Source organism: Oncorhynchus keta, chromosome 24 (assembly GCF_023373465.1).
Source record: "Oncorhynchus keta strain PuntledgeMale-10-30-2019 chromosome 24, Oket_V2, whole genome shotgun sequence".
Lineage (NCBI taxonomy): Eukaryota > Metazoa > Chordata > Actinopteri > Salmoniformes > Salmonidae > Oncorhynchus > Oncorhynchus keta.
In genome coordinates this window covers 38,879,702-38,951,194 of record NC_068444.1, presented here as the reverse complement: position 1 = coordinate 38,951,194, position 71,493 = coordinate 38,879,702, and the positions used below count along the sequence as shown (strand labels likewise).

The window sequence follows — 71,493 nt, the reverse complement described above, 5'->3', positions numbered from 1 at the left end:
ATCAACCGACAGAAAAAGAAAATCAACCATGTGGAAACAGTCCAGAGATACTTCATCATAACTCAAGCAGTTTGAATTACAAACACTGACATTGCGAACTCGAACCCCGTCGTCTGGGTTTATCCCCCTGGTAGTGATAATCTAACATATCTGTTGAGGGTTGAAGCTCCATTTATCCTGTTGAGGACTGTATTTTACTGACCCAATGAATCTGGATCTGAATATCCGGAGGCTGCAGAGTTCAACCGCCAGATCCCCCCCCCCCCAACCTCCCCTTCATTCCCCTCTCCCTTCTCCCCAACCTGGCTGTGTGTGTGTGTGTGTGTGCTTTTATTGGCCCCCGGATTCAAAAGGCCTCATTGAAGTGCAGGCAGGTAGAAGGAGAATGTGTTGAATGTGTCTAGACGCTGGAGGTGAACGCTGGTGAGAGATGTGCCGTGGAGACACACGGTGTGTGTCATGGGTCAGCCTACTGATGTATTCCAGTCTGTGTAATCGCTTCCACTACTACCGAGCTCTGAGGCTGGGCTTTGAATTAAAGCAGGAACAGATTGTCTCTGCGGTACCAGGTACAGTACAGTTTCTAATAACATCAATTATCGAGTAATAATTGCAACGTGCTTGAAAACAAAATGCAGTTACTACATATTGTAGGTGTCCACATGTTTGTTTATTTGTATGCCTGAAACTTTTTACATTTGTTATACTGAGTTACTTCACCTTCCTCTCTTTTCAGATCTGCTGCTCTCTTTAGTAAACCCCAACCACTTGTATGGGAGTCTGTCAGTGCCAACCAAACGTGGTATGGGATGAATAAACAAAATGACCACAAGTATATACTGTAAGTTGATTCAACGGATTCGTAACAAAATCTCCTATTTTCTTTTGTCCGAGCCTGGACTAAAGGGACGACCCACAGTGAATGATGTCACAGCGGAAGTATACAGTGTGACATGGGTGGGAGGAGGCCACGCAATGAAGGCTTATTGTCTCACGTGGGACTTTCTCTAACAATATTTGTTCTAGGTTACCTTTTTTTTAAACGTTCTCAACAACGTTTTAAATCCAGGCAATGCTTCCCCTGCTGAGTCGCAGAGCCAATGGGATTACTGCCGTCCATACAATCTATAGCCCCGCCCCTTAATACCCAACCACCCGCCCCAATGCTGTCAAAGCACTATGCGCTTTTGTGAGGTGCTTTTCACACCAAGAGGGTTAGATTTGATGGTTGATCTGAAAAACACATTCTTTAGTTACAGCAAAGGGCCCCCGCATTGGAAGAAGTAAACATATGTTGATGGTTAAATCATATACAGTAGAGGTCCAGTTAAATGTTGTTAAATGGAAGCCAACCATTTCACAAACTTTTTGGTTTCCTGCTCGTGACATGAAAGACATTGAAGTTAATTGAAATGACACATTGCAATTGAGTCCCCTACCTCCCAAGGCAATTTCATGAAGTGGAATTGAATATCTGAGTGAACGGTGTTTGGCTCTGTCTTTCTGACTGACTTCACTCAACATAGACCAATAGAGAGACAGCGAAGTTAAAACAAAGTGGTGTGTGAGGTGTGGGGTTTTTCTGTTGAATGCAGCAATCAACCTTGCTCATTATGTGTTCAAGATATTCGATGTCAAAGGTTCATATTGGGGCTAGATGATCGTTCCTGGCAATGTAGCGAGAGCATGCTCTGCGGAGGCTGTAATTAGAGAAATAAGGTTTCAGACGAAACCTGAAATTAGCCCCAGTACAGTAAATGTTGGCCGGTTGACAAGAGTTTTGTTGTGTGTACATATGTGAGTTTTTGGTTGAGTCACTGAGACTGAGAGTTAATTGGTTCCCTTAGAAGTAAAGCCACCAGTTGGTTCCAATGGATGGCTACCTTGCCATAACCAATGTAAAACGCAGCTGAAAGCTTTTCAGTCCATCTTTCACCAAATGATGCTACTGTACCTTGACACTCAACTCACTCAAGTGTGCACCCAAATGTGAGTGTTCCCAACACACAGTCAGACCTTCGTCACACATTCAAGGAACATGTTCCAAAGAGTCACTAAGTAAGACATATCTGCTTGGGATACAGTTAAAAACTACATGACCAATGACCAATGGACTCAATACTCAAATCACATGAACAATGTCAGTGGTATTAACAATAATAGACTTGCAGCAGTAGCCGAATCTGGCTGCAGAATGCTCAGTGTGTGGAGAGTTGGGGCAGTGGGAGAGAGGGAGAGAGACTGTCTCCATCCTGAAGGGTAACTAACGTTGAGTGACAGAGAGGCAGAGATCAAAGCTGCCCTGGTGCAGGGGGCCCAGCACTCACAACTGTCAGAGGGGAAATCATGTCAGTAACAGGCACACAGAGCAGAGCAGGGCTGCAGCTGGCTGGCTGGCTAACTAGCTCTCACAGTCTCACGTCAGAATTAGACGTTCATCCATGTTTCTCATTTTGAAGTTGCTCCAAACGTCAAATTTCAAAGCGTTTAAGGTCATGTTTAGGCATTAACTCTGCATTTTTAAAGTGTGGGTTAAGTTTAGGCATCAACCCCCAAAATCGTAAGGTTAAGCATTAACTCCGAAAGGTTATGGTAAAGATTAAGGTTTGGGGTAGGATGAAAACAAAAATCTCAAAAACAACTTTCTATCACTGGATTCGAATGTGCAACCTTTGGCACCAGAGGCAGATGCTTACCTACTTGAAGGTAACAGCACTTACTCTTACCTCTAGTAGCCGGTTTCCATGTCATTTCCAGACATGGATAGACGTTGAATACTGACTTGTATCAAAGGTGACCTGGCTGGCTGGGCTGGACTGGGCTGGGTTGGCTGGGCTGGCTGGACTGGGTTGGCTGGGCTGGCTGGCTGGGCTGGACTGGGCTGGCTGGCTGGGCTGGGTTGGCTGGGCTGGCTGGACTGGGCTGGGCTGGACTGGGCTGGGCTGGGCTGGACTGGGCTGGGCTGGGCTGGCTGGGCTGGGTTGGCTGGGCTGGGCTGGCTGGCTGGACTGGGTTGGCTGGGCTGGCTGGCTGGCTGGCTGGCTGGCTGGGCTGGGTTGGCTGGGTTGGCTGGGCTGGCTGGCTGGGCTGGCTGGCTGGCTGGGCTGGGCTAGCTGGCTGGGCTGGGCTGGCTGGCTGGCTGGCTGGCTGGGGCTGGGTTGGCTGGGCTGGCTGGCTGGGCTGGCTGGCTGGTTAGTTGGTGTGGGTGTTCTCTCTCATTCTTTCCCTCGGATTCGTTCCATATTATGTTTACTGTGTCTCTCTTCAACTTTCTTTTTCTTTCCATTTATTGCTCTCTTTTGTCTTTCTTTCTTTCTTTCTCTCTCCCTCTCTGAAGAACAGGATATCTACACTAAGCTAACATTTCTCATCTCCCCTGTAGGTCACCAGACCTCAGCTAAATGTTACTTTCTCCAGAGCTTTGGAGGTGCATCTCTGAACAATTTGGCAAATACCATAATAATCGTTCAAAGTGAAGCACTATGAGAATACGGGTAGCAAATCCGGGCCCCTAACAGAGTACAGTATCCTCTTAAATCCCGGCTAAAATCAAGCATTCCCGTTTGGATCCACGAAAATAACCCATTTATAGACATGAAAAAGGACCATAATAGCAGACTTACTGTGTGAGGCCAAGGAAAACAATATCCTTGGCCAGAAAAGTACGTCTGAAATACACCAAGATAATTCCATTCTCTCTCATGAAAGAAAAGGGGGTGGAGGGGAGAGGAGGGAGGCACAATTTTTAATCTGGCTGGTAAATTACACACTATATCCAAATCGCGTGTGTCTGAGCACTGACCTACTGTATCATGAAAAAGGGGCTTACGGGCAAATCGCATCATAATTGCGCAGGGCCAAAATCACGGCATTATGGGGTGATTTATATACAGTCGAACGAAAGGGTGCGGACGGGAGGCGAGAGAGCGGTGCCAGTCGTCAGTCCGTTTGGTGCAGTAACGTGGATTGTAACAGTCTCACCGACTAAATGATGATGGGCAAATGGCCTTCATGTTTGGGAGCCCTTGAAGTGATTGATAACCACGCGGATGGAATACAACGCTCTGTAACCAATCGTGCTTTCGCCGACTCGTCGCAGGCATAAACAAGAGGGACCAGGCAGCTGTTTCTTAGCCAAACTCAACGTGTCTTTCCAAACAGAAGCTTCCAAATGTGAATAATGGTTGTAACTCAATATCATGGTCCATTTTTCAAAAGTGCCCAAACACATCAGGCTTGCTTGTTTTCAGATAGGCATCTCACATGAGGAATCACTAACAAGTCCATTAAAACATGTTTTAAGTAATCAAAGCAATGAGTCCATGTTCAGGAAAGTGATCATCACTTGATAATAACTTGGCGTATCGTCATCAGTAAAAGAGTATGACACATCTCAAATGATTGTGTGTACAGTATGACGTTGCAATGAGGTTCATGGGGTCAATTGTGTTAGTGTTCGTGTTTTTATTTTACGAGTTGTGTTTTGGCAAATATACTGCAGTGCAGACTGTATGTCAAGGCATAAAGATAACTTGGGGACTAGAAAAATGAGATTTAGAAATAAAAACCACCTAATGAGTGGATGTAATCTTGATTCAAGTGTATGGTTTCTTTCTCTGCCTTTGTGCTTAGGGATTTCCCCTCATCTACAGTCAATTATTCCTGAGAAGAATGCAGGCAAAGATAACTTTGAGGCAAAGATAACTTTGCTAACATTCCTAAGTGGACAGAAAACAAGTCTAATTTTGTATCTTGGAGAAAAATATATGTATATTTTTTTCCCAGAAATAACACAGGGCTGCTGCACTGCTGAGAGTTGTTACTCAACCTAAATGTCTGAACTCCAATGATAAATGACTCACTTTTCATGCTGAGCTCTGACAAGTCATGGAACTGGGTCAGGCCTCTATTCAAAACCAAGATTTCTGAGAGGACTGGCTGGATGAGACAAGGCCTGCAGAAATACACCCTGATGTGATGATTCTGTCAGCTAACAGCCCAGGTGGAGAGTGGGGAGGATAAACTACGCCAACCCCACTCGGATGTCACATCTACCCATAAATCCAGAAATTTGCTGGGATTTGGGCCATAAATTTGTCATAACATTTCCTTTCCAGGAGACATTCCATCTTCTGTTGGCGTTGATGGCTATGTACACTGTTATGCAAATGCAGTAGATGTTCCCGGATATCTCTCTGGAAGAGGAGGCTGTCTGTCTTCCTGTCTGTTTTTCTCAGAAGGAGGACATTGATGTAAACTCTTCTCTCTCTGTGTCTCAATGAGGGAGGTATGGCAGAGGACCCAGTCTGGTGAGGGGCTGTGTGATCACACATGAACATCTTGGCAGGGATCAGATGGGTAATGGAGGGGTTTTCATGGCTCTCGGACATCCATGACCAAATCAGTCAGAGTGGTCATTTAGTCCAAGCCAGCAGTAAGAAAACAAGTCAAGGGGAGATTGGTGTCTGGCCAAAAGCAACATGGTGGACTCGCTGTCTTTTACTCCTTGATGAGCGCCCCAGGCAGATATTCTGTGAATGAGAGCATATTCTTCTCTCCCCCTATTTCATCTCTCTACCAGAGGTGATTCATGCATGCATGATGTCATATAGGATGGCATTTATTAAATGGTCTTATGTGTGAGGGTCCATTGACCTTGTGCAGTGTCTGTTGTACTTATTTAAAAATGCTCTGCCTCTGCTGATAGGCTATGTCTGAAATGATGACCAGCTAAGGAATACAAGAGTTTAGAGTGAGACAACAATAATCAATTGATATTGGGACTCTGACTCATATAAAATAATAATGGGTGGCTCTCTGGTAATGGGAAGGGTCTACCATGATTTCCTCACATCATGACGGCTGAGACTGATACGATCTTGCTTCGGCTATGTACTGATAAGCTTAAGACAATCATGGCTTTAGTAAGGGCTTCAGGAGCAGGGGCCTGTAGTGCTGTTGCAGGACATGTAAAGCGTGGTGTGAAAGGCCCCAGTGATTCCCGTCGGGCCAGTAGAAGGTATTTTAATGGCTCACTGACCCCAGTAGCCAGGCTGTCACCACCTCTCTCACAGGGTCCGCATTGTCTTGCTGTTAACTAGACATCAAGACCTCAGGAACCCAGGAGGCTCCAGCAGGCCCCTCTGACCAAGGGGCCATGAAAGAATGACATGGAAGAAAAACAAGAGTACCTCTAAAAATGTCTTAAAATCACATGGTTGGCTGGAGAGACCAGGAACAGAGACATATTTTAACATATCAGCCAACCACCGAAACATCAATTCTTCATGCAACTCTGGACTACAAAGGGAGTGCCCTGTACCCTAGTCATTATGTGATCGTCATGCTTAGGGTTATCTAAGCGGGAAGGAAATAGACCGTTTACACGGTCAAAGTTAGGTTTAGACTAGAGTGTAACAAATGCTTTATATTTGCCCCATGATGTATGGAAACCTTTTCAATGAAAGAAAAAGAGATGCCCCCCCAAAAAATTGACATGCAAAAAACCCAACAATTAAATCAGAATTCCGGTTGTCATACTTGCAATGTTCTGGACTCTAAAGCACTTTAAACTGCAGGCATAGGCGGAGTTGGCCTTTAATGCAGGGCTGACAGACACGTTGCTTACTGTCTAGCCATGTGTTTAAAGGTCCAATGCATCCGTTTTTACCTCAATCGCAAATCATTTCTGGGTAACAAGGAATAACCTTTCTATGATTGTTTTCAATTCAAATGAAAACAAAAATAGCTTCTTTAGCAAACAGCAATTTCTCAAGCAAGAAGCTTGCAAGGACCCTGTTACGGGGCTGAGTCACTGGCTTGCTGGGGCTCTCTCGTGCCGTCCCTGGGGGGGTGCGTCACCTGGGTGGGTTGATTCACTGTTGTGGTCGGCCTGTCTGCCCCCCTTGGGTTGTACCGTGGCGGAGATCTTTGTGGGCTATAAGGATGGTAAGTTGGTGGTTGAAGATATCCCTCTAGTGGTGTGGGGGATGTGCTTTGGCAAAGTGGGTGGGGTTATATCCTTCCTGTTTGGCCCTGTCCGGGGGTGTCCTCGGATGGGGCCACAGTGTCTCCTGACCCCTCCTGTCTCAGCCTCCAGTATTTATGCTGCAGTAGTTTATGTGTCGGGGGGCTAGGGTCAGTTTGTTATATCTGGAGTACTTCTCCTGTCCTATTCGGTGTCCTGTGTGAATCTAAGTGTGCGTTCTCTAATTCTCTCTTTCTTTCTCTCTCTCGGAGGACCTGAGCCCTAGGACCATGTCCCAGGACTACCTGACATGAGGACTCCTTGCTGTCCCCAGTCCACCTGGCCATGCTCCTGCTCCAGTTTCAACTGACCTGAGCCCTAGGACCGTGCCCCAGGACTACCTGACATGAAGGCTCCTTGCTGTCCCCAGTCCACCTGACTGTGCTGCTGCTCCAGTTTCAACTGTTCTGCCTTATTATTATTCGACCATGCTGGTCATTTATGAACATTTGAACATCTTGGTCATGTTCTGTTATAATCTCTACCCGGCACAGCCAGAAGAGGACTGGCCACCCCACATAGCCCGGTTCCTCTCTAGGTTTCTTCCTAGGTTTTGGCCTTTCTAGGGAGTTTTTCCTAGCCACCGTGCTTTTACACCTGCATTGTTTGCTGTTTGGGGTTTTAGGCTGGGTTTCTGTACAGCACTTTGAGATATCAGCTGATGTACGAAGGGCTATATAAATAAATTTGATTTGATTTGATTTGATTTGACTATCTGGGAGTGGGGAGGGGAAAACGAAACATTTGCTGTTATTGACCAATAGGTTTTGAACTCTTTTTCTTATTGGTCTATTAACTCATTTATGCCATGGAAGGTAAAAACTCAATCCCACCAAAACAGGCTGAAATTGCAGTTGATTTTCAAATAGCTCTTACACTAAAAGGGCATTATCATAATTTTCACAATTTCACATTATTATCCCAACCTCATAGTGTGGGACTATATATTAAACACATGAAATCACGTTTTTTGACTGTACTGGGCCTTTCACCATGCAGATTACCTTTCTATCCAATAAACTATGTTAGAGTTTACACATCCTCTTCCAATCATAATGTGAGGAGATCAAAATAAATAAAAAAAACTGTATACCAAATCTACTAATTTTAAAATGTTGATTTACTTATCTTTGACATTATCATTCACCTGATGATAAGACAAGACATGTGAAAACCTTTTTTTGTTTGCTGCTAACGTATGATGGGGTCCTGGGTCGCTGGTTTGCCTTGGTACCTGAGAAAGAGACCCCTGACATATACTATGCTATTATATTCGGTTCTGTTATGTAGACTATTATCATTATGGGATCTTGCAGACATTGATGTAGTTTTGGTCTAACTTTATGAAACGAGCACCATTCGTCTGAGTAGCCTGTTCTCTACGCGTAAAGTAGATTCTGATTCTACAATGGGGAAGATTTGTGGGCTTGACTCTCGTTGGCTGAGCGCTCCAAAGCGTCACCGTCTGTCACTGCTAAAGCCGTAGGCTTTCCCCTGGTCTCTCTAGTAGTATTAAACAAGTGTGGAGCTATAAGCTGTGAAGTGTGCCTGACATACGATTTACCTTTTTTAAACACTTAACGCCAATCTACATATGAGTAAAAGGATAACACCAATCAAGCGCATCCTGGAATTGCACTGCAGATCAAACGGTGGACGGCTTTTCTCACATTTTGTCACATTCAAATACTAAAGAAAGACCTAACTTGATGGAATAACGCGTTTTGAATCGAAAATATGGCAAAGATATTATTACATCTGGTGCATTTGTTATTATTTTTAAATTCCAGTATTGGGGAAGTTTCATCCGTGGAGCCATCCGACATGACGCAGCACGGCAGCAATATCGAACAGGCTACGGATCACTCCTCCGCGCGCGAAACCGCATCGCGGGACATGGTCTCAATCAATATGTTCAAACTCTATGAAAAGTACAGTAAGGAGCCTCATCGTTATCGAGACGGAAATACCGTGAGAAGTTTTAAATCTATTCCAAGTGAGTGTTCTCCTACATGTTCATATTTTACTGCATGATACCAGAATATCACACTTAATATGAACGTGGTGGGCTGCTGACAGCTGTAGGCAGGGTACTTTGAACGCAGCAGCTAGAGTAGCCTTGGAACCATACAAAGTGACATAAACATAATTTTGCAAGAGCAAAAAGTTAATAATAATTTAGTTGGGCTATTGTATGCGTTTTATATAAGCACCCCCATGCCCTGTCACCGTTTTGGTATAGGCTCACTGTGATCAGAGAGTGTGGGCTACTGTTACTATTCATGAGATGTTAGACAAGAGGCTATTATGACACTCACTCAGGCACTATTAAAGGCACACAGACAACTCTATTCCGTGCTCTCCTAAGCATTTCCATATGGCTGAGACCTATTCAGGGGCTATTGTTATTTTTCAAACATTAGTGGGAGTCAAGGGATGACATTGACATTAAGAATATTGTTTATGGTAGTCAAAATAGTGTGTATCGCAATCAGTGTAATCATGCCATAATGATTGCACTGTAGCCTATTGTATGTGATGATATTTCACCCACAGATAATAATTTGTGGCTTTTATGACATTGTGGTTGCAGAAAAGCTGTGGAAAGTAGGCTACATGTTGAAAAAGAATGTGTAGAATTAAAAATGCTGTCGACACACACAATCATGTCTTTCTTTTCTTTGCAGGAGTCTCCGCGAACAGCGTGTGGTTCCATTTCAACCTGTCGACCATCCAAGAGTCGGAGGTCATCCTGTCCGCCACATTCTACTTCCTGGACCAGCGTCCCCGCCACCGGCCCTGGATCTGCCGGCGCTCCCGAAACGCTTCCTGTCGCCTCCAGCATCTTCCCCCGTCCCAGCTCCTCTTCAGAGGAACGTCCCCGAACTCTGCCTTTGCCTCCCCGCTGGGCAACGTCACCCTGCCCCCTCCCAAGAGAGGGTCCTGGCAGACAAGGGAAGTCTCCGGTGTAGTCAAAGAGGCCCACGTCCTGGGAGAGCTCCTCATCTCTGCAGAGTTTGACTTTGGGGTGAGGCCCCAGAGGAACCAGGAGCGCCTCTCTCCAGCCAGCCTACCATACGTCCTGGTGTATGCCAACGACATGTCCATATCTGAGCCCAACAGCGTGGCCATGACCTTGCAGAGGTACGGGCCTTTCCCTTCAGGCGAGGAGCCCACCCGGTCCCCCAATGCATCTCCTCCAGCCTCCAGGCTGAAAAGAGAAGCAGTGTCCCCCCTGGACCAAATACAGAACAATGACCTGCCTGAAGTCCAGTTTCACACCCTGAAGAACCATGAACTATGGGAGAGCACTTATTTTGCTCCCAAGATTAAGCCCTCAATGAAACATGGGCGAAAGCAAGGCCAGGACAGCAGTGACGGCTTGAATAAGCCCCAGGTGCTGAGCTTTGATGAGAGGACCATGAAAAAGGCTCGCAGGAGACAGTGGAGTGAGCCCAGGGTCTGCGCCCGACGCTACCTGAGAGTGGACTTTGCAGACATCGGCTGGAGCGAGTGGGTGTTAGCCCCGAAAGCCTTTGATGCCTACTACTGTGCAGGCACCTGCAGATTTCCTATTCCAAAGGTAAGTTAGTGTAGTGTTTTACTTCAGTGTGTCGTGTAGTATTTATTTAGTAAATAAAATGTTCCACTGTCTTGAAAATATGCTTGAAATTGATTTAATTCATCCGATGATACTGCATACAGGGTATGCTGTATTAAATATATGCCTGACAAATGTGATGTCATCCTCATATTTCCTTGTGAAAGACAATCCCTCTCAACTCCAGCTTCTTTCCCTCTTTGGCTCCCAGGTTCTCCGGCCCTCGAACCACGCCACCATCCAGAGCATTGTGAGGGCGGTGGGAATCGTTCCCGGCATTCCGGAGCCCTGCTGTGTTCCGGACAGGATGAGCTCTCTGAGTGTTCTCTTCCTGGACCCCAGCCGGAACATGGTGCTGAAGGTTTACCCCAACATGTCTGTGGAGACCTGTGGCTGCCGGTAGAACCACCCGGGAAAGAGCCTCAATGCATAAATGCATAAAAAAGATGACAATGAATCAGACAGAGTGGAGCAGGAGAGACATTCAGTCAATAGAGTACAAAAAGAAATACATCTTTGGATGAGACTACAATGGATGAACTCGCCATGGAGGGAGATATGGATTATAGATAAGGGTTTTACGGGTGGTGGGATGCAGAGAACGCTATGTCTGACCCTCCGATGAGTGTGATTCACACAGGATTTCCTCTGTCATTCAGCAGCTCGACTGTAGGTGATTTGGGGACTGTTTGACTAACTGTCAGTTCCAAGCCTTCAGCCATCCAGAGCTGGCTCTTGATCTATACCCAGACTCCAGAGTAACTCAAATACTGGACCCTATTGCCATATACTGCACTTAGACTATTGGACTCAAGTCTTCCTACGGCACCAGACTCAGAAGCTCAACCTCTGTAAATAATCTTGTAACTAATACAACTAAATGGGACTTTTTTTGTGTAAATAATTGATGGAATCCTAAACTATGCTTTGCCTGTCGTTTATGTAGTGTTCACTAGGTGTTTGAAATAATCTGCTAAGATAAATGGTTAATGCATGAGAGATTGTACTATTTTAATAAATAATTCCATATCGTTTTCTGACTGTATGCATACTGTGGTCATCTTATAGGTACTCACTGTGGAATATCAAATGTAATGGTTGCATTAGTTTGAATTAGGGTTCCGCTGTCATCATTTTCAAAGAAAAGGGAGATACGCAGCACATTGCTGCCACCTGCTGTTTTGAAATAGAAAATAGTTACAAAATTGCCATTTTTGAAGATGTGGACCTGAGATTTATTGTTTTGATGTTATTGATGAAACAATACACCACTAGTGCACAATTATTACATCTGACATTTTCAACATCATACTGTATGTACAGTTGATTCATGTAAAACTACCACAAAGGTGTTGAGAATATTGTGCTATGTAACTTCTATTTCCCCATTACAGTTTTTCTCAATCGCTTTGGCTCATTTTCTGAAACCGTCTGAACATTCTCTAAACTGTAAGTACAATTGTCACAACTGTTTTATGGGACATCACAACTCTATTGCACGTCTGCAAAAATGTAGTAACTCACCCAAAACATTTCCTTCATGCTTCAAAACCTAATTACTGTGTCAGTGAATTGGCCAATGCCACCAAAATAAATAAAAATGTTGTCATCGTGTGAGCCATACTGATCAAAATGTTTAGATGTTTGTTCACCATGACAGTCAACCCTGGAAATGTTTGTTATACACACATTTCAGTTTTGTTCTACTTTTTTTGTAGACACTGACTGCTTAATATCATATACAATAATGTCAGTTTTGTCTAGCTGAATGCTATTGTGTATCACACTGAGCTTTTTAGATACCGACTTCAACAGTAGATAAAAGTTTACTGGGAAAAGTCAATACTGTACATTTGTATGTATACAGTATAAAAAAAACAATTGTAGCAATGTGTTACATGTAAACAGAAAATTCACATTTGCATGTCCATTTTGACATATTTCTTACATGTAAAGTCATACACAGTGAACAGAAAATTTGACACAAAATGGTAGTTCTGTAAAAAAAAAACAATCAATTGTACCTCCTCACAGTACGTAACACTACAAGTTCCCACCTTCTTGGTGGTCATCCTGTCACTCTTGTTGGCCTGGCAGGTCCTTTTCCAATTTAGCAGACATCACAAACATTCCATGTCATAGATATTTATGGAATATACATGTATGTCTGACAGATTTTGATCATTCAAATGGATCATTTGGCACGTGATGGCTCACACGATGACAGAATGCTTAGAAGTTGTGAAGAGTATATGACAGTTTCACTGAGAATCAACTCGTCGGTTTTGATCAGCCATGTGCATGTAGTTATTCTGCAAATTGTAGACAATTGTACTTCCTCTTTTGCACACGTGCCAAAACACGTGCAAATTTGCTTAAATGAAAAGGAAATTCAAATCTGGTGTGAACAAGAAAGTAATTGTTCAGAGATTTGTTTTGAAAAAAATAATTCTCGTTCGAGAATTGAGCCAAAGCCATTGAGAGAAACTGTAATTGAATTGTGAATATGTCCGTTTTTTATCGTTTCTGCTTAAATTGCCAAAATATTGCCCAGATTGACTGTAAACTTACATGGAAATGAACTGAATAGAACATAAAGTATAGTTTGTATAATGAAAAACATGGAAGATTGTGTGCCGTTGTAATCATTTTAGGATGATGTTGGCCTGAGTCCTCCTTGTGTATCATCATCCTATGATGATACATAAAAGAGCATCCTACATACTTACTGTTTTAGTCAATAGGCTAATATTAGAATTAAAGGCTGCTCCAGGAATGTTTCAGAGATAGGAATGTGTTACTCATTTCAGACAGGTTAAGAAAGTCCCTTCATTTCCAACGCATTGGAAAATGTATGTCAGAGGATATTTCAATGGTCTTCACTCTGTTTTTATAGGGAGGGGTGGGAGGAGTGCCCCTGACTCAGGCCAACGTCCTCAGACACATTTGCCTCTGATGTACCCCCCACAATGACACTGATCCTAGCCACTAGTATGACACACTGGTGATGAAGAAGGTGTTCTACCCAACATAGAATGATGCAGCTTGATTCATTCAGTGCTACCAATTTAACCTGTAACTAAAATTGAAAAGTACATTTGTTACTGTTTTCTCTGTTGAACAAGTATGATATCTATATTGTTTCTGAAAGATAAACAAGTCTTACTATGTACCGGGTTGGGTAGGTTACTTTCTAAATGTAATCCGTTACAATTACTAGTTCCTGGTCCAAAATTGTAATCGGTAATATAACTTTGGGATTACCCAACCTCAGTAACATAATCAGATTACTTTTAGATTACTTTTCCCTTACGAGGCATTAAAATAAGACAAAAAGGATCATTATAGTGGTTTCTGACTTGTGCCCAGACACACTCAGATGGAGCCAACTTAAACTTGCACCTATTTTGTCATTTCTGAAATGAATGTCATTGAGAAAACAGAAAGGTGTCATTTATTTTTATTGCAAACATCCTTTCTAAATTCAGTAGTAATCCAAGAAGCAATAATCTAGTTTTTCAAAAGTATCTGTAATCTGATTACAATATTTTAGCTGGTAATTTAATTCATTACAGTTGCAGTTTTTTTAATATTCAGATTACATGTGCATCAGTTACTCCCCAACCCTGATATGTATTTCACTGCCTTTCCGAACATATACATTTTGATTTCCGTTGGCTTGAGCTTTGACCCGCATGTGGGAAGCAAGAGGGAAGAATTTAGTAAAGTGTTTGTCAGTAGCCCCACAATTTCCAGCGTCTCTCTCATTATCGCAGTGTGTCTGCAAATGTTTACAGAATCTTCATTAACTTCAAGCCCTCTAACGATAACAAAGCCTAAAACAAGACATCAATGGTCGAGATAAGAATGGCCGTGCTACTATTTCGGTTGACATGAGGCTACTGTTTACTCCAGAGCATGGGAGTGGACCCCCAGAACTATAGTCCTAGCGTAGAAGAATCTCAATTTCAACAGATTGTCACCCAAAGTCAGTTTTAAATACATAGTGGGAACTGGGAAGGTAAAGCGTGTCGATTGGGAAGGATCTGATCTGAAGATGCAGTGCTCAAGGCGTTTCCTCTTCCAGATATGTCTGAGTTTGCTGGTGTCCACGGGCTCCTTTCGGTGCAAACCACTAAACGATGTCCTCCAAAGTGAAGATCGTGGGGGCTTCTCTGAGACTTCCGAGCAGGACCTGGTCGAAGAGGAGGACAGGTTACACAGCTTTCTGGGAACCATGAAGGAAGAGTTTCTGAGGAAACTCAATTTATCCGATGTCCCACGGGAGCACAGCAAGATATACCCGCCGCCGTTCATGATTGAACTGTACAACAAGTATGCCTCCGACACGTCCTCGATGCCTCGTTCTGATGTCATTCGCAGCTTCACCGTTCAAGGTATGTACATAGGCAAGTCAAACATGAATTTGGGGGGTTTTATCAATGATCACAACATTTTCATACATAGACACTGTATTAATGTATGATTATTAAGCCTGTGTGCCTCTAAGGCTGTTGATACAAATAAGTGATATCAAATATGAAACTATGTATATGCCTTTTGCCCAATGTTGCAGATGTCAGTCACTCTGAAAAAAATGGCACCAAGTCAAAACACAGACTTCTGTTCAATGTAACTGTCCCAAATCACGAAGAGGTCAACATGGCAGAACTCAGGCTGTTCACCCTGCTGGATAATAGGACAACCTCAACCTCTACCAATGGGATTGGGGCTTCCATAAAGGTCTATGAAGTGGAGTATAAAGGAAACAAGGCCATTGCCCACCTTGTGGATGGGAAAGAGGTCATTGGGACCCATCACTCTTGGGAAACTTTCGATGTGACCACTGCCATCCAGAGTTGGGTCAAGTCGGACCGCCGGGCCAGTGAGTTTGAAGTGGTGGTCGACAGGTGGGACTGTGGGCCTTTCAAAGGCGGAGGTTTGGACGTGAGCGTGGGCGTGGGCGTGGGCGTGAGGGATAACACGGCAGCTGCTTTGATCGTCTTCTCCGACGACCTGGGGAGCAGGAAGAGAGAGGCCAAGAAGGAGCTGAGGGAGATGATAGTTCATGAGGAAGAGACACTCTTCTCAGGGAGCGACTGGCAAGGGACCGACTACAATGAGATCCCCGTGGACCTACACCCCAGGCGGAAGAGGCAGGCGGACACCAACTACTGCCGACGGACCTCCATGCGAGTCAACTTCAAAGACATCGGCTGGGACCAGTGGATCGTAGCGCCCCCTGAGTATGACGCCTTTGAGTGTAGAGGGGTGTGTTACTACCCCCTGACTGACGACATGACCCCTTCCAAACACGCCCTCATCCAGACCCTGGTCAATCTCAAGAACCCCAAAAAAGCCAACATGGCATGTTGCGTTCCCACAAAACTCGACCCCATCACGGTCATGTACCAGGAGAATGGTGTCATCACTATACGACACCCGTACGAGGAGATGAAGGTGGCAAAGTGTGGATGTAGGTAGTGAGAGGTAACATCCATGGGGGTCCCCTTAACCCGTTACTGTAAATCTGTACAGTTCTGTTGTGAGATGCATTTGAGTTATTTTATTGAGTATACAGTATGTTCAGCAAATGCACAGTCTGTCTAGAATAGCAATAAAGCCTATGATACAATATTTATAAATTATTTATGAGCGTTATCATTATTATTATTAGGGTTTTAGAAAATAATATAGATCATAAATTGGATCTACAGATGTAGGATCTTAGTTAGGTGCGCATGCAAAGCAATACACAACTCTAGATTTCTTACATACTCATATCATTATTATAATTTAATTTATTCTGTTCTCTCAGACGCTTAAACGACTTAAGCTATTAACATGAATCCAACGTCCCAATGTGCAGACTGCCCCAACAGACTGGCCACCATTAGCATAAAATAACTCACCAACAATAACTCTTGAAACGTTCAAACTGGAGACACCAAACCAACTTTCACATTTCCAGACGATTCTAATTTCAGATTCTCTAAAACTTTAATCAAGTAGAACGATAAACGTTTGCATAAATTGGCATAAAATAACTCACCAACAGTAACTCTTGAACAGTACAAGTTAGAGACACTAAACCAACTGTCATATGTTCAGGCTATTGTATCTTCACATTCTCTCAAATCGTAATCAACTATAACTATATAAATGTGCATACGTTTGCATAAAATAACCCACTGACAGTAACTCTTGAACCATTTCATCTAGAGGCACCAAACCAACGTCAAGATGTTTGGGCTATCCTCATTTCAGATACTTAAAAACTTGTATCAATCAGAGACTCTGGGTTCGCACCCAGGCTCTGTCATAACCGGCCGTGACCGGGAGGTCCGTGGGGCGACGCACAATTGGCCGAGCGTCGTCCGGGTTAGGGAGGGCTTGGCCAGTAGGGATATCCTTGTCTCATCGCGCACCAGTGACTCCTGTGGCGGGCCAGGCGCAGTGCGCGCTAACCAAGGTTGCCAGGTGCACAGTGTTTCCTCCGACACATTGGTGCGGCTGGCTTCCGGGTTGGATGCGCGCTGTGTTAAGAAGCAGTGTGGCTTGGTTGGGTTCTGTATCGGAGGTCGCATGACTTTCAACCTTCGTCTCTGCCGAGCCCGTACCGGAGTTGTAGCGATGAGACAAGATAGTAGCTACTAAAAAAACAATTGGATACCACGAAATTGGGGAGAAAAAGGGGTAAAATTCAACAACAAAAAACACACACACAAAAAAAAAACTTGTATCAATTATAACTATATATATGTGCATTCATTTGCATAACTCTTCAGCCATTCAAGTTCGAGACACTAAACCTACTTTCACATGTTCAGGCTATCCTAACTTCAAATTCTTTGACACATGTATCAACTATGACTGAATAAATGTGCATAAAATAACTCCCCAACAGTACGTCTTAATCTGTTCAAGCTAGAAATACTGAAGCAACATTTAGATGTTCAGGCTATCCTAACTCGCAATTGTTGAAAACTTTCATAACGATAAAAATGTGCACACATTTGCATAAAATAACTCCTCAACTGTTCAAGCTATAGGCACCAAACAAACATTCACATCTTCAGGCTATCCTAACTTCAATTATTTCTTTATTTTTTTAACTATAACTATGTACATTTGCATACATTTACATAAAATAACCTACCAACCATAACTCTTGAACTGTTCAAGCTAGAGACACCAAGCCAACTTTCACATGTTCATGCTATCGTATCAATCAAATCAATCCTTCACCAGCTAGCATGCACATCACACTTTCTTCAGAAAATGCACTTTTCTAGTTTGATCACTCTTTTGTTGCTGAGGATTTTCCTGCACAGCAGGAAATGTAAACTTGTCGTGTATTGGAGTTTTTGAAAGGATTCTCAAGTTTGTCATTACCTCTTTGACATTTCAGACTTGATTTGCCCTAACAAAAAAATTAGCAACCCCTACAAAAATGTCCATGAATTATAATCCACATAATAATTCACATTTGTTGCAGGATTATTTTCCTGCTGTAGCAACCTGGCTCAAATGAAGATCCTACGTCTGTATTAAGTCTGTGTGCATCTGTAGTTTGATATCTATAACAAAATTAGCATGATATCGAAAGAGTTTGTACATAGTGTCTTTTATTTATCAGTTGGCTATGAGGACTATCTTGCTCTACAGGTTTTAATGGTATTAGAGTTTTAAGTATTTTTATAGCAGGGAATTTCTGATTATGACTTCTAAATTATTGCTTTGAAATAAATATGGATTGTTCTCATTAGTTTCATATTAGAGTCAGAGATTGTGGATTATAGGTAAAGGTTGCACTATTACATAACTGCAGTTGTACTATATGAATATTCAATGTGCATTTATAAAGTTAAACTTTTGTGGAAGCTCTACATTGAATAATGTGTAAAGAGCGCACTCTACAGGTGAACAATAAGCAGTTGTCTCAACACATCCATAAAACTTAAAACGGAGTATCTTTTTGTAACTGTGTGTTCATTTGAATGTATAATTGTTCTATAAAGTAAGGAATTGGTTTGAATGTATTATTTTTTTCTTATATATCTTACTACTTCATTCATTTTCAGTTATTTTGAATATCTTTGTAATTATTTAAACGCAAATACTGCACACACGTCTCAGTACATGTTGATCCCAACATGTCAAAACCAGACCATATTTCAGTTGTGAACAGGTCACACATTAGTCAATACCATAGTGGTAGATAAAGGACTCCAGTGCCCAAAAGTCAATTTTAGCACGAGCAGCACCATTGAGGACTTCCACCATTTTGAAGTAGTCAACTGAGTGGGATTTCCTATGGGTTTAGGAAGGATCACATAATTCCATCCAGGTCACCAGGAAGGATCAGCCAATGAATTATACTCGTGATCAAACATTCCATAACTGCAGGTGGCAGTAAAGCGCCAACCTTGGCTTTATAGTTATTCAAACAACACACTCCAGGTGGCATTATGCACCCTTCTTAGAAAAATAATCTTACAAACGCCATTATGGGAAAGACACAATTCATTTGATGTCTATCTATGGTCAATGCACATCAATGTATTCTAATCAGAGGTGATGGGTCCCCTCCTAATGAAGCTAATGTTTGTCAGGAGGGGATGAAAATGTCTGGATGTAGACACTTACATCACCACTTGACAATAAAAACAAATAAAGCCCAGTCTTAATATACCACCTTTCCATTAAAACACTACGTGACGTCTGATTTTAGCCTAATTAACCGAGAACACAATTGCCTAAATGAGTTCCTCCCCCTGATGACCTCCTCTCTATCCATATTAGTGCCAAACATGCCCTCTTAAATGACGCAGTGAGCAATGCACCGGGAGTGGAGTCTTAAAATGAGATTCCAGGTCCTGATTGGTCACAAAGAATCACCAGACGGGCTTATGTAAGACTGGGTATTAGAAGTTAAAGTGAGATTAACGTACATACTGTGCTGCAGCATTAGATTATATGTGGTTGCGTAATTATGGGTTGTAAAAATTCCCAGTGTTGTAAGGCTTGTATTAGCCTGCCTTTAAATTTCCGTTTTGAACTCACTCAACCTTAAATTATATTCCAACCTAAATGAACACAGTGGAAATGTCATTAAAATCAGTGAGTAAAAAAGTGTAAATGGTGAATATATACTGTGAGCATTTTCAAACTAATGGTAGTCCATGTTCATGTTTATAATGACTTCTGCTAAATCTTTGGTTTTCATCCTAAATCCCGTGTTCAAGGCAGTGTATCACATGTACACACGTGAACACAAACTGTGTAATCATCTCATCCACTCGCCCCAGACATGACCTCATAAAGCCTGAACCTTACCTCCACCTGGCCAAACCACACTGCCTTATAACTGACTGTGAGTTTCACAGGGGGCTTTCATACTAATCAGGTAGTATTTGACCTCTACAATCTTCTCTAATCTATTTTCTCTATCTCATCCTCTTTTTTATCAAGAAAATGTCTATGACATGGTAGAGCATTTCATAGAAATTCTAATAAAGAATATGGGATGCGAAGGTTTTTTGATTTGATTTGATGCCTAAAACTAAATACATCCCGACAGAAGCCTCGTTCTTTACAGTAATACAACAAATTAAATACAGTAAAACTAGAAAAGGTACTGGCATACCCAAATACCTACTTCATAATACCTTCGATGTAACATCTCCAATTTGAGAAAAAAAAATAGTCTGTGTTTGTCTGGCGGACGCACCGCAGATAATACGATTAAAGGTTTATTGAGAACAGAAGCCTCTTATGTCGTTGTTGTTGTCCGAAACCTGCCGGTGAACACCATTCTCTCCTGACAAAGGACCGTCCCTCTGAATGAATGAACGCAGATCAAATATAACATTCTCCACCATAATGGCAGTAAGTCGGTTCTCACAAGCGTTGCTGGTGCTTTTTTGCCATGTTCTCTACTCCAGCGCTTCTTTCCAGCCAGCTCTGGTGCTGGATATGGCAAAAATTCTCCTCGACAACTACTGCTTCCCTGAGAATCTAGTCGGGATGCAGGAGGCCATTCAGCAAGCCATCAACAGCGGAGAAATCCTCAAAATATCTGACCGCAAGACCTTAGCATCTGTGCTGACGGCTGGCGTGCAGGGTGCACTCAATGACCCTCGGCTGACTGTGTCCTTCGAGCCAAACTTTGTCCCGGTGATGCCGCCTGCTCTCCCATCTCTTCCCACGGAGCAGCTCATCCGGCTGGTCAGAAACTCTGTGAAGCTGGAGTTCCTTGAGAACAATGTCGGCTACCTGAGGATCGACCGGATTATAGGGGAGGAGACCGCAGCCAAGCTTGGCCCGCTGCTCCAGGAAAACATCTGGACCAAGGTCACCCACGCCTCCTCGTTAATCTTTGATCTGCGCTACAGCACAGCTGGGGAGCTGGACGGAGTCCCTTTCATCATCTCCTACTTCTCCGACCCAGAACCTCTCATTCACATTGACACAGTGTTTGATCGGCCCTCCAACACCACTAAGGAGCTATGGACTATGTCATCTATCATGGGAGAGAGGTATGGAAAGAGAAAAGACCTCATCGTATTAACCAGTAAGCGTACTATGGGTGCAGCTGAGGCAATCGCCTACACTCTGAAGCATTTGAACAGGGCTATAATTGTTGGAGAGAGGTCAGCCGGGGGGTCAGTGAAAGTGGAGAAGATAAGAATAGGAGATTCTGGTTTCTACATCACAGTTCCTGTGGCCAGGTCAGTGAACCCAATAACAGGCCAAAGCTGGGAAGTGAGTGGAGTATCTCCCTCTGTAAATATCAATGCCAAGGAGGCTGTTGCCAATGCCAAAAATCTACTGGCTGTCAGGAGTGCCATTCCAAACGCTGTCCAGAGCGTCTCTGACATCATCAGGCAGTACTACTCATTCACAGACAGAGTACCGGCTCTCCTTCAACATCTGGAATCCACCGATTTTTTTTCTGTAATTTCAGAGGAGGACCTGGCGAATAAAATCAACTACGAACTGCAGTCTGTGTCAGAGGACCCTCGTTTGGTGATCAAACTGACCCAAGATCACCCGGTTATCATTGAGGAAGACTTTGAACCTGAGAACATACCAAACGATCCAGCATTTCTCACAAACCTGGTGGATACAGTCTTCAAAGTACGCATCTTAACTGGAAACACTGGTTATCTCCGCTTCGACAAGTTTGGAGATGTGTCAGTGATGGCCAAATTAGGAGAGCAGATTGCCCAAAAAATCTGGGAGCCCCTCAAAGACACAGAGAACCTCATCATCGATCTGCGATACAACACAGGCGGGTCCTCAGCTTCCATGGGCATCCTGCTCTCCTTCCTCCAAGACCCATCACAACAGTTCCACTTCTTCACCCTATACGACAGGATCCAGAACACCACCACTGAGTTTAACACGCTTTCCGGCCTCCCAGGCCCACCCTACGGGTCTAAACGGGGAGTGTACATCCTGACTAGTTACTATACTGCTGGTGCTGGGGAGGAATTTGCTTATTTGATGCAGTCTCTGCACCGTGGCACCGTCATCGGGGAAATCACATCCGGGACCCTGATGCACTCCAAGTCCTTCCAGGTGGAAGACACCGACATTGTCATCACCATCCCCTTCATAAACATCATAGACAACAACGGGGAGTGCTGGCTAGGTGGAGGCGTGGTCCCTGACGCCATAGTGCTTGCTGAGGAGGCCGTTGACCACACCCATGAGATCATAGAGTTTCACAGGGAGGTTCGCTCACTGGTGGAGGGGACGGGGGAGCTCCTGGAAGTACACTACGCCATCCCTGAGGTTGCCAACAAGGTCAGCAGAGTGCTGCTCATCAAATGGGCCGAGGGCTCGTATCGATCGGTGGTGGACTATGAGTCTCTGGCATCCCAACTGACAGCTGACCTCCAGGAGACATCAGGTGACCACCGGCTGCACATATTCTACTGCGACATCGAACCCGAGTCTCTGCATGACATGCCAAAAATCCCAACAGCTGAGGAGGTGGGTTACATCATTGACGCGCTGTTCAAGATTGAGGTGATGCCCGGGAACGTGGGCTACTTCAGGTTCGACATGATGGCAGACATAGAAGTGATGAGAGCCATCGGCCCTGAGCTGATTAAACTGGTGTGGAGCAAGCTGGTGAACACAGACACAATGATCATCGACATGAGATACAACACAGGTGGTTACTCCACAGCCATTCCACTCCTCTGCACCTACTTCTTCGATGCTGAGCCCCTGAGGCACCTCTACACCGTATTTGATCGCTCCACAACCACCATGACCGAGGTCATGACCCTGCCTCAGATCCAGGGTCAGAGGTACGGCTCCACCAAGGATATCTACATCCTCACTAGCCACATGACGGGGTCGGCTGCCGAGGCGTTCACGCGGACCATGAAGGACCTTAACAGGGCAACGGTGATCGGGGAGCCGACCATCGGAGGGTCCCTGTCCAGTGCCACCTACCAGATCGGGAACAGTATCCTGTATGCCTCCATACCTAACCAGGTGGTCTTGAGTGCTGTTACTGGGAAAGTGTGGAGTGTTTCCGGGGTCGAGCCACACGTTGTTGCTCAGGCAAATGATGCTCTGAGTGTTGCACAGAGAATCATTGCAGCTAGGCTTTTAAAGCGAGATCAAGGGAAATAATGGTCATGTTATTCTTTCACTTTCCTGTAAATGTTTACTTTGTTTGTCCTGTATTTGTGAATTATGTTTTTTGTCGTGTGTGATTTCTAACAGAAATGTTATTTATTATAATTATTTTTCAGAAATCTGACATATCTGTGGTATAACATAACCACCCCGAAGTTTGTAAAAAAATATATATTTTCAAAATAAGGTTGAAAGTCTTTAAATAGTAGATTGCACATTAGTAATCCTTAAGGCACCTTATGAAAGCTTTCTTTTTGGACATGATTATAAACTAATTTCATAAACAGATCCTTGACTGTTGCAGGTCTGGGATGAAAGTAGTTGCCTTCGATGAATTTGACCAAAATCCCTGTGCGTCATTTTGTATGAGAAATGTACAAATAAATCCTCTTGTTCATATTTCATGAATATCTAAATGTCTTCTTTTTTTTATCTCCCCAAGCTACATTTGCTGTTGGCCTAAATATGTGTGAGGAGAAAGGGTTAATATTTAATTTCATTTCATTATACTATCATCATGTATTTAATCTGATTAATGCAAATACTTTCTATATGAATCTGTTAATGCATTTCTTATTTGTCCTTTTTGTCATTTGTCAGGGATATGTAATTTGTCATGTTGCGAGTGAAACATCATATTGCCATAATGTAGAAGAGTCTTCAGACAGTCAGTAGAGGGAGCATTACCCATACAAACCTGTAGTGAACTACTGTGCTCAGTTCTCCTACTGTGTAGCATCAATGATATCAAATATCAACTGATTGTGAATAGTGTCATGACCAAATAGAGGCCATATAGCTTCAGAAGAGGAACATCCATTATCTATTATATACTGGTGTAGTAGGTTAAAACTATATGGCAAATGTTATTGCTTGCGGGTAAGTTTTATTCCATTTCTAATCAACACTTTTTGAATAAACTGTTGAATAAACCTGTGAGTTATTATTACCCGAGACGGAACTATTTCGAGTTCAATGTGATATTTACAGACCATAATGCTTAGGGTCAGCCAACGGCACATTAAGAGAGAGGAGGGGGTGGATGGCTTGACTATTTCAAATTCTATGTTCTTAATAATAAGTTCTATGTTCTAAGTATAATGCTGATTGATCATGTGCAGCACGAGTGAGAGATTATAAGCCTAAGTATGGTATAAGGACCTTTTGTCAAAATATACAGTTCAAGGTAACATTACACTTCACATCAACTAGCTGACCAACAGAAGGCCTGATTTTAAGGTAGAAACAAAATAATAATTCATTCAGAAAACAATGATGTATTTAATTAACGCTGATCTACAATCAGTGAGCCTTATTCATCAAATGAAAAATATGCACAAATGTGTAACACATTCAGTGATGTGAATATTTCCACCAAGCATAATCTCAACTGACATTTGTGTCTAGTTAAACCTTACCTCACACGCATAGCAACAAGTATACAATGAACATCTATATCTTGGGCAATATGTTGCACCTACATTGTTGGCCTGTTACTGTCTTACCAAAGCACTCAAGATAAGAAGATTAAAGGTTTATTGTGAGGAAAATCCTCTTATGTGTGTGTTAACAGAAACCTTTCAGGAAAAAAGGTCTCATTTGACCAAGGACCACTTTGCAGACGGACGTTCCACCTCAGAGTGGCTACTACTGTGGTTTACTGCTATCTAGAAACCCACCAAGATGGCAACGTCTCTCCTCTTGTTGGCATCGGTGCTGGTCCTCAGCAATGTGGCTGTCCACAGCGCTTTCGCACCCGACCTGATTGTCAGCATGGCTAAAATTCTCCTGGACAACTACTGCTCCCCGGAGAAACTGACTGGCATGCAGGAAGCCATTGACGCTGCAAGCAGTAACACAGAGATCCTCAGCATTCCCGACCCTGACACTCTCGCCTCCATCCTGACCGGTGGGGTCCAGAGCACCATCAGTGACACCCGGCTGGTCATCTCCCATGAGCCCAACTACGTCCCATCGGTGGCCCCTGCCTTGCCACCCCTGCCCCCAGACCAGCTCATCGGTGTGCTCCAGAGCTCCATTAAGCTGGAGGTCCTGGAGGGCAACATCGGCTACCTGAGGATCGACCACATCATCGGGGAGGAGTTGGCCGACAAGATTGGCACCCTCCTCCTGGAGCTTGTCTGGAACAAGATCCTGCCCACGTCCGCTCTGATCTTTGACCTTCGCTACACAGGCAGCGGGGATCTGTCGGGCATCCCATACATTGTGTCTTATTTCACTGATGCCGAACCTCTGATTCACATTGACAGTGTGTACGACCGTCCCACCAACACCACCACCGAGATGTGGTCTATGCCCACACTGCTGGGCGAGAGGTACGGAACAAAGAAGCCTCTCATCATCCTGACCAGTGCAAACACCAAGGGAATTGCAGAGGACGTCGCCTATTGTCTGAAGAACCTCAAGAGGGCCACCATTGTCGGGGAGAAAACCGCTGGCGGGTCCGTGAAAATCGAAAAGATCAAGGTTGGGGACACCGACTTCTATGTCACAGTGCCCTCGGCTAAGTCCGTCAACCCCATCACAGGGAAGTCCTGGGAGGTCGCCGGCGTGATGCCCGATGTTGAGATCGATGCTGAAGATGCCCTGGCCGCTGCCATTAAGATCATTAACCTCCGTGCCGAGGTCCCTGCCATTCTTGAGGCTACTGGCGCTCTGGTGGCCGACAACTACGCCTTTGAGAATGTCGGAGCGGACGTTGCGGAGAAGCTGGCGGCAACGAGCGGTGACTACAACTTGATATCTTCAAAGGTGGAGCTGGAGACAAAACTCTCCGCTGACCTCATGACACTGTCCGGAGACAAATGCCTGAAGACCACCCACAACATCCCAGCCCTGCCACCAATGGTAAGAAATGAATGTTGAATCGTAGCCTATGTAATACATTTAGCTATTGAGAATACTTTTATGTCAATCAAGATAACTTTTTTTTAAATGAATATTTGCCTGAAACAATTGTCTGTTCAATTCAGTAGACCTTCAATAGAATAACATTGCATATCAATTATGAGGAATATTTTTGAGACATTTATGTTGATTTCAGAATCCATCTCCAGAGATGTTTATTGAGCTGATCAAGGTCTCATTCCACACGGATCTGTTTGAGAACAACATTGGTTACCTGCGCTTTGACATGTTTGGTGACTTCGAAGAGGTTCAGGCCATTGCCCAGATCATCGTGGAACATGTGTGGAACAAAGTTGTTAACACTGATGCTCTGATTGTTGATCTCAGGTAGGACATCTCTTCATAGTGAAAATCAAAGCTCAAATTATGAGCATAGCAACTACCGGAAACATATTTATGTTCACTAAAATGAACAGAGTTAGAGAGTGGCTTACCATTTAGTTGGGGTAAATTGGGACAGTTGAACCATATGGAAAGGTTTTATTTCCTAAATGTTTAATGTTTCATATTGAATGAGTTAGAAAATGTGTTTTTGCAGGAACAATGTGGGCGGACCCACCACTGCCATCGCAGGCTTCTGCTCCTACTTCTTTGATGCAGACAAGCAGGTCTTGCTGGACAAACTGTACGACAGACCCTCTGGCACCACTACGGAGCTGTGGTCTCTGTCTGAGCTCACTGGTAATGAACTTCCCCGTTTCATGATGTGTAGGCTACTGTATAACGAGTTTATCAATTTGGATAAAGCAGAATATAATTGTGGGCTGTCAGCAGAATAGAGCACGTCAGGGATAAAAAAAATGACTCGTCTTCTTTCTCAGGCGCAAGGTACGGCACCAAGAAGAGCCTGATCATCCTGACCAGCGGGGCCACGGCCGGCGCCGCCGAGGAGTTCGTCTACATCATGAAGAAGCATGGCCGGGCCATGATTGTGGGCGAGACCACCAACGGCGCCTCCCACCCCCCTGAGACCTTCCGTGTGGGCGAGAGTGAAGTGTTCCTGAGCATCCCCACCACCCATTCAGATACAACGCAGGGCCCCGCATGGGAGGGGGCTGGGATTGCCCCTCACATCCCTGTGCCAGCCGACGCAGCCTTGGACACTGCCAAGGGCATCCTCAACAAGCACTTCGCCGGCGCAAAGAAGTGAACTCCCTGACTGGGGAAGTTGGCAGCCAAAGGTGTTTAAGATCTTATGTTCTCAGAGGAACAAAGTATTTAGGGTACAGTTCAATGCACTTCATTGACCAAGTCTAGGGAGCCAGCCTCTGCACCTAAGCCTTCTTATCGTAGCCTGTTGTAGTGTTCTCGTTTTGCAAGAATATGTGAGAGATTATGAATAAGATTGTGGTGGTTTTTACTTATAGTTTTTACTTACAAAAACTACTGTGATTGTAGACGGATTTAAGAAATGCTATACTGAAATGTGACTCTTAAAGAAGTGGTTCATAAACTACGAATGTGTTTGTGTTACTGATCCCCTAGCTCTTGGCCTTGGGGCTAAGATTTGTCAAAGCAGCTTCGCAAGAACATGAAAGCTGAAACTAGTTTAAAACGGTGCATTGAATCAAATGCTGAAACATATTTGCTTTTCCTCTGATATTCTTATATATTTTTGAGTACCATTTTTTAGGACCTTTACAAACAAATTGTTCTGTCTGTTGGGGGTGCATTCTCTCATTTGATGCAGGGTCTTTTTGCTGTGTATGGGAAGAAGTGTTGTGTCCATACATAGTGTCTTTCCATGTGAGGCAATTTGGGTTGCAGAAATTCCAATGGTGGGACACAATAAAGTCATTGAGAACACAAGAATAAGTATATATGTTGTGGATCAGAGGTTCGGAGTGGATCAATAAAGCCAAGCAGCTTATTATATTATATAACACCAAACACGTTTTTGCCCAACAATGGAATAACTACTAATCCAACCAGATTTTCTCAATTCAACACACTAACACCTCAAATGGAATCAATCCCACCCATTGTTACACAGACCAGTGAGATAAACTATATTTCAGCCCTGCAGCAAAAAACAACAACATTTCAGCACAACTATTCATTCAGATTAGAATTGTATACCTTCCCAGAGCAAGTTTCTCAGTTCAAAAAACACTTAACCATTCTGGTTTCTTCCTCCAGTTTCAACTTGGCCTGTTATCACAAACATAGTGTATTAATTAGTATTATGTTAGAGGAGGTACGGTCAATACAATACAATTCAATGTACTCCCTTTGTCTCGTTCCAGAAGATAGCAGCGCAGCTCATTTCTAACAGGAACGTCGCTGTAACACCTCAGAGGCACACAGATACTGGTCACTGGGAGTGGATATCCAGTGAGTGGGCCAGCTTTTGGCAGACACAAAGACCTGTATTTTCAAAACACAAGGAGTTAAACAGGATCCAGTAAGTAAGGGAATAACTATACATAAACACGTGGAAAGCGAGGGGCAGGGGGTATTAGGATTTACTCCTGATGAGGCTGATCACAGGCCACAAACAGTAGCTTTAGTGTAGTTGCATGTGCGTGAGTGCGTGTGTGTGTGTGTGTGTGTGTGTGTGTGTGTGTGTGTGTGTGTGTGTGTGTGTGTGTGTGTGTGTGTGTGTGTGTGTGTGTGTGTGTGTGTGTGTGTGTGTGTGTGTGCATGTTGTTGCGTGCATGTGTATGCGTGTGTGCGTGTGTGTGTGTGTGTGTGTGTGTGTGTGTGTGTGTGTGTGTGTGTGTGTGTGTGTGTGTGTGTGTGTGTGTGTGTGTGTGTGTGTGTGTGTGTGTGTGTGTGTATGTGCGTGCATGCATGCATGTGTGTTGTGTGCGGGAGAATTGGAAGATATTATGGAGAAAAACATGTCATAGGTCCAGTTTTCCTGCAGTCATCACTTTCATTTGATAACGCTTGTTTTGCTTGTCTCTGGAGGCGTAGCTTTACAGCTGACTCATGTGGTACCTGTATCAGCTTGCTGGCTATGGCTTAAATACTGTGGACACACAGCTCCTACCTGCTTGGCTCTTCAATATTTACACTGAAAACCTCCAGTAGGCAACGGAGAGAAGATACGAACGTGCAAATCAACATGTTATGTGTTCATTACAGTCCCAGCAATTGCATGTCATTCTAACTGTGTAATTACATGCCAATTCTATAGGCACTTCATTCCAAAGTGCTAATTAACTGGTAGGGCAAGTAAACAAGGGTTACGACTTAGTGAAGACTCATGCTTAAAAATAATGGATGGATGCTTGTGTTTGAAAACAGTATAATTAGCCTAACTTACAGTGAGTAAGATTTTATACTGAACAAATAAATTAACTTTGTTTGTCTAGGGAAGCATACATCCATTGTGCATATAACATTGTGGGCATATATGCTGTAATAAAAGCATGCAAAGCAGCAAAGTGGTCAAATTAGAGAGCAGTGGCGGCCGCTGATTGGCAAAATACCGGGGGAGTGAGGTGGTTGTAGTTGTCAACAGAGCAGCATGGCAGAAATACGTTTTCAAACTCTAGCTACTTTAGACCCCTGTCCTTTGACTGCCTTTGGATGTAGTTGTGTGGTTTATCAGGTCCCAGGCTCCCATGACTGTTATGATTATTTATTTAGAAGTTAATTACAATCTGCTTTTTGCTTTAGAGCCATCTGTACCTGATAAAGCAGAGCTAGTCTCACGGGCGGAAGTAAGCCGCCTGGCACAAATGGTCTGGCGCAGTGGCGGTTCTAGCTTGTATGCGGTTCTAGCTTGTATGCCTTTGTACTGCCTTTTAAAAAAAACATAGCTGATATGGCTGACTTGCTTAAACAAATGTGGTTTCTACTGACAATTGAGATGTACAAACAATGGCATAAAGGGGACGACAAGGGGATAGGAGGCGATCCGTAATAGCTAGGACAGACGTAGACAATAAAACTATTTGTTTAGCTCTTTTGAAATGTACAGCAACAGAATTGAGAACATGGGCAGTTCTTACAGTGTTCTCCCTGTACACCAAGACAGAACCGTAGGATAAATAAAAGGGGCATATAAACAGACAAGGAAAGCTCTTACAATATTCAATGATTACATTTCTCTAAAACAGGTTATTGGCTAAATGTGCACCACCAAGTCAGAACAGTAAGCAAAATTAAGAGGGGTAAAATAGACCAAAAAGTTAGGGTGAGGCACATGGGCTACTAACATCTTACTACACAACATACACTTAGTATGACTTTCTTAGCTACAGTATACCCTGGCATACCCTGGCTACAGTATCTCCCTGGCATATTACATCCCAGTTGTCTTGAACTCACTGAAGTCAAGTTTAGCAGTTCCGAGCATGGCCAATGTTGAATGTTAATAATTTAAACTTGGAAAAGAGCCCCTTAATCCCAGATGTGGGACCACACAGCCACTGTGACTGATTCCTTCCAAACCACTCATTGTTGATTTTGCGATTTTCATCTTGTGGTGTAATGTTTATGTCCAATGGCCGATGAGCACCGATACATTGTTATCTCTAATTTCTCTTCATTATTTCTCTTCATATGACAAGGATAAAAAATAATTTGCCATAAATATGTAGCAACAGTTTTCGTTTTGCTAGTCCAGTTTAGGTCAGGTGTGTATTGCCTGATCTTTCGCTTATGTCGGTTGGCTCACGCTAGGATGACATGTCTAATTAGGAAATAGCACTGAGATTTGTTTATCAAATAAATACCAAGTAGGCATACGTAATGATTTCGTAATTTATGATTACATTTGTATTGCCGAGTTGAGTTATTGGGCTACAATAACTTTCAGGACAGATGGGATTTTTCTATAACTACATCAGTGGATGTTCAGCTCATCACTTCGTTGTCCATGCCTGTTTTCATGCCTGTTTTCCAAAGTTTAGCTTCTTGAGAGGGAGGCGCAAGGTGGATTTTTTTTTCTCTCCTGGCAGAAATATGAAACCTGGTTCATTTCAGCCAAGTTTGTCCCAAGCTCCCAGTTCTTAACATTGCTTTGCATTGCCCGTTTCCATTTTGCTTTTTTAAACTAAAACTCGTTTTGACAATTTGACAGGAAACGTGCATTTTGTGAATTATCTATTCTAACGCAGTGAAACATCTGTATTTGTTTATAAAATAAGCCTAGTACACTATCATTTAAAAAAATACGAATATGTAAGGATTATATGTTTATATCGGATAGTAAAATCACTCTGAACAAATTATTTTATTTTTTTTTCCCGAGGAGAACAAAGTGCCGTAGGTTTTATGGTATTTCTCGCCCTCATCGCCCATCCAGTATTTGCCAGGAGGGAGGCAGTAATTTCTGGAAACTGAGTGCAACAACAATCTCGACAGCTTTGACCGTGTGTTGTTTTGTTATGGGCATCTCTGCCTAGACAAGTAATTAAAACACTTTTGGGGATGTGAGACGGCATTGACTTTTTCCGATTGAGCTTTTGGAGGAATTTACCTTTTCGTGGGGAACAATGGCGAGGTTTTTGATGAAAATGTCTCTCGCCCTACTTTTCCTTGGATTTTTTATGTTCACTTTAGCATCCGTCAATGCTGAACCAGAACAAGTAGATAAAGAAGAGGAGGAAAGTACATGTCAAGGGGCTTTCGACTTGTATTTTGTGCTTGACAAGTAAGTTACTATCAAAATGCCACATTTATTATTATACTGCATAGGCTAAATGAACCCAAGATACCGTTATATTGAGATGCCAAGCTTCTCTGTTTACACACATATGTCCATAGCATAGCCTACACTGTTCAAGTCAAATCAAAAGTTAAAATACAAAAGTTTTAGTGTTTTTACAACGTTGCAGACTGTTAATGCACTTACAAATAATGAGTAATGTAAATCAGCTATTCCAGCGCATACAGCTGTTTCTGTAATGTCTGACCTCTCTTTTTTTGCACAAGGCAGGGATAAATAATCTTTATAGGCTGCTCACAAATTAACTTGATAAATTCATGTTTCACCTCATTAAAGTCATTACTCAACAGGCAGTAGTGTGCGTGGTGATGCAGTCGGAGGCGGACTCTATGCATCGAACACACCGACATCGTCATTGCATTTTGGTACACCAGAATTACATTCATTTCCAATGAAACGCTGCGTTTGCCTTTGCAGCATTTTGCAGAGGCATTGGCAGTGCGTTCGGTGTGCGTAGACGGCTTGACAGAAATGGTAGCACAGGGTGAATGTTGAACTTTTGTTGCATACATATCCAGATGATGTTGCGTACTATTTTGCGCAAAAATGCTGTCGGTGTGTTCGAAGCGTTAGCTGAATAAGCAGTACAAGTGATCATATACTTCTCTGTATCTTTTTTGATTCCTTCTGTCCTAATGGGGGAAGCATGATCTGTGCATGCCCGCGGGTACCTTTACAAGGTCCACTACTTACTTTTTCACATTAAAGAATGGGGAGTAAGACACAGTCTGTACTGTCCTTACATGACTACCTACAACTCACATTCAGGAGTATAGTTTTCATAGAGTGGCCAATTCATGCATTTCCTCCTATCCACCCACATAGGAAAAATCTTTGTGGTTCCAACATCTTACGCTCCACCAGCAGCAGGCCTCTCTCACTGTCTCAGGAGAGAAAAGTAGACTATGCAGACCTTTCTTTCTGTCCTGCTATAGCCTAAGCCTAGCGCCTTTATGTAGTAGGTCAGATCAGATTGAAGCATATTTTTTTTTTTAGATAGAATGTCATTTATCAACACAACTCATAGTAGATGTATGATTAAACCTTGATATATTGTGGCCCTGGTGTGTGGCCCTGGTTGAGGATGTTGGTGCCACTGTTTGAGGTTCCTGACTTCAAACAACCGAACCGCTCATTAGGGACATCCCCTCCTCCCTCAGGCCTGAGCTGTTTATTAGATGCACAGACCTACGATTAAGGTTAACAGGATGTATGGAGGTTAACAGGATATAGCCCTTTGTACAGTGGCTTGGCTACTGAGTCATGCTTAGGGTCTGGAGTTTTTCCTGAGCTGGAAGAACTCTGTGCCTTATTTACTGTATATTCTACAGGACCAAGAGTTTTTTTCTCCAGGCCAGGTCACGGGTAAAAACTCCTGCCTCTTGTCATGCTGCATCGGGCTACAACTAATCTACAGCTACTTGGTCTCGAGTTTCTTTGAATATCAGTCCATAAATGACTAGTTTATGGAAAAAATCTCCCCCAGCCAACTGGTCACTGAATAAAGGGAAATGGACCATGTGGATATCATGTATCATTACTGTCGGGGTCCAAATGGATGGTGGATCAAAGAGAACCAATTTTAAGCCGTCCTATGTTGTGGCGTACCATAGGCCGACAGAGGTATGAGTTTGTGCTGAATCAGACTGGTAGGCCCTATCCTGCAGTTTCGTAAGGAACACAACACAAAGGGATTGTTTTAGGCATGTTTCTAGCACCACAGACCGGTACTGATGCCAAATGTTCTGCACAATAAAGATCCTCAAAACACACTCCCAAGCCACCACTGTAGCTAATTCTCATCAGACGGTATGGGGAAACACCCTGGTTTTACCTTTGGTCTGTTAAAATAACTTCCTTGTCCTCACTTAGGCTACTTGTCACTGGCACACCCGCATTTACCACTTGTAGGACGCAAAAACACTGGCCCACATTCAACGTTTATAGGAAACAGGATTATGATGCGAGAAGCTCTGATGCTCTAGCAGATTTCCACAGATATCAGGGTGGTTCCATAAGATTTTGATCACTTTCAGCCCTTTTGATTTGAATAAAACCTTCCATGCATGTTTACCCACGGTAGAAGTGGTCAGAAAGTAACCATTTTTTACCTGAATATCAAAACATTCAGGAGATAGAGGTTCTCAAAGTTTGACCTGTTTTGCATACCCCACCCTACCATTAGATATCCATATGATATCATTTGAAAGCTTTACAAAGAGAGATGTCAAAGTATTTTATAATTTATTGAACAAAAATGCATTTTAAAATACAAATGTTACTTCTTTTTTTTTTACCTATAAAGCCAATTATCTAAAAACACGTAAACTCGTATTTTTGTATACATTATGTTGTAGCTTAGACCCTATTTTGCATCATCAGAGTTGTTTCTGTTGTGCCCACCATCGGTTGAGACTCGGCGTGCTCTTGAATACAGGCTCTTGAATGTCAGTCATGTTTTGTTTGATAAATGTACTAAAATGTGTGTAGAATTGACAAAGATGGTTGAATGTTCACACATCAGAGAATGTTTTTATTTTGCGTTTTTTTTAAATGAGGTTTCCCATTAGCCGACGCCAATGGCGACAGCTAGTCTTAATGTGCATTTGAGTGGGAATATCTGCTGTTTTAAATTATACTGTCAATCTTCCATAGGGAACCAATTGAAATCATAAATATAGATAGTTGACATTCGACAGTGTGTAGACCGGCGGCCATCTTTTTCGGTGTAATTGGAAGTTACATTTGAAATTGAAATGGTGTACCAGCTAAATTGCAGTGACCTGAAGGGATAGGTCCATTCTATTAATTATCTTTCTATGATTGAAATGACACCCACCCTGTATTCAAGAGTTATGCTGTGTCTCAACCAATGGAAGGCACAACACAAACACCTCAGACAAATTAGGGTCTAAACTAGAACATATGCGAAAATAAGACAAATCTGAGTTTACGCATTTTTACATAATTGCTGTTGAAGATTAAAAGATTGCATAATTGCTCATTTATACAAAAAACAATCTTAAGATATTATACAATTGTTTGTAAGCTTTCAAATGATATCAAACTCAACCGTTTATCGTTTCCAGTGATGAAGACATGGAGGTCTAATGGTAGGGGTTGGGTATTCAAAATGGGTCAACTTTGAGCACCTCTATCTCCAGAATGTTTTGGCATTCAGTTCCAAAAAGTTACTTTCTGGCTGCTTCTACCATGGGCAAACATGCATGGAAGGTTCAGTTCAAAAGGGGTGCGGTCAGAAAGTGATTGAATTCATATGGAACGACCCATCATTGTTTTCTGATCAAGCGATAGGGACAAATGGAAACAGTTATGTTTGGCACTTGTGTTTTCCCAATGGTCGCTGCATATAGCAGCCATTTTTTCCTCCTTTTCAAGTCTTCGTCATTCTTGTTCGTCTCCCAGACCGACATTGAAGCTGGATGTTAAGTCATGATCGTTTAAAAGTCCAAGCCAACCGGACTACAGCTGAAGTCTATAAATAATTGAAATACAGTATGTCACAACCTTCTCATTGTGGAATGCGCTTTTTGATCTATTCAGGACCATGGTGCCTCTTTGGCCTCCATAAAGCGCTAGAAGTAGCTTTTGGCACGTGTGTTTTGCAGGAGTAAGTGCCCTGTTAAATGTTGTCATACCGTCTAGAATTCCGAGTGTGTTGAGGGACCCGAGTGAGACAGACATTTTAAAGGAATTGCAGTCATTGAATGGCAGTCATTTATTTAGACGAACAAATATTGCACCCGGAGAACATTTTGAAAAGAAGAAAGAGAGAGAGAGAGAGAGAGACAAAATATTCAAGAAAAAGAGAGAGTAGGAGAGAGAAAATAAAGATTGCAGATGGGGGCCTAGTACACAGCAAGTAGGCCTCAAGCTAAAAGTAGGTTAGTGGGTTCTCCGTACAAATCCCTATGCATAGTCAGTTAATTGGTCGCAGACTGGGGTGGTTCTTACCATGCAGGCCCATCTGGAATGTGACACTAGCTTCATGGTGTTGAATTTTCCTCTCAACACGCGTGAGAGCAGAACCCATTGCCTTTACTGAGCGCCTGGCCTGATGGAGCTTTTTCCCCTAGACCCCTGGCCCAGACCGACTGAACCCTCTCTCTCTGTCTGTTTGTCTCACTCACTCTCTCTCTCTCTCTCTCTCTCTCTCTCTCTCTCTCTCTCTCTCTCTCTCTCTCTCTCTCTCTCTCTCTCTCTCTCTCTCTCTCTCTCTCCTCTCTCTCTCTCCCTCTCTCTCTCTCTCTCTCTCTCTCTCTCTCTCTCTCTCTCTCTCTCTCTCTCTCTCTCTCTCTCTCTCTCTCTCTCTCTCTCCCTGACTCACTTCATTTGGCTGGTTCTAGCAGTGCGTTTTCACACAGTCAGCATAAAGAAAGGCTTGATTAAAAAATAAAATGTATTTACTCCGGGTCGTCCGGGCTGTTTAAAATAATGAATACTTTCTCTGACATCTAGCACAGTCCTGACATGGTGTGTTTAATGATCCATGTTGCCTCCCTGAGTGCCATGAGGTGTTTGGATACAGTACAGCTCAAGCAATCAAATCAAATGCTCTAGAAAAGTAGAGACATAGTTGTTGCTTGTGGCCTTGAGACCATAGCCTGTCAAACTGGGTGTACACTACACGGTTTTGGCCCCAATTTAGCTGTCCCAGACAAGTTTTTGAGATTGGAGACAAAATCCCCATGTCGTTGCCTACTTGGGGCGCAATCTCAGGGCTACCGATCCCATTTTTGAGCAGTTCCCGAAGTCCCAAATATTTTCGACATGTTGGATGGGCACAAAATCTGCAATGCTCTTGTAGTGTGAGAAATGCAACGACAAGATTTTTAGAATGGTGATCAGCAGATAGCCTAGTGGTTAGAATGTTGGACTAGTAACCGAAAAGTTGCAAGATTGAATCCCTGAGCTGTCGTTCTGCCCCTTAACAAGGCAGTTAACCCACTGTTTCTAGGCCGTCATTGAAAATAAGAATTTGCTCTTTACTGATTTGCCTAGTTAAATAAAGGTAAAATATATATATATATATTTTTTTAAATAGCCAATCAGAGCTCTCCAGAGAAGGAGCCATTGAGATGACGCATTGTATTGCACCCAGAATGTGTACTCTCGAGCAGGATCCATGACCATCATTAGTATGCATTTGTACTTGCCCAAGTGTCAAATCGTTACATCTCTGACAAGGTCTTTACACACAATGTCATTCAATTCCAAATGTATTGGCTAGATATTTCAACTCTGTATGGCAAGTGTGAATGTTTGACTGAAAATGTTTACGAAGCTGCTTTGAGCCACAGCTAGTTCCAGCTATCACATCACATCCTTGTTTTAGCAAGACAGCGTGGTATCAAGAATTGTCACGACCAAAGAAAGAATCTCGTAGTGTGTGACCCCCCCCCCCGGCGGTGCCACATTGTTTAGTGTGCACACCACCGACAAGACAACAATAAATGACAGGAAAGATGGTCGTCTAATGTGAAGGTCTCGCATAGCATCAGTCATCCTGTTGTTCTCCAGGGCAGGTTTAAAGGACTTGGTCAGAGCACTGACCTCACCGGTCCCTCAAATGTGAGGATGCTGATCTATTTTGGCCTTTTGTCACTTGTTTGGGCTGACAGACAAGGCACTGGACTGTACATATTCAAAGGATATTTTCAGCCTCCCCTCGCAGATGACACGAATAAAAAGCCAACACGTTGCTTTAATTATCTCCTTGTCCTAATGTTACCCCGATCAATCTCTCTCTCTCTCTCTCTCTCTCTCTCTCTCTCTCTCTCTCTCTCTCTCTCTCTCTCTCTCTCTCTCTCTCTCTCTCTCTCTCTCTCCTTCTCTCTCTCTCTCTCTCTCTCTCTCTCTCTCTCTCTCTCTCTCTCTCTCTCTCTCTCTCTCTCTCTCTCATATATAAGTATAGTCAGAGGATCTATCAATATTATAACACACTAGGAAAAGGAAACATATACTCAGTCATTTTATGATATAATCGCCAACTCCTGTTGTCAAGGCCTTAATCATTTTAGTCAACAAAGCTGTTGAAGCTTGGGTTAACAACTTCCGAAACATTTTACATGAACAAAACCCAAACCTTTGAGCTGTAATGGTTTGACTCAGTCTATTAAAAGTACATCAAAGAAGAGGTACCACAAACATTTTCAACGAGGATCTTACAAGAAAATAGCCCACTTCCTTTCCTAATGCTGTTTATACAGGTGAGGAAACTGCAAGCTCGGCCACAATCCCACGACTGCCTGGTACCTCAGAGAACAGTCTTGTCCAACACAAATAATATCCATCGTAATGCACAAAATATCCGAGGCGGGAGTTCTTAGCTTCACCCGTCTTAGAAAAACACTGAAACACTATCCCTATATGACTGTACAGTACATGAAAGAAGCAATTTTGAGTTGCAGCATTTTCCCCTTGTAATGAAACAAACTTGCGTCCCTGACAGACTGTCTCTTCCATCAAGTCAGGCCAATCCAACTGTGTGTTGCCACGTCAGATGAACACTGTTTATCCAACACATTTGTTGAGCATCCAATAAGACGTTAGCTGGACTCCCCCACAAGTTTTATTTGGGTAAGGCTTGTTTAGTTTGAAAAGTCTTGCCCTCACAGGGTGCATTGATTCAGACGGATGCAATGCCTTGATGTGCTGGACAAACAGGAAGTTTGTTGGAGGGAAAAACAAGAACAAGGGAGGGAGATAGCTTATAAAATAATATACACAACTCGCTGTCTGCTAAGTATATAATGTATGCTTATCCTACACAATAACAACCAAAAATGTACACCAGGAAACCAGTACGGAGACTAAACTGGGAAACAAATGAATGTTATGTCTGGCCCCAGATTAGAACTATGTGACATCCATGTGCGGCTTCGTCAGTAGCTTTGTCCTATTTCAAGCTATTGCTTCAGCTAACGGGTGTGGTTTGGTTCAGTTCAACCAATTAGCTTATTTCCCATGTTTTATATCCTTCAGTAACGAGTCACCGCCACAACCCCCAGCCAGGTCTCTTCCTTCCATTCACACGTGGGTCTGAGAGGAAATGAAGCTCTTCACTGTGGTCCCTCAGGGAGGCTCAGAGCTGTTTCCTCAGCCCCATGGGAGTTGAGCTGGGCAGTTTGCTAAATTAGTCATGACTGGTCCTCAGATGTGTCCTAACCTACTTTCCTCCTTTTCCCGAACGCATGGAGTTAGTTTGTGTCAATGGAGATTTTCCGTGACACATTGTTAGGCCAGTCCGCTTAATAATGATATCTATGCTAGGATTGTGTGTGTTCACTTTATATTTTGCATACAATTTCTTTGCTAGGAGGTGTTGGATAAACATATAGGAAATGTGTGAAGTGTGGTTTTAAACAACAGTTATTCATATGATTTTAGTATTCATCTGTTTATCTTCCTTTCTAAGATCTGGCAGTGTCAAAAACCACTGGATAGAAATCTACTCCTTTGTGGAGCATCTAGCTGAAAAGTTTATCAGGTAAGAGAACGTCAGAAAAATATTTTCAACATCATGTATTGAAAGAAATATTTTTTTTGTAATGGATTGAGATATAGCCTATATTGAGCCAATGTGAATCCTACTTACTTTTGAAGTATAGGAACAAATCAAATCAAATGTATTTCAATGTATATCAAATCAAATCAAATGTATTTATATAGCCCTTCGTACATCAGCTGATATCTCAAAGTGCTGTACAGAAACCCAGCCTAAAACCCCAAACAGCAAGCAATGCAGGTGTAGAAGCACGGTGGCTAGGAAAAACTCCCTAGAAAGGCCAAAACCTAGAGAAGAACCAGGCTATGTGGGGTGGCCAGTCCTCTTCTGGCTGTGCCAGGTGGAGATTATAACAGAACTTGGCCAAGATGTTCAAATGTTCATAAATGACCAGCATGGTCAAATAATAATAATCACAGGCAGAACAGTTGAAACTGGATTGGCAGCACGGCCAGGTGGACTGGGGACAGCAAGGAGTCTTCATGTCAGGTAGTCCTGAGGCATGGTCCTCGGGCTCAGGTCCTCAGAGAGAGAGAAAGAAAGAGAGAAAGAGAGAATTAGAGAGAGCATACTTAAATTCACATAGGACACTGGATAAGACAGGAGAAGTACTCCAGATATAACAGACTGACCATAGCCCCCTGACACATAAACTACTGCAGCATAAATACTGGAGGCTGAGACAGGAGGGGTCAGGAGACACTGTGGCCCCTTCCGATGACACCCCCGGACAGGGTCAAACAGGAAGTATATAACCCCACCCACTTTGCCAAAGCACAGCCCCCACACCACTAGAGGGATATCTTCAACCACCAACTTACCATCCTGAGACAAGGCCGAGTATAGCCCACCAAGACCTCTGCCCGCGGCACAACCCAAGGGGGGGCGCCAACCGAGACAGGAAGATCACATCAGTGACTCAACCCACTCAAGTGACGCACCCCTCCTAGGGACGGCATGAAAGAGCACCAATAAGACAGTGACTCAGCCCCTGTAATAGGGTTAGAGGCAGAGAATCCCAGTGGAAAGAGGGGAACCAGCCAGGCAGAGACAGCAAGGGCAGTTCGTTGCTCTAGAGCCTTTCCGTTCACCTTCACACTCCTGGGCCAGACTACACTCAATCATATGACCCACTGAAGAGAAGAGTCTTCAGTAAAGACTTAAAGGTTGAGACCGAGTTTACATCTCTCACATGGGTAGGCAGACCATTCCATAAAAATTGTGCTCTATAGGAGAAAGCCCTGCCTTTTTGCTTAGAAATTCTAGGGACAATTAGGAGGCCTGCATCTTGTGAACGTAGCGTACGTGTAGGTATGTACAGCAGGACCAAATCAGAGAGATAGGTAGGAGCAAGCCCATGTAATGCTTTGTAGGTTAGCAGTAAAACCTTGAAATCAGCCCTTGCCTTAACAGGAAGCCAGTGTAGGGAGGCTAGCACTGGAGTAATATGATACATTTTTTGGGTTATAGTTAGGATTCTAGCAGCCGTATTTAGCACTAACTGAAGTTTATTTAGTGCTTTATCCGGGTAGCCGGAAAGTAGAGCATTGCAGTAGTCTAACCTAGAAGTAACAAAAGCATGGATACATTTTTCTGCGTCATTTTTGGACAGAAAGTTTCTGATTTTTGCAATGTTACATAGATGGAAAAAAGCTGTCCTTGAAACAAAAACAAAAAAAAGCTGTCTTGTTATGTTTGTCAAAAGAGAGATCAGGGGCCAGAGTAACGCCAAGGTCCTTCACAGTTTTATTTGAGACGACTGTACAACCATTAAGATTAATTGTCAGATTCAACAGAAGATCTCTTTGTTTCTCTGGACCTAGAACAAGCATCTCTGTTTTGTCCGAGTTTAAAAGTAGAAAGTTTGCAGCCATCCACTTCCTTATGTCTGAAACACAGGCTTCTAGCGAGGGCAACTTTGGGGCTTCACCATGTTTCATTGAAATGCACAGCTATGTGTCATCCGCATAGCAGTGAAGGTTAACATTATGTTTTCAAATGACATCCCCCAAGAGGTAAAATATATAGTGAAAACAATAGTGGTTCTAAAACGGTACATTGAGGAACACCGAAATGTACAGTTGATTTGTCAGAGGACAAACCATTCACAGAGACAAACTGATATCTTTCCGACAGATAAGATCTAAACCAGGCCAGAACTTGTCCGTGTAGACCAATTTGAGTTTCCAATCTCTCCAAAAGAATGTGGTGATCGATGGTATCAAAAGCAGCACTAAGGTCTAGGAGCACGAGGACAGATGCAAAGCCTCAGTCTGATGCCATTAAAAGGTCATTTACCACCTTCACAAGTGCAGTCTCAGTGCTATGATAGGATCTAAAACCAGACTGACTTTATTTTTGTGCCACCAGATGTTTGCATATACTGGTAAAGTTACCAAGATTATTAGTAGGGCTGCACGATATGGGCAAAAAAAAAGACAAATTGCGATTTTTCAACCAAAAATTGTGATTTGACTTGCAATATAGACCAAAACACTTGGGTGAACTGTTGGAATCATAGAAATATAATGATTGTGTTGTTTGGCATGACAACAAATGAAAAAGCCAGCTAGGAGTTATGACAGGGTAGGAACCAACGTGTTGGTCTGTGTTTCCCAGAGGATCCTAATCACATTTAAGTAGTCATTGCACAAACATGCTGATCTACACCCCCCCCCATAAAAAAGGACCGCAGTCCGGCTTTCAACTTACTCCTGAAATTTGTAATCGTAGAATGCACAAGGTGCAATTTCTAAATTGGTTAACGCGTCAGCAGTTTTCCTCTTGTCGTCAGTCATTGAAGACCTTAGAGAGCTATTTATAACTTGTCAGAAATGTCCAGATCAACTAGCACATGTCAGCTAACATTTGTTTTGCCCATTGACTTTGTTGTAATGTTTGTCACTCAAGTATCACATGAACACACATAAGACATGGCAAAAAGTGTAGAATTGCAGGAAGTTAGCTTGAAAATGGCAACAACAACAAAAGTATCCATCCCTATGCATAATGAATAGAATTGCCGGAAATAAGCTTTAAACCTGCAGCAATTTCTCTCGGCCAACAAGAGGGGTGTGAACAGTTTGTGTCATGAACAGTGTGAAAGAGGGTTGCGGATAAATATTGTTATGCATAAATTATTTTCTTGGGTTTTATTCTAGTTGCACTGGTGCTCCCAAAATGAAACTCCAGATCGCACAGCAAAATATTTTGTTGCATATGCTGCTTACCATCCCACCGCTGTAATGGCATGTGTCATAATGGCAGGTCGAGAGGTTCAAGCTGGGAGAGTAATATGGACATCTAATGTAGATAGTTTGCTACCTCAGTTTGGTTGGCATGGTTTTGCATCATTACCAGGGTCTCAAAAACAACAGCTGAAACCATGGAATTGAGTTTCAACGTGCTGTAGTATTGCAAGCAACATGCTCACTTCAATGTATGTATTTGTCTGACAAATGGTGTCCTGAATCCTTGTTAGCGTAGCACGTACACAAACAATAGGACAGAACTCACATTTAAGCAACTCACCACACAAGAGAATTCTGACTTATGCTTAGATGCATGGACATCAGAGGAGGCTGGTGGGAGGAGCTATAGGTGGACGGGCTCATAGTAATGGCCGGGAATAGAATCATTTGAAGGGAGTCAAACTTGGTTTGATACCATTCCATGTCCTTTATTACAGCCACTATAATGTGCCCGCTCTTCCCACCAGCCTCCTCTGATGGACTTTTTGACGTTTAAACACATGCTTGCATATCACAATAAATCAGTGAAATAAACGTTTTGGAGTGTGTGGTCCCTTTAGTTTGTTGTTTGTTGTTTGTTTATTGGTTGAGGTCAAACATAGTATGTACAGCGTACAGTATATCTAACCCTTGTGTTTGTGTGTTGTTTTTACAGCCCCATGTTGAGAATGTCCTTTATTGTGTTCTCATCCAGAGGAACCACTCTCATGAGACTGACAGAAAACAGGTACACTAAAATTTTGGGGTTGCGTCCCAAATGGTACATTATTCCCTTTATAGGGAACACGGTGCCATTTGGGACTCACATTTTGTCGTGTATGAGGACTTTTGAAATGGAAGAGTTATGAAGCCCTCTAAAACTTTGATCTGTTTTACTCAGCAATGACATTTTAAAGACCAGCCAAGGACATTTTCAGTGACATGTGATTTGTGATCTGTGGTCTGTGTTGTTTGTTCAGGGTGGAGATAAGAAAGGGATTGAATGTGTTGAAGAGAGAGATACCGGGTGGAGACACCTTCATGCACCTGGGCTTGGAAAGGGTACTTATCTCTTTCTGACTGGGTTCTTACTCTACCACACATTATTTACCTGTTAAACATATAGTTTTGAAAGAGAAAAAAAACTGAAGAATAAGAATAATATTGTCTTCTCTTTTCAGGCAAATGAGCAGATACATCATGAAAACTTTGGTAAGCGTCCAATGACGCCCGTCACTAGATCTAGACCTACATTTTTTTTAAATCGCTCCCATTTTTTTCTGTACTTGGCCATGTTGAGGTCATACCATTGATTGACCTCTCCGTTACAGGAACAGCAAGTGTTATCATTGCCTTGACGGATGGGGAGCTGAACGAACACCAGCTCGTCACTGCACAACAGGAGGTATTCAAATAGGATTATAGGGTTCACCTTCCTGTTGATGTGAAGGAAGGACAAATGTAAAAACCTGCTCTCTGGGGTTGATTCTTGTTTGTTTTGTTTAACCAACAGGCGGAGAGAAGCCGATCTCTAGGAGCTATGGTGTACTGTGTTGGAGTGAAAGACTTCAACGAGACACAGGTAACGATTTAGTTTGCAGTGAAACAGACGCATGTCCTCTTCCCCTGTGAAAACACATTTTTGTTATTAAAACAAAAAAGTACATAATTACATGCAGTATACTACTCACTCAATATTCTTTCACTACAACGATTACAATATGTGCTATTTATTTTTAGTAACCCGTTTGCAGACTATGTCTCCTGTAATTGTATCTACCTACACACCTTGAACCTGAGCTTGCTTGTGAGGTTGATAGGGCTACTTATACCCCAGGCTGCGCATTAATGATAGAGAAATTAGGCGATTTGACTAGCATGCAAACGATTGACATATTAGCTAAGAAGAATGTTTCAGAGTCATGCAGGGTTAAACTGGATTCGAAACCTGATTGGCCCCTTGTATCATTCTACCACTCAGATTGACTTTCACAAAATGCCTGGACATAATATACTGTACTATACCTGTGTATACTATACCTGTCAAGGTACAGTAGTTTAGGCACCTGTCCAATGTCGTTTGTACATTAGGATTGTACCTGATTGTGCTTAGTGCGCCTATCATTGTACTGTTATTCTCCCCCTGACCTGGTCATGCATGTAGAGAAGATGGAGCCGTACACTCTTTAACCTCTTCAACCTATGGGGGTGCAATGTTATTATTGGATAAAAAAAACGTGCCCGTTTTAAGCGCAATATTTTGTCACAAAAAGATGCTCGACTATGCATATAATTGGCAGCTTTGGAAAGAAAACACTCTGATGTTTCCAAAACTGCAAAGATATTATCTGTGAGTGCCCCAGAACTGATGCAACAGGTGAAACCAAGATGAAACTTCAAACAGGAAATGAGCAGGATTTTTGACGCTCTGCTTTTCATTGTCTCCTTATATGGCTGTGAAAGCACCACGAATTAGCCTGCCATTTCTATCGTTTCTCCAAGTTGTCTGCAGCATTGTGCCGTATTTGTAGGCATATCATTGGAAGATTGGCCATAAGAGACTACATTTACCAGGGGTCCGCCCGGTGTCCTTTGTTGAAATTGTTGCGTAATCTCCAAGCTGCTCGCATTCATCCATGTGATTGAGACAGAGAGGAGACTTCCAGGAATGATATATCATGAAGAGATATGTGAAAAACACCTTGAGGATTGATTCTAAACAACGTTTACCATGTTTCAGTCGATATTATGGAGTTAAAAAAGGTCCCAAATGGTTTCTTCAGCTTTCCCCATAGGATAACATTTTTGGTTCCAGGTAGAACCCTTTTTGGTTCTAAGTAGAGCCCTTTTGGGTTCCATGTAGAACTCCCTGTGGAAACGGTTGTATATGGAACCCAAAAGGGTTCTACCTGGAATCAAAAAGGGTTCTTCAAAGGGTTCTCTTATGGGGACAGCCGAAGAATCCGTTTAGATTCTAGATAGCCTTTCTTCTAAGACTATAGAGAAACAATATAATTCTCAAATCAAGTGTTCCCTGAACTCTTCACTGAAGAGAATGGGTTATGATGTAAATAATATGTGTCTGTCTCTGGTTCCTGAGATGTGAGCTAGGAGGAAGCACTGGGCCTTTGTAAATAAACCTGCTCTCTCCTTCCCCCTGTAGCTGGCCACCATAGCAGACACCATCGAGCACGTGTTTCCTGTGATGGGCGGCTTCGTAGCCCTGCGAGGAGTGATCGACTCGGTAAATAAACCCCGGACAGAAAGGAGAGACAGTCCTGTTTCACAAGATATACCTTCAAAGAAGGATCAAATAAAGATGAAAAGACAAAATAGACAAAGATGTTGTAAACTACAGCTACCGAATGTCTCACATTTGATTTAACTGTCTGTTTTGACAAAGAGTCTTGACAAGTTATGAGTTCATTTGAGCTAATATTAACCTACTCAACTCAATTCATCTCCTTATTCTCCTTCTCCAGATCATCAAGAAGTCCTGTATTGAGATTTTAGCTGCAGAGCCCTCCAGTGTTTGTGCAGGAGGTGGGGTCCCTATAGGAACAAAGCAGATCAATGCCAGTCAATGCTAGTTCCCTGTCTTAAGTGCTGTGTTCATTTCATTAAGGGGCCAAGCTGGTGCCAGTGCCCTTCCCTCAGACTGGGGCTCAGCTGGCACGTATTCATTAGTACAGAGTAGTAAAACGTAGCAAACATTATGCAATGGAAAACTTAAACAAGCATTTCTTATTGGACATATTCAGGGAGTTCCTCCCTGTTTCACTCCGTTTTTTATCAATTTGTTGCCAAATGAATTATTATATTTCAGGTTTAATTTATTGTCAATCATAGTGTACAACATTGGCATTCAAGAGCTGAATTATAGCGTTCAGTCCATATGTAAATATAACTAAATAAACAAATGAAGAAATCGTTTATTAGAAACCGTTTATTGTCATCATGAGGGAGTATCATTGTCACAGCCAGGGAGAAGCCTCAGGAACCTTGGTCAGTCAAGACAGGTCCTTTCAGAATAATGAAGTACTGGTTTAGAGCCGTTGAACAGGGCACCCTGCAGCAAGGCCTCTGTTGGTAGCTAGCCAGCTACTCCTTGACCACCACCAACATGCAGCACCCACCTGAGTAATGCCCCCGGCAGCCTCTAGAGTTTAGGGCGCCAGAAAACCCACTATACGTCGGCAACAGATCAGAGTAGCCCTGTAGTCCTCCCAACAAGCCTCTATCATCTCCACACAGACCTCTGCTTTCAACTTACGTTGGGCTTTGCTTGCCCCAGCGGTCAAAACAAAACAGCTAGCCAGATAGCTAACTAGCTAGCTAGCCAAGCCAACCAGCTGACTTGCATAGGAGTCTGATCACTCTAACAGACAGGAATCCCCATTGGTGCTAATGGAGTGTATCGTATTGGGGATCTTGTTATGAGAGCGTCTCTAAATGGAATTTATCCTGGCCTGCCAAATGGAAGTCAGTTTGATAAATGGCTTTTTTCCCAATCGAGAGAGACAAGTCCCATATGACCTGCAGTCTGTTTCCTAAGTATGTTTTCTGTATTATTTAACCATTGTTGCCAAGCCAATCTACCTAATCTTGTATGCTATCCAACATAGTTGTGTAATGTCTGATAGCCTATGTATGTATGTATGTATGTATGTATGTATGTATGTATGTATGTATGTATGTATGTATGTATGTATGTATGTATGTATGTATGTATGTATGTATGTATGTATGTGTATGTATGTGTATGTATGTATGTATGTATGTATGTATGTATGTATGTATGTATGTATGTATGTATGTATGTATGTATGTATGTATGTATGCATCTGTAGTATTTTTACTCAACTAAAGCTGTTGTCTTTTATTTCCAGAGAGTTTCCAGGTGGTGGTGAGAGGGAATGGTTTCCTTCACGCCAGAAATATAGAGCAGGTGTTATGCAGCTTTAAAGTCAACGACACCCTCACAATTAGTGAGTACCTGGTTACATTTACGCAATAATGCCTGAGGGAGTGTGGTATATGGCCAATATACCATGGCTAAGGGCTGTTCTTATCCACGACGCAACGCGGAGTGCTTGGATACAGCCCTTAGCCATGGTATATTGGCCATATAACACAAACCCCCAAGGTGCCTTATTGCTATTATAAACTGATTAGCAACGTAATTAGAGCAGTAAAAATAAATGTTTTGTCATGCCCATGGTATATGGTCTGATATACCACGGCTGTTAGCCAATCAGCATTCAGGGCTCGAACCACCCAGGTGTTTTTATACTAATGTGTATAATGTGTATTTTCAGCTGCAACATGCATGGAGTACTATAGGTGATTGAAGAAACTTAAGTTATTTAAGGAAACCGCTGACAAAAGTGTTGGGCTCTCTCCCCAGATGAGAAGCCTGTGGATATCGAAGACACGTTCCTGCTGTGTACAGCTCCGGTTATAGACGAAGTTGGGCAGTGAGTAGATCTTTTTTAACATCCGTTTTCAAATGGTCCGAGCTATCCCTGTAGGATGAGAGTGTGTTGCCTCTTAACCGCAGGTCTTGCCGATCACTCTCCAGCCCTCGCAAACAGAGGGAGAGACCCAGAAGAAGCCTGCCGTGCATTAGGGTGTCTTCACGATCCCTGTCAGGGTCACAGTCCACTCCTCCTCTATTCTCTCTATATGACGATGAGCACTCGTTTAGATCCTCATTGGTTAGAGCCCTGTGTATTCATAATGAGGACGGGGTTAAGGTTGCCCCTTAATCCTAACCACAGACACACCCATCATCCATCGGCTGGCTTCGTTTCTCAATCAACAAACCACTTTAGAGACTCTTTTTTTTCATCACCACATTCCCCTAATTTCTCCCCTCCCTGCTTACTTCTCTCCTGTCCTCTCCTCTACCTTCTCCCTCCAGCCTTCTACCTTCTCCTCTCCCCTCACCCTTCTACAGTGACTCCTCTCTCTAACTCCCTTCCCTTTCTGCCATATTTTTTCCCCTCATTTTTTCTCTCCTCTTTTGTCATCTTTTCTTCATCTGTAATCTGGCATTTAGCACCCCATGGTCAAATGTATCACCCTTTCCTCACACACACGCACAAACATGCTCACATCTCTACAAAATGTGAACATGGCCCAAGTCCAACTGTCCATATTTTTCCTCTGATCGTTGCTTCTTTCAGGGATAAGAAGCTGTTTTGCTGGCACTGAGGTACGCGTGCACATGAACTTAAACCACATACCCGACTCCAGACTGTCAAACCTGAAGAGGCTTTATCCGTCAAAAATGGCCTTCTTCGCATACCCACTTGGATCAGTCTACGTGCTTTGCACCCCTAGGAAAAAATGTGTGGAATTCAAAATGTGTTTTTCTTTTTAACCTTGAGGTTGGGTACGTTTTCCTGGCTAGAATTGTTTTGCGCCCAGAAGCGAAAGGTACTGGCAGTAGTTATTGGAGATGGGAAGAAAAAGAGATGTGATATGGGCATCAATTGTTTTTGATCGGGAAAGGTAAAACTTGTCTTGGCTGACAAAGGGTTTAACCAACTTTGATGCTAGTGCCGATGCCCTACTTAGTCTCAGACATGTAATAACATGTCTGAGCAATAATAGCCTGTTTGTTTGTTGGGCGCAAAGCTCTTTTTGTGTGGCGCCTTGGCACTGGACAACGGTGCCATTTTGACATTCAGCTGTCTTGTTCAAGCAAGTCCTAGCTAGCATAATTTGCTTCCATTTGGCATGTCCTGTATTGAAACCCTGTGCGTCTTTGTGTTTCAGGGTTGTTTATCTGCAAGTGAGCATGAATGAAGGCCTGTCGTTCATCACTAGCTCTGTGCACATCACCACCACAGAGTGTGTAAGTATGCTCTTCCAATCACATTACAACTACTACTCAAAAACTCACTAGAAATGGTCTTATGTTGGGAAACAATGATCCTATTTCCAGAATTTCTTTACTTCTTTTTTTCTGTTCTATCTCAATCTTTTTCAGTTTTTTATTTCTGCCTCATTTTCCCCTCTTTATCTTGTTCAGGGGCATTTCTTTTCTCAGCATTTTTTTTTTCAGAGGGCTCCTGTTTTGCTTGAGGAAGTTTCCTTCTCCTCTTCTTTTCTTCCTCTGCTCTATCTGGTGCTCTGTCTGGAGCCAAACCACAAGGGTCTTCAGCAATGATCCACCCAAAAAGACCCCCCACGTCAGAGGGACTTAACCCAGCACTACTCCGCTCACCCACAAAATAAAGAAAAAACACCACCACATCCCATCCACACTCTATAGGCTCTAATAGGAACCATATTGTCCCCTATTTAGATCTTGAGACCCCTCCTCAACCTCTCTCATCTCTCATCTCTCGTCAGGGTCCTAACCCTGTCTTAACGATGACTCTTATCTCCCCCTGGCAGTTTGATGGTACCATCCTTCTCATCACCCTTCTGGCTTTGTTCCTGTTGATGGCAATGCTGTTCATGTGGTGGTTCTGGCCCCTCTGCTGCACAGTGGTAACCGTCAAAAATTGGTTCAATATGATGGCAATTATGGGCCACATGTTATATTATACTGTATAGAGTGGACCCTTTAGCAGAGTAGCTGCCATTTGAATGATTTAATGACCCTTTAAAAGTAACCTGGCTCAATGTAATGCAAATGGTGTTGTTCTTGTTTGTGTAAGAGTGTTGACAGAATGTAATAGATAGATATGAGTTTAAAAGTGTGTAACAATTTCTTTGTCAGTTTCGCAGATGAGAAATGACAAATGCCAGGGAATGATAATGAACACCTGATGCGACCACTTAGTCACGGTCATCAATTAATATGAATGTGACTTTCCACCCTGAACTTCCTGTCTAGGTGATCAAAGAGCCTCCTCCAGCACCCCCCTCAGAGCCAGTAAGTCAGCCCTTGAAGGCGCATTAGGTTTTTCACAACCAAACCTCTATTTTGTTTTTATGTTAAATTGCAGGCATGTTATAGAAGGGTCCAGACACTTTTTTTGCGATTCCACTTTTTTTACAGACTTGGGCCAACCAGCAATCACTTCCTCATCTCGTCGTGCAATACAGGGACTCAATACTCCAAAAACACCCAAATACGTCAATTTTAGAAACAGAAAAGCTCTCAATATAGTGATGCAGGACTTTAGATGTTGAACACCTGAAATGTTGTCATTCTGAACTTGATCCACAAGGTCATATTCAATTTAGTTTGCGACTTTAACGATTTTACCATCCATTCTTGCAGCAGGCCACACGGAGAATGGAACAGCTGGATAGGGGAAACAGCTTGAGTCTTGCAAAAAAAAAAAACGAAATACAAATAAAAAACAATTGTTTTAAATAGTCTAAACGTTTACAGGCGCCGTCATTGCTCCCTGCGGGAGTATTATACAGACACGGCAACTTAGACTATGGAGGGTTTTACGCACGTCCAAACTTTTCACAGGAACTGGACAAAGACCCGATATGAAGAGAAATGGGGAACGTCCGCTCACCATTAAACTTCCGATTGTAATGTATTCTAACCATCATGGAACCATCTCACAGATCACATTTCAACTCCCCCTGAAATAGCAGACGGAATTGCAATTGCATTCCAGCCAATGTACATTCTCAACACAAACTCATGGACGGCGGAATCTTTCCAATAAGCTTTTTTTTTTGTCAAATTAAACGAGAGAAAAATAAATAAATAAAATTTTAGGGTCTGGTCAGAGGCATGATATCATACATCGCCTCTCTCGTGCCATGAGCATACAGTGAGTATAATGTGTAGGCCTAAGTACTCTTGGGGCAGGAGGCATGGATGCTTGTCCTATCCACTGAAGATAGTTTGTTAAATAGTATACAATAACCATACGATAGGCCTAGTTACAGCAAACATGTAGCCAGTCTAGTTTTTTAAAAATTGGCTTTAACATAGAAATATTTTTCTACACACATTGTATTCGCCTCTCGAAAATGCACTGCATGTTCGAGCCATGGACAATTGAACATGCAATCTCCCTAGACAAGCGTTGGCAGTAGAATGGCCTTACAGAAAGAGCTCAGTGACGTTTCAACGTGGCAACGTCATAGGAGGCCACCTTTCATGAAATGGGTTTCCATGGCTGAGTAGCCACACACTAGCCTAAGATCACCATGTGCAATACCAAGCGTCGACTGGAGTGGTGTAAAGCTCGCCGCCATTGGACTCTGGAACCGCGGAAACGCCTTCTCTTCACCATCTGGCAGTCCGATGGACTAATCCGTGGTTGGCGCATGCCAGGAAAATGCTACCTGTCCCAATGCATAGTGCCAACTATAACGTTTGGGGGAGGGGAATAATTGTCTTTTGTTGTTTTTCATTGTTCGGGCCAGGCCCATTGGTCCCAGTGAAGTGGAAATCTTAACGCTACAGCATACAATGACATACGAGACAATTCTGTGCTTCCAACTTTGTGGTAGTAGTTTGGGGAAGGCCCTTCCCTGTTTCAAGATGACAATGCCCCCATGCACAAAGCGAGTTCCACACAGAAATGGTTTGTCGAGATCAGTGTGTACGAACTTGACTGGCCTGCACAGAGCCCTGACCTCAATTCCATCGAACACCTTTGGGATGAATTCTAAAGTTGACTGCGAGCCAGGTCAAATAGCCAAACACCAGTGCCGGACCTCACTAATGCTCATGAGGCTGAATAGAAGCAAGTCCCCGCAGCAATGTTCCAATATCTAGTGGAAAGCCTTACCAGAAGAGTGGAGGCTATTACAGCAGAAAAGTGGAGGAACAATTCCATATTAATGTCATTGATTTTGGAATGAGAGTTCAACGAGCAGGTGTTCACATACTTTTGGTCATGTAGTGTAAGATTAGCCAAACATCACCGTTGATATGGCCTGCTAGTCACTTTGCCAAGTGAAAGGTAAACAAACTAACAGGCAAATATCTTAGGCTACAAGCGGATTCAGCACCAAGGACAGTGACGGGAATTCCCACAATGTTTTACATTTTAGTCAGTTAGCAGACACGCGTATCCAGAGCGACTTACAGTAAGTAGTAAGTACATACATCTTCATACAGTGCCTTGCAAAAGTATTCATTCCTCCTTGGCGTTTTTCCTATTTTGTTGCTTTACAACCTGTAATTTAAATGGATTGTTATTTGGATTTCATGTAATGGACATACACAACATTGTCCAAATAGGTGAAGTTAAATGAAAAAAATGACTTGTTTAAAACAATTCTAAAAAATACAAAATGAAAAAGTGGTGCATGCATATATATTCACCCTCTTTGCTATGAAGCCCCTAAATAAGATCTGGTGCACCAATTACCTTCAGAAGTCACCTAATTAGTTAAATAAAGTCCACCTGTGTGCAATCTAAGTGTCACATGATCTGTCACATGATCTCAGTATATATACACCTGTTCTGAAAGGCCCTAGAGTCTGCAACACCACGAAGCAAGGGACACCACCAAGCAAGCGGCACCATGACGACCAAGGAGCTCTCCAAACAGGTCAGGGACAAAGTTGTGGAGAAGTACAAATCAGAGTTGGGTTCTAAAAAAATATTAGAAACTTTGAACATCCCACGGAGCACCATTAAATCCATTATTAAAAAATGGAAAGAATATGGCACCACAACAAACCTGCCAAGAGAGGGCCGCCCACCGAAACTCAGGGACCAGGCAAGGAGGGCATTAATCAGGCAACAAAGAGAGGCAACAAATAGAACAAAGATAACCCTGAAGGAGCTGCAAAGCTCCACAGCGGAGATTGGAGTATCTGTCCATGGGACCACTTTAAGCCGTACACTCCACAGAGCTGGGCTTTACAGAAGAGTGTCCAGAAAAAAAAAACATTGCTTAAATTGTTCTCCAAAAGGCATGTGGGAGACTGCCCAAACATATGGAAGAAGGTACTCTGGTCAGATGAGATTAGAATTTAGCTTTTTTTGCCATCAAGATAAATGCTATGTCTGGCGCAAAACCAACACCTCTCAACACCCCAAAAACATCATCCCCACAGTGAAGCATGGTGGTGGCAGCATCATGCTGTGGGGATATTTTTCGTCGGCAGGGACTGGGAAACTGGTCAGAATTGAAGGAATGATGGATGGTGCTAAATACAGGGAAATTCTTGAGGGGAACCTGTTTCAATCTTCCAGAGATTTGAGACTGGGACGGAGGTTCACCTTCCAGCAGGACAATGATCCTAAGCATACTGCTAAAGCAACAATCGAGATGTTTATGGGGAAACATTTAAATGTCTTGGAATGGCCTAGTGAAAGCCCAGACCTCAGTCCAATTGAGAATCTGTGCTATGACTTAAAGATTGCTGTACACCAGCGGAATCCATCCAACTTGAAGGAGCTAGAGAAGTTTTGCCATAAAGAATGGGTAAAAATCCCAGTGGCTAGATGTGCCAAGCTTATAGAGACATACCTCAAGAGACTTGCAGCTGTAACTGCTGCAAAAGGTGGCTCTACAAAGTATTCACTTTGGGGGGGTGAATAGTTATGCACGCTCAAGTGTTCCGTTTTTTTGTCTTACTTCTTGCTTGTTTCACAATAAAAACATATTTTTCATCTTCAAAGTGGTAGGCATGTTGTGTAAATCAAATGATACAAATTCCCCCCAAAAAACATTTTAATTCCATGTTTTATGGCAACAAAATAGGAACAATGCCAAGGGGGTGAATACTGGTCCCCCAAGGGAATCAAACCCACAACCCTGGCGTTTCAAGTGCCACGCTCTACCACTTGACGTTTTGGTCCAACAAATGAAAGTGGAAGATGCTATTTTTTTAACTCAATTATAAAGGAAAAATAATATGCAGTTGTTATAACTTGTTCCTGAACATTCTTCCCACAGTCACTGGCTCCTTTCAGTCAATGGGCATCGCAGATAGGCCTAATGGGGCCAAACTTTTCAGAGAAGCTGGAGACAAATCATGTTCAATATAAAGAATAAAGGGAATGTCTGTTGACGGTTTTGCTGCTTGTGATATTTTAATAAAACATAAAGGCCACTGATTTGGCTACTGTGAGCCTCCGTTGGCAAAATCGATGCCATAACCAATCGTGTTATTTCTAAGTCCAGCTTTTGGTGTATCTTAAATATCACCACTAGCTCTGCTTAAAATTGGTACGTAAGCGAACGTTTTTAAAAGACACGCCTAAAATATTTCCAACCATCCCACCTCAGCGCAAGCGAGCTGGTGGAAGACAGGTAAATGACCAACCCTCACGCCAGGGTTGAAAAATAGCAGAACCCTGGCTTTTACAAGTCAAAGTTAAGATCGTGATTTTTGACAGTAACTCCGACTTAACGCCAGCAGAAAATAGAGCCCTAGGCATATCGAACACTTTTTTGGAAGTTCATTATTTGCTCCCATCTTTTCTCTCCGCCAGGAATCAGATGATGAAGATGGCATGCCCAAGAAGAAGTGGCCAACCGTGGATGCATCCTACTATGGAGGAAGAGGAGTCGGAGGAATCAAAAGAATGGAGGTGAGGTGGATCCAATCACTTTACAGTTACACCCAAATAAGTGTCAATCTTTATCTTCCATAATTCCTCACAAACACATGACAGTTGGTACTTTATTCTAGACTCTTCCTATATATATATATATGCCATTTAGCAGACGCTTTTATACAAAGCGACTTACAGTCATGTGTGCATACATTCTACGTATGGGTGGTCCCGGGAATCGAACCCACTACCCTGGCGTTACAAGCGCCATGCTCTACCAACTGAGCTACAGAAGGACCCTCACCGCCTGTGTGTAGTATGTACTGTAGGCCCACTTCCACAGGTACAGTAGGTCATACCCCATCTTTGTTCCACTCCTACAGGTACGCTGGGGGGGGAAGGGTTCAACCGAGGAGGGGGCTAAGCTGGAGAAGCCCAAGAACGCTGTGGTGAAAATGCCAGAGCAGGAGTTTGAGCCGTACGAGCCCAAGCCCAAGAAGGCCCACAACAGGAAGCCAGCCACAGACAGGAAGTGGTACACCCCATACAGGTAAAAACACTCTCTTCTTCTCCTTCCTTTCTACCTTTCTTTCTCAGACTAGTTTATACACTCTCTTCCTCTCTACCTATACATGCATAATAGGGTACTGTGTGTAGTATGAAATTACATATTGGCCATGCACAATTTACACAGGTAACATTTTTGACAGTATTCACTATAGGCATGTCTCCCTCCCTTTGTTTGCAGGGTAAACTGGATGCCATTTGGGCCCTGTTTCGCCGCGGTTACGACCAGGTTTCTCTCATGCGGCCTCAGCCAGGAGATCATGTGAGTACTAAAGCCTTAAAACACCATGGGAGCCCAGCCTTAGCCCTATCCCTCATCATACAGCCCTACACCCCCCCCCAAAAAAAATGCTGCTGCAGTGCCAAGATCCATGGTAAGGCAGAGCCCAAAACCTGCTTCAAATCAGCCGCTGCCATAAAAAGGAAATAAATCAGAGCTGTGGACGTGCCCCAGAGAGATCCACTTTATGTTTTAAAAACCTCGACGTTAACTACTTTCTGATCGGGCACATGTTTGACCTGCAATACTGACCCTTTATATCAAAACGGAGATTGGAGTTTGGTTTGGGGTTGGTTGAAGGTGGTTTTTGCTCAAGATATGCACTTGGAGGGGCTGGGCTATATGAGACTCTTTATCCCATAGCCCTCCTCTCCTTTCTTTCTTTCTAGATCTGCAGCTAGCCTGCTGAGGTGGCACCTCTCCAGGTGCTCGTTAAAATCATGCGTTATTTGCAGAAAACAACCTTTTTTTTTAACGGGAATTCCACATGTAAAGAGTGTTCTCTCCAAATGTATGAACTGAGAAGAAGTGAAGTACTGCCAGATAAGCTCTCAACAACAACACAGAAAATAAGCTTTCGACCGCAAAGGGAAACAAGGATGCCTATGCTAATAATTGGCTTCCTTCAAATTTCAAACATTTCTCCCGGTCCAAATAGATGTCGATACTTTGTTCAAAAGGTTTGATCCAGGAAAACGACCACCACGTGCAAAAGGTTAAACATGATGCATTGCTTATTCCAGAGGAAGTGTTTCCGTGTAATGGTGTCGCCTACTCAAGTCATTTGCGGTCTGTTACGAAGGAGCAGAAAAATTCCCAGGCAGGCCTACTGGTACTGGTGTAATCTTGTTTTGTTTTTTAGGGGGAAGGGAAACAAATACAAGGCAGACAAGCTCTTTCCTGTGTAAAGTGTGACCTGAGGAGAACCATGAAACTGTCTTATTGACATGTCAGCATGTCTGTCCCCTAGGCCATGCTAGCTGCTAACACAGCTCGTATCACTCCCACTCACACTGCCTCTCTCTCTTTCTCTCTCTCTCACACACACAGACACATATACACACACAGGACATATTGGCGTTCACAGCTTATATACACAGGCCTTGTGTGTTCCATTGGTCCGATCTGGATTCCTGACAGACATATTTCAGTCTGTTGCTGTGTTGCATTTTATTACCATGCAGATTGCTATGACGACGGCTGTATCCTGAATGGCACTATTGAGAGAAGCCTTGGCTAAAAGCCTTTACAGTTCAATCCCTAGTTTCCTTTGATTTCATCAGTCCACAATGGAGCTGCTATGTCCCCTAGTCAATGCATCCTCTCCGAATACAACTCATGTAGCTATGTAACTCCACGGCACTGAAAAACAGAAAGGCACCATCTGTTCATCTTTTATTTCTCATTCTCTTTGACCCTTCCGTCAGTCTTCTCCCTCTCTCCACAGCCTTCCTCTCGCTCCATCTTCCTCTCCCACTCCACTATGGGATTCTCTGTGCTGGTTTTGGACACAGACCCTCTCTCTGTTTGCTTAGTTTAGGTTGAGTGCAGTATAGTGTGCAGGGTATGATTAGCATGCTTAGTCTGGTTTAGTCATCTCCCTCTCGCTCCGTGTATCCCTAGTCCTAGGGACCTCAGCTATTTGGACCTCAGCTATTTGCCTCCAACTTCTCCGCGAGCTCCTACGTAAAACATCACGTGCTCGAGCAGATCGACTCCTGAGGTGAAACTAGAGGCTTTGATTTAATGTCTCCCCTGATGGAGAGTTTGCACTGCGAAGGGCATGAGGTAATAGGCAGCGGAGACAACCGCGAGAGTCGTCTCGACCAGCGGGGACACGAACCCTGCTGAAGCAGCCCTGGCTCGTCTGCTTTATGACATCTGGGTTTAATGGCAGACATTGGAAAAGGGAGGTTCGAAGGACATTCTTTGTCTTGCCTTTGTGTTTGTGGTTCAATGTCGCAAACCACACTGGTTCAATGTGAAGTACTCGCAGAAAGGTAGCTGAAATGAACCTCTCAAAAGGTCTGCAGAGAATGAAAGGATATGTGATTTTATGTTCAACGTCCCTCTCTTGTTCTCATCCTGTTATTGACTGGAAGGAATGTCAGAGACTTAGAGTGGATTTGAGGAGACAGTGTTTGGTTACCAGAGGATTTCTGTTTTTTTTTTCAGTCAGAATGAATGGAATGTGTCCCTGGTTGTTTTTGATTTTTTTTTGCCGATATGGCCACTCAGTGTGTGTGTGTGTTTGCATAATGTTAAATGCCTCTACAGTCCTACAGTATGCCCTAGTAAGTCCATGCCTGCCTATCTGTGTGGGGGATGGAAAAAGGCTTACTGGGTTGTCTTTCCAGTAAGGGCATGAATCTGAGTTAGGCCATAAACCACGAGAGTTCACAGTATGAGGCCACTGTGGTGGATGGTGGGGGTTCAAACTATGTAGCTGCTGTGGATGAGAATAGAGAGCAAAAAGTTTATCAACAAAATGAACTTATTTGCCTCAAGAACTCCCCCCTAACAATACTCTGTCTCTCTCCCCCCCTACCAATCCTCTGTCCCTCTCCCCCCTACCAATCCTCTGTCTCTCTCCCTCTCCCTGTCCTACCAATCATCTGTCCCCCCCTACCAATCCTCTGTCTCTCTCCCCCTACCACCAATCCTCTGTCTCTCTCCCCCCCCTACCAATCCTCTGTCTCTCCCCCCCTACCAATCCTCTGTCTCTCTCCCCCCCCCCCTACCAATCCTCTGTCTCTCCCCCCCCAACCAATCCTCTGTCTCTCCCCCCCTACCAATCCTCTGTCTCTCCCCCCTACCAATCCTCTGTCTCCCCCTACCAATCCTCTCTCTCCCCCTACCAATCCTCTGTCTCTCTCCCCCCCCCTACCAATCCTCTGTCTCTCTCCTCCCCTACCAATCCTCTGTCTCTCCCCTCTGTCCCTACCAATCCTCTGTCTCTCTCCCCCTACCAATCCTCTGTCTCTCTCCCCCCTACCAATCCTCTGTCTCTCCTCCCCTACCAATCCTCTGTCTCTCCCCCCTACCAATCCTCTGTCTCTCCCCCCTACCAATCCTCTGTCTCTCCCCCCACCACCAATCCTCTGTCTCTCCCTCTGTCACCCCTACCAATCCTCTGTCTCCCCTACCAATCCTCTCCCCTCTCTCCTCCCCCCTACCAATCCTCTGTCTCTCCCCCCCTACCAATCCTCTGTCTCTCCCCCCTACCAATCCTCTGTCTCTCCCCCCCTACCAATCCTCTGTCTCTCCCCCTACCAATCCTCTGTCTCCCCCCTACCAATCCTCTGTCTCTCCCCCCTACCAATCCTCTGTCTGTCTCTCCCCCTACCAATCCTCTGTCTCCCCCCTACCAATCCTCTGTCTCTCCCCTACCAATCCTCTGTCTCCCCCCCTACCAATCCTCTGTCTGTCTCTCCCCCTACCAATCCTCTGTCTCTCCCCCCTACCAATCCTCTGTCACCCCCTACCAATCTCTGTCACCCCCTACCAATCCTCTGTCTCTCCCCCCTACCAATCCTCTGTCTCTCTCCCCCTACCAATCCTCTGTCTCCAATCCTCCCTACCAATCCTCTGTCTCTCCCCCCCCTACCAATCCTCTGTCTCCCTCCCCTACCAATCCTCTGTCTCTCCCCCTACCAATCCTCTGTCTCTCCCCCCTACCAATCCTCTGTCTCTCCCCCCTACCAATCCTCTGTCACCCCCCCAATCCTCTGTCTCTCCCTACCAATCCCCTAATCCTCTGTCTCTCCCCCTACCAATCCCTGTCTCTCCCCCCCTACCAATCCTCTGTCTCTCCCCCCTAATCCTCTGTCTCTCCCCTAATCCTCTGTCTCTCCCCCTACCAATCCTCTGTCTCTCCCCCAATCCTCTGTCTCTCCCCCCTACCAATCCTCTGTCTCTCCCCCTACCAATCCTCTGTCTCTCCCCCCTACCAATCCTCTGTCTCCCCCCTCTGTCTACCAATCCTCTGTCCTCTGTCTCTCTCCCCCTACCAATCCTCTGTCTCTCCCCCCTACCAATCCTCTGTCTCTCCCCCCCTACCAATCTCTGTCTCCCTACCAATCCTCTGTCTCTCCCCCTACCAATCCTCTGTCTCCCCCCCTACCAATCCTCTGTCTCCCCCCTACCAATCCTCTGTCTCTCCCCCTACCAATCCTCTGTCTCCCCCCCTACCAATCCTCTGTCTCTCCCCCTACTGTCAATCCTCTGTCTCCCCCCTACCAATCCTCTGTCTCTGTCTCTCCTACCAATCCTCTGTCTCCAATCCTCTGTCTCTCCCCCCTACCAATCCTCTGTCTCTCCCCCTACCAATCCTCTGTCTCCCCCCTACCAATCCTCTGTCTCCCCCCTACCAATCCTCTGTCTCTCCCCCTACCAATCCTCTGTCTCCCCCCCCTACCAATCCTCTGTCTCCTCCCCTACCAATCCTCTGTCTCTCCCCCTACCCCTCCCAATCCTCTGTCTCTCCCCCCTACCAATCCTCTGTCTCCCCCCACCCCTACCAATCCTCTGTCCCTCCTGTCCCCCCCCTACCAATCCTCTGTCTCCCCCTACCAATCCTCTGTCTCCCCCCCTACCAATCCTCTGTCTCTCTCCCCCTACCAATCCTCTGTCTCTCCCCCCCTCTACCAATCCTCTGTCACCCCCTCTGTCCTCCCCTACCAATCCTCTGTCTCTCCCCCCCCCCTACCAATCCTCTCTCCCCCTACCAATCCTCTGTCTCTGTCTCTCTCCCCCTACCCCTGTCCCCCCTACCAATCCTCTGTCCTCTGTCTCTCCTCCCCTACCAATCCTGTCTCTCCCCCTACTACTGTCAATCCTCTCTGTCACCCCCCCCCTCCAATCCTCTGTCTCTCTCCCCTACCAATCCACTGTCTCCCTCTGTCTCCCCCCTACCAATCCTCTGTCTCCCCACCCCCTACCAATCCTCTGTCTCTCTCCCCCTACCAATCCTCTGTCACCCCCTACCAATCCTCTGTCTCTCAATCCTCTGTCACCCCCCTCTCTGTCACTCCCCACCCCCTTTATCTATTTTTCTCTCTCTCATTCTCCAAATGGTGCTATAAACAACATGGAGTTTTTGGAAAGCAGCCACAGTTTCATTGGCACAGAACATTGGACTGGGAAGAGGGCGTAGGGGGGTCACAGCAAGGGCTGATGGGTAACCGTCCAGCCAGCTGGTCCTGGTTGGAACAGACAGAAAGGGTAGTGACCGTCCCATGACCATGGGGTAAGCTGGGCTCAGAGGTGTTCGCCTAGATGGGAGTTAGACACCGGTGTGCTGTACGTGGGAGAGGGGCTGGATCATGTCAGGGAGGGGGGTACAATGTAATTATTATGTTATGTCTTTACTGTAGCTTTATGGGGTCCTGTATACCTCCAGTATACACTGATCCCAGTGTAATCTGATGTTACTGTCTCTTTCCCCCCAGGGGCGATGCATCAACTTCACCCGGGTGAAGGACGAGGCAGCGGCAGCAGCCAAGGCAACTCCCCGGGTTCATAGCCCCCCTCCCGCTTCTGACTACCGTCCCCTGATCAGTCCCACTACAGCGCCGCCACCACAGACCAGCCCGCCCCCGCGAGCGCCGCCCGTCACCCAGCTGCCCCCAGGGCCACCCCCATCCCGCACCCCCCCAGGTCCCCCCTGCCCCCCTCCCACACGCCCCCACCCTGCCCAAACAGCAGACCATGAGAGCAAATTAGGGACCCCGCTCCAATAAAGAAATAGTCCACATTGCCAAAGATGCTCCCTCAAACCCGAAAAAGAAGCACAGTATTTATTGGAGTTGGGGTGAAATTAGCAGGAGACATTAATGGTTTGTTGCTGGACAGCAAAATATGTAGTCATAGAAAGAAACCTACTGCAATGGATGAAATGATTTGATCAGCTACTGAGTATGTTATGATGGTTAGTGGCAAGGCGAAAGTAAAGTGAGACTGTGTGAATTTGTGTAACTTTAGTCATCTCTGAGTCGGTTTACTTAGAACCACAATGATTGGATTTTGCTATCAAACCAATCTAGATGATGTAGAATTTGGAGCTTTTTTCTCTTTTGTACCTTTTTAGATGTATCTTTAGATGTGTCTCTATTTTGTCAATTGGAAGATGTGAAAGGGCTATTTTTTTTAGGGGGTCAACAAAACATGGCACTGGTTTGATTAAATGTAATATTTGTTTCTCATGTCCAAATCAGTTTACACAGACTGAGAAAGCCAGTTTTAACACATGTGGGTTATTACATATTCCATTAAAAAAAAAACATTTTAATTACTTCCATTTGGTAGTGTTGCCGGAAGCCATAAGCGTATAAGCATAAGTTGACACTGGGACACTTTTTATATGGACTGAACACGTAAGATTTCTGCTTATACAGTATACTCTCTCAGGATAGGAGCACATGGTCTGCCAAAAATGAGGCGCACAAACACCTTGATCTTTTTTTTGTTTGTTACATCCCCTGAACGAGTTAGTTGAGAATCATACATAGGCGTAGCGTAAGAGATTTGTTAGCGTAAAAATGTTGCATTTTTAAACACTTTGTTGGTGATTATCTCTAAGGATGAACCCAGGTTTATCTAAGTTGATAATCGGGTATCCGTGCACATTGAATGCAGTTCAGATCTAGCATCATTTTTTTTACATCGTTCGTTCATTAAAAATCACTTTTGAACCATGGACCTCTCAAAACAAAACAGCTAAAGTCAGGTCATTGGCTCTCATCCATTTTTTTTTTTTACAGTCTCAAAACTGTACTTTACTTTTATACATTGTATTTTCTACCTTTATCTTTTTTGATCGAATCACAATCACATTGCAACTGCAGGGCAGTTCACCGCGTCTCTAATTTATTAACCCCAAAGACCTAGAGGAGCGTACTTGAATACGACAAAAGGTGTCCACTGACAAAGGTGGACACTGTGCATGTAAACAAACAACTATTCACGCAACTTCATATGGCAGTGTTTCTCAACCCCATTGGTCTATAATCCAGGCACTAGGTCATGGAGTATTCCCTTCCTAAGTGCAACTGTCCTGTATCAAAAGGCACGTGACATTTCAGTGATTTGTCCATGAACCAACACTGATTTAAATCAAGCCCTCAAAAGGAGGAAGTCCATAGCATGCCGGTCCTTGGTACAGACAAAGGTTGAGGAATACTTTTGTATGCTTATCACACACGGTACCTTTCAGAATTGTTCTACTTAGATCTTTCTACTCTCTTTGTATAATGTACTTCATTCGATTATGACCTATAATACCATTGTGTTACTATATTCCTTTGTTATTTTGTAGCACTGCTGAAAGCTGTTGAGGATGATGATGATGATGATGATGATTAAGAGAGGTGCATGCATTTCGTTTGTTTTTATCGGTACGACACAAATAAAGCTCTATGGCACCCAAGTGTAATTATATAGTTCTACTTTTTGACAATGATGAACATCCGCCATTTTATATGACTGGATTTATGGCTCTTTATTGGAACATCATCCCACTCAAGCAATGGAATACTAAGAGGAGCAACAACGTTAAGTAGACCTCATTATTATGTAGTCCCTGGTGCGTTTTTGTCTCTATGCTTCAGAATGATCATCGGGACCATTGTGGGGTTGTGTTCTCCTGAGGAAAAGCTCTGAGACGCTAAAATAAGGGGTGTCAAACTCATTTTGCCCCAGGGGCCGCATTCGGTCTTCAACGAGGTCCGGAGGGCCGCACTGAAAATGTGTTCTATTTCCTCGCTGTCAGAATTTGCAAAGAAATAGTCCTCTCCCCATAGTTTTTAGAATTTCCTACGCTCCCTGTCTGTATAGCTTTCATTTCAGTGATTATTAGCACGCTGGTCCATTATAATTTTTGATACTATTTCGATTTTGTTTTTGTGATTTTAAAGTATAAAATGGCCCGCTGGCCATATTTCTGACACCCCTGCGCTAAATGTTAACCATTCTTGTACATGTTAACCATTGTTTTTCATGTATTAATGGGAGTACTGAAACAAGTATGGAAAGACGTCTTTTTTTTTAACGTTTTCTTTTTTTGTTTGTTACAGTATTAATAAAGGATGACTTTCAAGCTTTTATATGAAACTAATGGGTTGTTTTTGTGTGTGAGTGACCTATCTGAGGTCAGTGGGGTCACCAGTGAGCTCCTCGGTGGTCTTCAGCAGCCTGTCTATGATGGGGTGGAAGGGAGAGCTATCCACCTGGGCTAGTGTCTGAAGGGTGGCTGTGGCTGCCCTCCTCACCTCCCGGACAGGGAAGCTCAGGGACACCACCACCATGGAGGGAAAACACATATAGAACGTTGTTACTAATACACCATCAATACTCCAGCCACTTGTTTTAACAGTGTCTTCTACTGAGGGGATTGTGAGCACATACATTTTATTACCATAGAATTAGTCATTAGAATTTTACATTTAATAGGATCTCTATGTTTGTTACACTGTCACAAAAACTCGTAATGCACCACGATGCTGTATGTAGGCACAGATATTATCTCACCCCAGACAAATGAAACACCTAGGGTAATATTCAGACTGTGCCAAACTCTACGTAAATACAATTCAATTCAGCAAGGCTTCATATTATGTGTTATTATGAGGGGCTCTGCGTTGTAAAAGGAGCACTCAATGACCCCTTTTTCACACGTTCGAGATTCTTTGCTGCTCCACCCAGTACATTTGGATAGGAAACAACAAAAACACATGCACAAGTGCACACACACACACACACACACACACTTTCAGCAGCTTGAGTATGATCCACTTTGCCACGATATGGAGTTGTGGTCACAGCCTGGTCTCATAGACTAGACGTAACATAGTAAATGTAAATCCGGGATAGGGCTGTGGCGGTCACAAAATTGAGTCAGCCGGTGATGGTCAAGCAAATAACTGTCGGTCTCACGGTAATTGACCTTAATTAACATAAACACATTTAGTATCTCCTGGCTTTCACACATAGCCTACAAGCCACTGATGCAGACTTTGAGATAGGTCTAAAGAAGCATGATATGAAGAAAATGTAGTCTATTTCAGAAGAACAGAATAGCATACTCTGAATTGTCCTTATGTTAGGTCCTGATCTGGCTATGCCAAATGGATGTGGGCTACACTAGTTAATTTAGCAGACAAGATTTGCTTAGAATTCCGTGGCATTATTTTGTATTATTGCATAGTATGTAGAATACAACTGAACATAGCTGAATAAAATAGAAAGGATATTTTCTCCAAACAATTTGAGGGAGTGCGCACATGCAGCTATTCTGTGTTGAGTGATTAACAAATAAATAGCTACTCCTATATGCTAAATTTAGTTATTCTACAAACATTGGGCTATATGTTTTGATTTGTAATACATTCTAAGGCTATATGATGTGACTCTAGTGATGATTTGAAAAAGGTTTCTTGAAAAGCATGAACTCTGCTTTTTTTTGCGCAAGCTGTACACACTTTACTAGTCTCTCATTCACAATTTGACAAGCTCTTGATAATGCCTCAAATTTCACAACGGCATCCCCTTTGTGTGGCTGTAATGCACCCAAAAAAGATCCATGCCTTTTGCAGCTAGTGGCCGTTGAGCCCTTGGCCCAGGGTGCTGTGTTGTGCCCTTCTCCCTGAGTGCTGCACTCTGAAGCACCTCCCACTCGTTTTTCTCACAGGCCACAAGTGAAGACAGACACATCGGGGACACAACTGAGCGCGTCCTTATCCAATTCCGCAGTGCATATTGAAGATATTGGAAGAACTGTCCACATTTACTTTTTGTCAGCCAACAAGATGAGTAGGCCTAATGAACAGCAAAAGCACTAGCCTATATCAATCTACTATCCCCCATAGTACAAAAATCTACCTATTCGATTCTGCGCAAATAAATAAATATTACAAACATAGTCTGGGACAGTTGTGGGAAGCAATACAAATTAATACTAGCATCAAAAATACAATGTGGCTCAAGCAACAGATCAGAACGTTTAACTTTAAATGTTAATAAACTATTAAGCTATTTCTTCACATTAACCGCACAGCAATGTGCACATGGCAGTAGGCAATATGCACGAATGTTCCATTAACGGGACAACACCATTGTCAAAAGTGACCGCAAATGCGATTATGCATGTTATTATAAAGGTGCATTTTTATGGTGAAAATGATCTTCCCCGAATTTGAAACTCACTCCCCGAATTTGAAACTCACTCGCTGCTTATGTATGCCAGTTAAGCACTACACCCCTTGTAAAGCATATTAATGTGCTTCATTTGAAGAAGTTATTTGGCTACTTTAGTTGTGATATAAACCTTATCAAAATATATAGGCCTATGAGCTAGGCAAAATGAGCAGTGCGACTATGATTCGAAAAAGTTGTTTCTTGTTGCCTAAGTTGCCTAATGCTGGGCATCATTTACAAGTAATAATATATCATTCACAAGTGATAGGCTAATATTGTCACCCATCAGACTATTTTTGATTTAATCTTCTTGTCTTTACAAAAACAAAATAATATCTTTGTGAAATTTGTTTTGATTTAGAATGGACCATTATCATGCACCTGTATGGAAACAGGGGCAGCGGGAAGAATACATGTCATCTATGCACTTAAATAGCGAATGGAGGACACTTTTCCTCGTGGTTTATTTTCATGCCAGACAGGTATGCTATACTCCTGTTGTAAAGATAAGCAATGTGCTTAATATTAGGAAAGCTGAGAGATAAATGTAGTAGACCTAGCTTAAAGAAAGCTGATTGGATCCTCCTCTTTTTAATAGAAGCTATCACTCTGTTTTCTCACGCAATTGCATAGCTTATAGAAGTGTTGCGCAACATGAGCTCATGGGCTCTCATGAAGTGTTTCATTAGATTTTCCATTGATGTCAGAGTGATTAGAGGGACAGTAGAGTGCTGAGTAGCAGGCAGTTAGCAAGTTTGTAGGCTACTAATGACCGTCAGCAGCATCAGAGTTTGGAGAAGCCTCATTACCATGACTAAACAGTCACATGGAATTTGACTGCCTTCATGACTCGTGACAGCAAGTGTGGCAGTAATACGTTCACCGCAACAGCCCTAATCCTTATTATATTACACTCAAATTAGTATGAAATGTTACAATCTATTATTTGACTTTTAGATGTGTGTATTGTTGAGAATTGTTAGATACTACTGCACTGTTGGAACTAGAAACATAAGCTTTTCGCTCCACCCACAATAACATCTGCTAAATATGTGTATGTGGCCAATACAATTTGATTTCATTTCATTTCATTTAATTTCATTTGGTATGGTACCATGAGACAGATGTTTACTTAAGGCAAACACAAAAGTCGGGTGGGTGGGTGTATAATGCCAACTTCTAGCAACCCAAAGGTTGTGAGTTCAAATCTTTTCACTGACAACTTTAGTATTTTTGCTAATTAGCAACTTTTTAACTATTTTCTGTATTTTAGCTACTTTGCAACTACTTAGCATGTTAGCTAACCCTTCCCCTAATCATAATAATTTTAGCTATCCCTTACCCTAACCTTAACCCTTATAGCTAACTCTTCCCATAACCCTAACCTTAACCCTTTAACCTAACTCCTAAACTTAACCTTAACCCCGAGCCTAGCTAACATTAGCCACCTAGCTAGAATTCATAACATTTCACATATTTTGCAAATGCGTAACATGTAATGCGAATTGGAATTCCTAACATATCATACAAAACGGCCGATGTACATCCACAAATTAATACATACCATACGAAACATAACATATCCTACTAACTGGAGTGACATGGAATTAAATACAGAATAATATGAAAGGCTCTGAGACCAGGTTGCAGCATTTCACAATTATAAGACAATGACGTATCAATGACCCAAGCCCAGCTCATTTAATTAATCACTACCATTGTGTCGCCGAGTTGTCATAATGCTTCAGCAAATGTACATTATCCCAGGGGCGTTGGAAGACACAATATAAGTAACCTAATGTATGTCCCTCTTACTTCCCTGAATGTCTCTGCTGACCCCACAGCTATTGTATGCAGTAATCATGTGCCTATGAACCAGAGTGATACTGTTAGCACTGAGACAGTGTGCCCTAGTAGGAAGTCCACTGTGTGCAGCTCACCCTGCACTAACATAAATAACGTGAGTATGTTTATCCCTGCTAAACTTCCCAATAAAGCAATAAAAACAAGCATCTCAGAAAAGTGCTAAAAAAATAGCCCTCGTTAACGTATGTAGCTTAAGAAACAAGGTTCATGAAATCAATAATTTGCTGGTAACAGATGACATTCATATTCTGACCATCTCTGAAACTCACTTAGATAATACCTTTGATGAAAGCGTGGTAGCAATACATGGTTATAACATCTACAGAAAATACAGAAATGCCAAAGGTGGAGGTGTGGCTGTTTATATTCTGAACCACATGTTACATACTATTGAAGTAATATGGATAAGGTTCATCTGCCTCACCTAAAGCCCATTCTGGTGGGAAGCTGTGATAGAACACCAAGTGCTAACAGTTAGTATTTGGATAACGTGTGAAATGCTTGATAAAGTATATGATATCAACAAAGAGGTATGTTTTCTGGGTGATTTAAATATTGACTGGCTTTCATCAGGCTGCCCACTCAAGAGAAATCCTTAAACTGTAACTAGTGCCTACAACCTGGTCCAGGTTATCAGTCAACCTACCAGGGTAGTTACAAACAGCACTAGAATTAAATGAAGATGGCGCCAGAGGGGATGGCTGTCGTCTTATCGGCTCTTAACCAACCTTGCTATTTTGTTTGTTTTTTCGCATTGTTCATAACTTGTTTTGTACATAATGTTGATGCTAGCATCTCTTATGACTGAAAAAAAGCTTCTGGACATCAGAACTGCGATACTACAGACACCACAACCAGACTCAGATCCCCGGCATTCGCTGGAGAAGGAAACTGAGATTTTGTGGAAAAAGATCAGTGTGCATTGTGAGGATCAGGCAATAAGTGACTGATCTACATTTGCCTTCCATCCTGCTAGCTAACGTTCAATCACTGGAAAATAAATGGGACAACCTAAAATCACGTATATCCTACCAATGGGACATTAAAAACTGTAATATCTTATGTTTCATCGAGTCGTAGCTGAACGACGACATTAAGAACATGCTGGCGAGTTTTACACTTTATCGGCAGGATAGAACAGCAGCCTTGGGGCGGGTGCCTATGCATATATGTAAGCAACAGCTGGTGCACAATATCTAAGGAAGTCCCGAGGTTTTGCTCACCTGAGGTAGAATATCTCATGATAAGCTGTAGACCACACTATCTACCAAAAGAGTTCATGTGTAGCTGTCTACATACCACCACAGACTGATGCTGGCACTAGAACCGCACTCAATGAGCTGTATTCCGCCATAAGCAAACAGGAAAACACTCATCCAGAGGCGGTGCTCCTAGAGACCGGGGACTTTAATGCAGGGAAACTGAAATCAGTTTGACCTCATTTCTATCAACATATTAAATGTGCAACCAGAGGGAGAAAAAAAAATCTAGACCACCTTTACTCCACACACAGAGATGCGTACAAAGCTCTCCCTCGCCCTCCATTTGGCAAATCTGGCCATCTGACTATCACAGTGCAGGTGCATTTATACGGAGACTTGATTACACACAGGTGGATTGTATTTATCATCAATAGTCATTTAGGTCAACACTGGATCATTCAGAGATCCTCACTGAACTTCTGGAGAGAGTTTGCTGCACTGAAAGTAAAGGGGCTGAATAATTTTGCACGCCCAATTTTTCAGTTTTCGGTTTGTTAAAAAAGTTTGAAATATCCAATAAATGTCGTTCCACTTCATGATTGTGTTCCACTTGTTGTTGATTCTTCACAAAAAAATACAGTTTTATATCTTTATGTTTGAAGCCTGAAATGTGGCAAAAGGTCGCAAAGTTCAAGGGGGCCGAATACTTTCGCAAGGCACTGTATATACCCTTTGTTGGCAATGACAGAGGTCAAATGTTTTCTTTAATTCTTCACAAGGTTTTCACACACTGTTGCTGGTATTTTGGCCCATTCCTCCATGCAGATCTCCTCTAGAGCAGTGATGTTTTGGGGCTGTTGCTGGGCAACACGGACTTTCAACTCCCTCCAAAGACTTTCTATGGGGTTGAGATCTGGAGACTGGCTAGGCCACTCCAGGACCTTGAAATGCTTCTTACGAAGCCACTCCTTCGTTGCCCGTGGAAATATTTTGTAGTGACGTTGCGCAATTTGGAAGTTGTTTTTTTTCTGGTTCAAACGCGCCAAATAAAATGACATTTTGGATATATATGGACGGAATTATCGAACAAAAGGACCAATTGTGATGTTTATGGGACATATTGGAGTGCCAACAAAAGAAGCTCGTCAAAGGTAAGGCATGATTTATATTTTATTTCTGCGTTTTGTGTAGCGCCTGCAGGTTTGAAATATGCTACCCTCTTTGTTTACTGTTGTGCTATCATCAATAGCTTCTTATGCTTTCACCGAAAAGCCTTTTTAAAATCTGACATGTTGGCTGGTTTAGCTTTAATTTAGTATCTTACATGTGTGATTTAATGAAAGTTAGATTTTTATATAATTTTATTTGAATTTGCCGCGCTGCATTTTGGAAGCGTCCCCTATACCATAAGAAGTTAACAGTTCCTCTTTTCCTATGCACATTCATTCAAGAATTCTAGTCAAATGATTCAAACACATTTCACTTCATTATACAGTGACAGGGTGGAATACCTTTAGTTATTGCCTTAACATTAATTTGAACTTATAAATCATTTAGTCATTATGTTACCATGACCGTAAACATATCAATCATATGGATTTCTATAACAATGTCTCTCCAACATAAATGAGGTAGAATAAGGAATTCCCCTGGGCAGTTGTCTAGGCCCCTTACTTCTTTCAATCTTTACTAACAAGTAAAGCCAGTGTGTCTATGTATGCAGATGACTCAACACTATACACTGCAACACTTAACATAGAGCTGCAGTTAGTCTCAGAATGGGTGGCAAGGAATAAGTCAGTCCTAAATATTTAAAAACTAAAAGCATTGTATTTGGGACAAATCATTCACTAAACACTAAACCTCAACTATATCCTGTAATGAATCATGTGGAAATTGAGCAAGTTGAGGTGACTAAACTTCTTGGAGTAACCCTGGATTGTAAACTGTCATGGTCAAAGCATATTGTTACAACAGTAGCTAAGATGGGGAGAAGTCTGTCCTTAATAAAGTGCAGTTCTGCCTTCTTAACAGCACTATAAACAAGGCAGGTCCTACAGGCCCTAGTTTTGTCACACCTGGACTACTGTTCAGTTGTGTGGACAGGTGCCACGAAGAGGGACTTAGAAAAATTGCATTTGGCTCAGAACAGGGCAGTACGGCTGGTCATTAGATGTACACAGAGAGCTAACATTAATGATATGCATGTCAATTTCTCCTGGCTAAAAGTGGAGGAGAGATTGACTTCATCACTACTTGTATTTATGAGAGGTAT

The 71,493-nt window shown here is 43.2% G+C and overlaps 4 protein-coding genes across 4 annotated transcripts; all 4 read left to right on the top strand.

The window, feature by feature from the left end:
• The first annotated feature begins 8,527 nt into the window (after positions 1-8,527).
• On the top strand, positions 8,528-11,668 carry LOC118357527 (growth/differentiation factor 10-like). The gene is made up of 3 exons (XM_035734712.2): positions 8,528-9,023; positions 9,715-10,610; positions 10,840-11,668. The coding sequence occupies exons 1-3, from the start codon at positions 8,765-8,767 to the stop codon at positions 11,029-11,031; spliced, it is 1,347 nt and encodes a 448-aa protein (XP_035590605.1). The 5' UTR covers positions 8,528-8,764; the 3' UTR covers positions 11,032-11,668.
• Positions 11,669-13,158: 1,490 nt separating this feature from the next.
• On the top strand, positions 13,159-16,272 carry LOC118357528 (growth/differentiation factor 2-like). The gene is made up of 2 exons (XM_035734713.2): positions 13,159-15,025; positions 15,205-16,272. Exons 1-2 carry the CDS (start codon positions 14,686-14,688, stop codon positions 16,110-16,112), a joined length of 1,248 nt encoding a protein of 415 aa, XP_035590606.1. The 5' UTR covers positions 13,159-14,685; the 3' UTR covers positions 16,113-16,272.
• Positions 16,273-16,413: 141 nt separating this feature from the next.
• Positions 16,414-28,034, top strand: LOC118357525 (retinol-binding protein 3-like). Its single transcript, XM_035734711.2, has 5 exons — positions 16,414-23,171; positions 25,845-26,159; positions 26,356-26,546; positions 26,758-26,900; positions 27,041-28,034. Exons 1-5 carry the CDS (start codon positions 20,475-20,477, stop codon positions 27,367-27,369), a joined length of 3,675 nt encoding a protein of 1,224 aa, XP_035590604.1. The 5' UTR covers positions 16,414-20,474; the 3' UTR covers positions 27,370-28,034.
• A 3,091-nt stretch (positions 28,035-31,125) lies between these two features.
• On the top strand, positions 31,126-64,059 carry LOC118357524 (anthrax toxin receptor 1-like). Its single transcript, XM_052478311.1, has 18 exons — positions 31,126-31,827; positions 39,341-39,412; positions 43,337-43,408; positions 43,641-43,722; positions 43,842-43,872; positions 43,992-44,065; positions 44,174-44,242; positions 45,824-45,904; positions 46,143-46,203; positions 47,550-47,648; positions 48,068-48,137; positions 49,444-49,522; positions 50,068-50,163; positions 50,513-50,551; positions 55,050-55,148; positions 55,496-55,656; positions 55,854-55,941; positions 61,410-64,059. The coding sequence occupies exons 1-18, from the start codon at positions 31,670-31,672 to the stop codon at positions 61,698-61,700; spliced, it is 1,722 nt and encodes a 573-aa protein (XP_052334271.1). The 5' UTR covers positions 31,126-31,669; the 3' UTR covers positions 61,701-64,059.
• The last annotated feature ends 7,434 nt before the right edge of the window (positions 64,060-71,493 follow it).

What these genes read in the sequence shown, in the direction of transcription:
- LOC118357527 (XM_035734712.2), top strand. Translation starts at nt 8,765, where the DNA reads ATGGCAAAGATATTATTACATCTGGTGCATTTGTTATTATTTTTAAAT. An exon ending in AAGTTTTAAATCTATTCCAA is followed by an intron (nt 9,024 to 9,714) that starts GTGAGTGTTCTC and finishes TTTTCTTTGCAG; the next exon opens with GAGTCTCCGCGAACAGCGTG. An exon ending in GCAGATTTCCTATTCCAAAG is followed by an intron (nt 10,611 to 10,839) that starts GTAAGTTAGTGT and finishes TTTGGCTCCCAG; the next exon opens with GTTCTCCGGCCCTCGAACCA.
- LOC118357528 (XM_035734713.2), top strand. Translation starts at nt 14,686, where the DNA reads ATGCAGTGCTCAAGGCGTTTCCTCTTCCAGATATGTCTGAGTTTGCTG. An exon ending in TCGCAGCTTCACCGTTCAAG is followed by an intron (nt 15,026 to 15,204) that starts GTATGTACATAG and finishes CCAATGTTGCAG; the next exon opens with ATGTCAGTCACTCTGAAAAA.
- LOC118357525 (XM_035734711.2), top strand. Translation starts at nt 20,475, where the DNA reads ATGAATGAACGCAGATCAAATATAACATTCTCCACCATAATGGCAGTA. An exon ending in GCTCTGATTGTTGATCTCAG is followed by an intron (nt 26,547 to 26,757) that starts GTAGGACATCTC and finishes GTGTTTTTGCAG; the next exon opens with GAACAATGTGGGCGGACCCA. An exon ending in GTCTCTGTCTGAGCTCACTG is followed by an intron (nt 26,901 to 27,040) that starts GTAATGAACTTC and finishes CTTCTTTCTCAG; the next exon opens with GCGCAAGGTACGGCACCAAG.
- LOC118357524 (XM_052478311.1), top strand. Translation starts at nt 31,670, where the DNA reads ATGGCGAGGTTTTTGATGAAAATGTCTCTCGCCCTACTTTTCCTTGGA. An exon ending in ATGAGACTGACAGAAAACAG is followed by an intron (nt 43,409 to 43,640) that starts GTACACTAAAAT and finishes TTGTTTGTTCAG; the next exon opens with GGTGGAGATAAGAAAGGGAT. An exon ending in CTCCAGTGTTTGTGCAGGAG is followed by an intron (nt 46,204 to 47,549) that starts GTGGGGTCCCTA and finishes TTTTATTTCCAG; the next exon opens with AGAGTTTCCAGGTGGTGGTG.